The sequence below is a fragment of the Salvelinus sp. IW2-2015 genome, linkage group LG4p (assembly GCF_002910315.2).
Source record: "Salvelinus sp. IW2-2015 linkage group LG4p, ASM291031v2, whole genome shotgun sequence".
In the NCBI taxonomy this organism is placed as follows: Eukaryota; Metazoa; Chordata; class Actinopteri; order Salmoniformes; family Salmonidae; genus Salvelinus; species Salvelinus sp. IW2-2015.
Genome location: NC_036841.1, coordinates 9,044,417 through 9,115,665, shown reverse-complemented (window position 1 = coordinate 9,115,665; position 71,249 = coordinate 9,044,417). Strand labels below are relative to the sequence as shown.

The window sequence follows — 71,249 nt, the reverse complement described above, 5'->3', positions numbered from 1 at the left end:
GTTTCTTGGCCCAAGCCAGTCTCTTCTTATTGGTGACCTTTAGTAGTGGTTCCTTTGCAGCAATTCGACCATGACGGCCTGTTTCACGCAGTCACTTCTGAACAGTTGATGTTGAGTTGTGTCTGTTACTTGAACTCTGTGAAGCATTTAATTGGGCTGCAATTTCTGAGGCTAGTAACTCTAATGAACTTGTCCTCTGCAGCAGAGGTAACTCTGGGTCTTCCTTTCCTGTGGCGGTCCTCATGAGAGGCAGTTTCATCATAGAGCTTGATGGTTTTTGCGACTGCACTTGAAGAAACTTTGAAACTTCTTGACATTTTCCGGATTGACTGACCTTCATGTTTTAAAGTAATGACGGACTGTCATTTCTCTTAGCTTACTTGAGCTGTTCTGGACATAATATGGTCATGGTCTTTTACCAAATAGGGCCATCTTCTGTATACCACCCCTACCTTACAACCCCTACAACACAACTGATTGGCTCAAGCGCATTAAGAAGGTAATAAATTCCACAAATTAACTTTTAACAAGGCACACCTGTTAATTGAAATGCATTCCAGGTGACTACATCATGAAGCTGGTTGAGAGAATGCCAAGAGTATGCAAAGCTGTCATCAAAGCAAAGGGTGTCTACTTTGAAGAATCTCAATTATGAGATTTTATCACTTTTTTGTTTACTACATGATTCCATATGTGTTATTTCATAGTTTTGATGTCTTCACTATTATTCTATAATGTAGAAAATAGTAAAAAATAAAGAAAAGCCCTTGAATGACTAGGTGTGTCCAAACTTTTGACTGATACTGTATATGTACACGGACACTCACTGGAAATGAGCCCACCTTATACAGTAGTAACCCTCTTTCGATCTCTGTTTCCCTCTATCTACCTCTGTGTCTGTCTCTCTATTCTGCAGGAGGTTACTACTTGACGTCCCTGTACGCCTCTCTCTTCTACATCAGCAGCTTCCGCCCTCGTCTCGCCACGCGCCAGCTTACCACCGAGGCCCAGCCTCGTCTCACCACGCGCCAGCTTACCACCGAGGCCCAACAATCCCTGAGCCAATGGCATCGCAGGCGCACGGTGCACTGCAACCAATCACGACGCAGCACGAAGCGGAGGACCCTCCGGGGACCTGGGCATGGCGAGAAGGGCAAGGAAAACTCCAGTGACACAGAGCCGGAAACTGGCACAGTTTAACTGATGACCCACCGGCGCCCTCTAGTGTTGTGGCAAAGGCACTGCACATAATCTCAGAGGTTGTGGTAGCGGTGAGGGAGGAGGAGGGCAGCAGAGTGGAGGGTCAAGGACCCCCAGCTGCACAACTCCAGGCCTCACCTCGGAAGGGGAGACAGGACTCAGGTTAGTCTCCGCAGCGTCCATGAGGACCACAGATGCTAACCTCCACAGCGTGGCCTTCGCTCCAGATCAAAACTCCAAACCTACAACCTAATTTTGGCCAAAATTAACCAGATAGATTACTGCTGCCAAGGTTTCCTGTTTCCAAGCTATACAGAGGGTGCTCTAGCAAACAAACAGCAGAGACCTGAGGACACCATCCAACCTGGAACTGAGTGAGTAGTGTTTGGTCTGATGCTATTTTGAAAGCCAAGAATAAAAATACAGTACATTACAATTATATATTTTAATTTATGGAGACTGAATGCTGAGTTAAGGCTGCCAGCCTTCCTAGACAGACCAGATATAACTTCAATTAGCACTAAGGTGTGAAGTGAAAGGTGTTGAAGCCTTTGGGACCAACACGTGGCAGGAGTATTTGAAGCCCCATCCTGCTGTTCAGAGATCATCCACTGGGATTTTCTACAAGAAATCTGCCTCCAGAAATAAAAGTTTCTCCCAAGTGGTTGTGACATCTACTCCTGTTGCCTGCTGCACTGCTGCTTGGATTCCACCTGGCGATCTGTTCACCGTCTGCCCTGGTCTGTCTCCCCCTGACTGGTAGAGGTACCCCCACCACACTCACCCCTCTCTCCTGAGCTTTTGCTCGCCTCCAGCACTCACGCATTATTGGGGTGAGTGACTCTGAATTTACAATGGCTAGCCCCAAGTCGATATATATTTTATTATTTTCTTGTGCATTTTGCTATTTTGCTTTTTGACTCATGACTCCTGCATACTTTGTTGACTACAAACTTTCTTTACCCAACCGTGGGACAGACTATGTTTGTTCCCACACTCGGGACTCTGACTCTCTATTGGTTACACAGACTTTTGGCCTCCCATCCTATTCTAGCCACCTCTCGCCAGCTTTGTAATCATGTTACCTGATGAAATTGCTGTACAATATGATCTTGTTGCCATCTGATGCACATTCAGATGTCATTAATCACCACTGCAGAGCTCTCCCTGTACTAAGCCGTGCCTTGATTGTATTACTGCTGATGATATCTGGAAATGTGCATGTACACCCTGGCCCATCTACTGTTGCTAGCCCCAATTCTGACTTGTGCTCTGATATCTGCTTCACTGATTTCTGCTCTCGTAAAAGCCTGGGTTTTCTGCACGTTAACACTAGAAGCTTATTACCTAAAATGGATCAATTGAAAGTGTGGGTTCACAGCTCCAATCCAGATGTGTTGGTCATTACTGAGACGGGGTTAAGGAAGCGTGTTTTGAATACTGATGTTAACCTTTCTGGTTATAAGCTTTTTCGGCAAGACAGATCTTCCAAAGGTGGGGGAGTGGCAATATTTACCGAGAATCACATTCAGTGCTCGGTTGTCTCCACCAAGTCTGTCCCCAAACAATTTGATTTGCTGGTTTTAAGCATTAAACTTTCAAATAGCTCTTAGTTGACTGTTGCTGGATGCTATCGTCCTCCATCAGCACCGGCCTGTACCCTACCTGCCCTAAGCTCTCTCCTAGCCCTTTACACTAAGTCTGAATTTGTCCTGCTTTGTGACCTAAACGGGGACATGCTTAAACCACCTGACCAAGGACTCCCTAAATCCTTCTCAGATAATTACCAATCCCACAAGGTATGATTTCAAACACCCAGAAAAGGCTACTCTCCTCGATGTTATCTTCACAAATAATCCTGATAGGTATCAGTCTGGTGTTTTCTGTAAAGACCTTAGTGATCACTTTTACAGCCTGTGTTCGCATTGGCTGCTCAGTGAAACGACCTGTTCTGATTTGTCATAGACGTTTGCTAAAAAACTTTAATGAGCAAGCCTTCCTTCATGAACTGGCCTCTGTAAAATGGTATAGAATCAGCTCTGTCGAAGATGCTTGGACCTTCTTTTTTGATATTTCAGTGGTATTGTTAACAAACACGCCTCCGTAAAGAAAATGAGAATTAAAAACAGGTTCAGCCCCTGGTTCGGCTGTGATCTGGCAGAGTTACTCCACCTCAAGAATTGGCATTTGGCACACGCGTACTCAGGCTGACTGGCTGTCTTTCAGGAAAATGACAAATAAGTGCACTCAGGCTATCCGGAAGGCCAAAGTTAGTTACTTTAAGGAGCAGGTCTCTCTCTGTGGGTCTAACCCCAAGAAGTTCTGGAAAACTGTTAAAGACCTGGAGAATAAACCCTCCTCCTCACAGCTGCCCATGTCCCTTAATGTTGATGATGTGGTTGTTACTGACAAGAAGCACATGGCTGAGCTCTTTAATCACCACTTTATTAAGTCAGGATTCCTATTTGACTCAGTCATGCCGCCTTGCCCGTCCAACATTTCCTCATCTCCCACCCCTTCTAATGCGACTATCCCAGATGCTTCCCCCTCTTTTTCCCCTGCCACGCTACAAAGTTTCTCCCTGCAGGCAGTCGCTGAGTCCGAGGTGCTAAAAGGCGCTCCTTAAACTTGACCCCCAAAAAACATCTGGGACAGATGGTTTAGACCCTTTCTTCTTTAAGGTTGCTGACCCTATCATCGCCAAGCCTATCTCTGACCTTTTTAACCTGTCTCTCCTCTCTGGGGAGGTTCCCATTGCTTGGAAGGCAGCCACGGTTCGTCCTTTATTTAAAGGGGAGATCAAGCTGATCCTAACTGATCCAAAAGTGTCGGAAAAACTTGTCAATAGTCAACTGACTGGCTTTCTTGATGTCCATAGTATTCTCTCAGGTGTGCAATCTGGTTTCCGCTCAGGTTATGGATGTGTCACTGCAACCTTAAAGGTCCTCAATGATGTCACCATTGCCCTTGATTCTAAGCAATATTGTGCTGCTATTTTTATTGACTTGGCCAAAGCTTTTGAGAAGGTAGACCATTCCATTCTTGTGGGCCGGCTAAGGAGTATTGGTGTCTCTGAGGGGTCTTTGGCCTGGTTTGCTAACTACCTCTCTCAAAGAGTGCAGTGTATAAAGTCAGAAAATCTGTTGTCTCAGCCACTGCCTGTCACCAAGGGAGTACCCCAAGGCTCGATCCTAGGTCACACACTCTGCGCACACATCCCTGGGTCGCTCGTCTTTTCAGTTCGCTGCCGCTAGCGACTGGCACGAGCTGCAACAAACACTCAAACTGGACAGTTTTATCTCAATCTCGTCATTCAAAGATTCAATCATGGAAACTCTTACTGACAGTTGTGGCTGCTTTGTGTGATGTATTGTTGTCTCTACCTTCTTGCTCTTTGTGCTGTTGTCTGTGCCCAATAATGTTTGTACCATGTTTTGTGCTGCTACCATGTTCTTGTTATGTTGCTACCATGCTGTGTTGTCATGTGTTGCTGCCATGCTATGTTGTCTTAGGTCTCTCTTTATGTAGTGTTGTGTTGTCTCGCTTGTCGTGATGTGTATTTTGTCCTATATTTATATTGTATTTATTTGTTTTATTTTTAATCCCAGGCCCCCGTCCCCGCAGGAGGCCTTTTGGTAGGCCGTCATTGTAAATAAGAATTTGTTCTTAACTGACTTGCCTAGTTAAATAAAGGTTAAGAATTGGGGCAAAGCATGGAGGCTTTCAGCAGGCTGGAAATGTATTTTCAACACTATTGATGTATTTTCCATGTTGACCACTAAGTTGCAGTACCACACCACTTTTGTCCGTTTCCTCTGGGTTGCAATAGTCAAGCATAACAGTAGAGCTTATTAGTGCATAAGGAGTTTGAGAAAGGGAGAGAAATGTGTTGAGATGCCTGAATTAACAGCTATCAGGAAATAACTGTTGATCAGATTGTATTATGTTATGTGTAATATGTACTGTTTTAAACTTAATTTTGTCATTATTTTAATCAACATTATTTTTCATGCTTTAGGATGGTGAAATGTGAAATTATGTTGGCATACTATAAAAACACCATTCTAGACATCTGCACATTAGAATACTTTGATGCTAAAGAGTGAACAGTGGAGCAGACAGGTCCTTATTACCATACACAGACACATACTGTAATATATACAAGCCCATGTATTACCATACACAGACACATGGTACCTCTACCACACAGGCACATACTGTAATATATGACAAAGCCCATGTATTACCATACACAGACACATGGTTACCTCTTACCACACCAGCAGAACATCGGTACCTCTACCACACAGGCACATACTGTAATATATACAAGCCCATGTATTACCATACACAGACACATGGTACCTCTACCCACACAGGCACATACTGTAATATATAACAAGCCCATGTATTACCATACACGACACATGGTACCTCTACCACACAGGCACATACTGTAATATATACAAGCCCATGTATTACCATACACCGACACATGGTACCTCTACCACACAGGCACATACTGTAAATATACAAGCCCATGTATTACCATACACAGACACATGGTACCTTCTACCATACACAGACACATGGTACCTCTACTAGCCATGTACCACAGACCACATGGTACCTCTACCATACACAGACACATGGTACCTCTCTACCATACACAGACACATGGTAACTCTACCTCTACCATACACAGACACATGGTACCTCTACCATACACAGACACATGGTACCATGGTACCTTGTGGTCCCGTGTGGCTCAGTTGGTAGAGCATGGCGCTTGCAACGCCAGGGTGTGGGTTCATTCCCCACGGGGGGACCAGGATGAATATGTATGAACTTCCAATTTGGTAAGTCGCTCTGGATAAGGCGTCTGCTAAATGACTTAAATGTAAAATGTAAATGTACCTCTACCATACACAGACACATGGTACCTCTACCATACACAGACACATGGTACCTCTACCATACACAGACACATGGTACCTCTACCTCTACCATACACAGACACATGGTACATCTACCATACACAGACACATGGTACCTCTATCATACACAGACACATGGTACCTCTACCACACAGACACATGGTACCTCTACCACACAGACACATGGTACCTCTACCACATAGACACAGACGACACAAACAAGCCCCCGCGCCCACACACACACACACACGGGCATACTGTAATATATACATGCACATGCAATTACTTATACAGAATGCCTCGTATGCAAATGAACGCACACACACACGTGCCCTCCCATACATTCATACATATGAAACCGCCACATTCAGAATTTTAAATGAGCAACCTAATCAAATTTGCCTAATGAGACATCTGGCATTCTGCCTGCTTTTCGATCTTTTAACCAGGTCTAAGAAACATCTGGGCTCTTCATCAGCCCAGTCAAACCTGATGAGAGACTGATGGAGGAACAGTGGCTGAGACTTTACCTACTACACACACATACATACATGATCACGTGATATATTATGCATACATGGGACTATATTACACATTCAGTCCAGCCGTGAATTTGATATATGGCGGGGACGAGCACACAGATGGCAGACGCCTCAGGCTTTTAAAATTAGGACTTCGCTAGCTAGCTGCAGCTAAACATAGAGGCCGTCCTGATGCAGAGTGCGAGAAAGAGAGAGGGGAGAGGGAGAGAGAAAAAGATGGTCACACAAAGATACCCACTCGCACACATACTCACACACACAAAGTACGTACACATCCAAGCACAAGGCAACGCCAGAACAATAGACAGTCACACACACATTCTGGAAAAACATGAATATTCACACTAAACAGTATATCACAAACACTTGTTCCTCACACTAAATGTATACCAGTGTGCCTGGTGTGTGTTCTCCCCTCCCCCTTGATTGACAGGCATCTAACAAGCAGCTGTTCTAATGGGCCTGGCAGCCTCTCCTAATAGTGATAAATAGATGAGAGACATTTGTGAATCAGGACCAAACACTTTCAATCAATTATTCACGACATTACTCCAGTTTATGCATCATCAGGCTGCTACACATCCTGGCTGTTCCCAGGCTAGAAACTGTATTTGAACTCTGTGGTAAACGACAGTAGGAGCTACCAACTCTTGTTTTCCCCTCTCTGGCTGACAGATAAAATGGTTACTTTCTACATCGTCCTGCATGATTTTTAATGAAGGCTTGTGAAAGCGAGCAGAGCATCGACGTTGGATCCTGACCTGTCTGCTCTGACTATGGTCGTTCCATTTGGGACAGCACGTCACCGAGCTGTTCTGTCTGTCACTGTCTCTCTGGCCTCCACTCTTATTTTGTTTGTCCCTTTTGTCCTATTCTGCTCTTTCACTCGTTGTCACAAACCGCTTCCCCCTGTTGAGGCTTTGTAGTCGGACACTTTTCCTCTAGCTTTCTCTCACTCTTTCTTTCTCTCCCTCTCCTCCCCCCTGTGTGCAGCTCTCTCCCCCTTGTCTGAACTCTGACAGGTGTGTAATTGAATGATTAATGACCACCAGAGGCCCTCCTCCGCACACACACACACAAACACACTTGCGCGCGCACACACATTCAGCATTCCGCATTCCGCTTAAAAACAAACCACACACACAGACATCTAAACAAAATGGAGATTTTTCCTCTTTTCGTGCACCTTTTCATTCATTCAGACCTATTAGCTATAGCATTGATACATATACAGTATGCATATTTTTATTTAAACACACTCAAATACAGAGTTGCTCATATAGGAAGCAATATTGTTTAGCCATTGTATTTCTGTAACACAAATAATCTGTAACACATGTCTGCCAAAATCCTGCTGGGATTCATTATATTTGTACAATGTTCTCACAAATATTGAATACATCTGGTTTACATTAAGGTTAAGTTACTGTTATATTTACAATATAAATATATATTTTTTAAAGCTGTATTCCCCCAAAATGTGTGTTTATAATATTTTCTCCTGCTCTAGCCTTCCAGTTCCTCCAGTTTTGGGTTATTTCATTATTAAGATAGACTTAGTTGCCATAATGACTTCACACTATATGCTTCCCTCACTGAGCTCTGTGGCTGTGCACACTGTTCTCTCTCCCTTCTCTTTCCCAGTATTGGCACATTTATGCAATGCAATTTCCACTAGCTAATGGATTTTGTGTTTGTGTGAGGCTACGGACTCTAGCTATCAAAAGCAATCATAAAGTGAAAACAGTATGAATAGCATCTCACTCCTGCTGTCTGTCTGTTTGTTGTTGGCTCAGATCTCCTTCAGACTATCATACAGTCACTTATGTTCTCTATGGGACTATGGTGTTTAAATAATAATTGTAAGTGCTTTTCCAGCTCCAAAGTCACTTGACCTAGTCAAGATAATAAGCAAGAGGAACACGTTCGTAAATGAACTCATACATATGTTCAGGAAGCTCGATGTAAACAATGGACCTGCAGTGCAACACATTTTGAACCAACTGTGTGTGTCCACGGATTGGGGACAAAATTTATAGCTGGGACACGACTAGCATGGCATGGGTTACACACAAAAAAAGAGAGAGTGACAAGATGGACAAGGCATATGAGTGTGTGGACAGGAAAATATGTGGTGGGACTTGGAGTCAGCCCTGAGGGTCATAAAGCCAGGCCATTTCCTGTTGACCCTTGTATGAACTCTGACCCCTGCTGCAGGCTGCATCTATCACAGGACAGGGGTGAGGTGGGGATTGAATGGATGGCCGGGTGGAGGAGGAGGGTTTAGGCCAGGCCAAATGCTGTTTGAATTGTGTTTGACATTTAATGAGTAATCACTTTGGCTTGGATTTGAACCTTGTTGCACATGGCCCTGCAGATGGGAGGAGGTATAAAGTGAATGAGGAAGGAATGTGGAAAGACAGAGTGAAAATGAGGAGTAAAAAATTAACAAAGAGCTAAACTAAGGGAGAGAGGTCAGGGAAGATGCTAGGCTAGAAAAATAAGAAAAGAAGGGGGTACAAAACTGCAGCATACATCAATTGAAAATGAGTCAATTAGCATATAGTAACGACATGTGATTGCACCAGGAAGAAAATATTAATATTTTCAAGATTACCTAATACTGATTTGTGTATTTCATTACCGTGTTGACACTTTTTACATCTGACAGCGAATAATTGGAGGGCAAACTCAAAGAAAAAGTCATTCACACACTTTTACAAAAGAAAGGTTTTAATACTATAAGCAAAATCATAACTGTAACATCGTTATCATCAATTATTGTCATCAACATTTGGAAATAAATTATTTTATCAGAGACCCATAAGGGCCTGAGGAAGATGCAGCATGTGTAAAGTCCTTTGGCTGTCCTCCTCAAACACAACGGCAGACAACATGGACCGTGAAATGGTATGACAGGATCGTGTGTGTGTTCACTGTTTGGCTTATGATGTGGATCCCACAGTAAACCCTACTATTCATGTCTGACAGGATCTTAAGGAGGTAAGTGATCAACTCATTCCAACGTATTTAAACAACCAAGGTACGTCCTTGAACAAATTGAGAGAGACAAATTGAGCTCATTCATAGTGTACAAGAATCATGCAGAGTGATGCCCTGGAAGATCACTGTTCACAGGACTTTTGTCAGGTCCCACCTTCTGACACATATAAATACAAAAATAGATCTAAAAAAAGACAAATGAAATACGGTGGGTGTGTGTGACAGTTGTCGGTGTGGGAGACTGGGTGTGGCCTGGGGCGTGGAGGAGAGAGGTTAGAGTGTATCGCTGGCGTTCTGTCCAATCACAACGCTTCAAGCCTGGGCTGTGTGAGGTCATAAGAGTTACGGAGGTTAAGGTGACCCAGGCAGATCGGGAGCTGTGTGTCTGACCTGTGTCTTTCCGTCTTTCCGTTTGGTTGGCCAGTAGGCCAGGTGGGAGAGAGAGGCGAGTTGGCTGGTCAGTGGTCCGTGTGGGGTGTTCCTCTATGCTCCTAGAGGGGGCGCTATCTTGGGAGTCAGACAGCTCACTGTCACCACAGAGTATGTAGAGAGGGAAGGGGCTGAGGCGCTCGCCTCTTCCACTCTGAAGTGGGTTTGGCTCACACTCAAGGGCTCAGCGTGGTGTGTGTCTTTGTCTACGTCTGAGATGGAATATAAGTATGTTATTGATGGTATAAGAGGGGCAGCGGTGGTATGTTAAGGAAGTGTATGCATGTTGACAGCAATGGCCTTGAGTGGGTTGAGTGACTGTGGAAGTTAGTGTCTTACGGCGGGAATGTAAACATTTGGCTGCGCCATGCTGTCGTAGTTAGCGTGTGGCGGGTGGTGAGCCCCCATCTCCCCCAGGATGGCCCCTCTCTCCCTCTCCTTCACACCCTTCCTTCTCAGTTAGTGGGCGTGTATGTCCAGGCCCTGGCCTATGAGGGGATCGCGGGGTGGGGGTGGGGCGGTGCAGCAGCATGGCGGGGTGGGGGCCGGGTAGGGGTGCAGGACGGGCCGGCGTGGGGTAGCCAGACTGGGACAGCAGGCCCCGGGGTACTCTCTGGGAAGAGACGGCATCCCCTGAAGACCTGTGGAGGGGAGAGAGTGAGAGAGAGAGACAGAGCGAGAGAGAGAGGAATTTATATTAGGAGGTACTGTACAACAACATACCACCGAACGTGCCACCAAATGATTGGTAAAAACACTAGGGTCATGTTCAGTCTGGCACACCATAGCAAAACCTTTTCAAATGGAAAAGAGCATTTCTTATTGGAGTTCTGGTAGTGCCTCCCTGCTTCAGTCCGTTTTCTTCTCTTTGTTGCCTAATGAACATGACCCAGTCGTCCTTATCTCTGTCTTCTACCTGCTGCCCTGAGACCCAGGTGGGCTTGGCCGTCCAGTCCGTAGCCCCCGTGCTGCTCCCTCTGGGCTGTAAGGACCACCTTGACCTGGTCAACCAACACACAACCCACATTATTCACCTAACCTGAATGTCCATATCGATCAGCTACACACATATGCATTCAAAATACACACCTATAGCATCAGTACAACCTAGGATTTATAATACGTCAGTAACAATACATTAGTGGTAATTATTACCTGAGCGATTTGACTGGTCAATCATGGGCTGTACTATTCTCCGTCTTGCATTGATAAACCTGGAGAGGAAGGAGGGGATATGAAAAAGAGGGAGAATAGGAGCAGAGAACACAAAGAGGAGGAGAACTGAATGGAAGGAGAGTCAGTTAATGGAGAAAAGGGCTAACTCTGGGAATATTAACCTTTCACTTTTACAACCACTTAACCCCTTCATGGTTCACCGTCAATCCACATTAGGACAGAGGGAGTATGGATCTCTGGGTGATAATGGATTGTCAGTATTGATGGGTCAGCGGAGGTCATGCTAAGGTCCGGGCGACAAGGGGCACAGTACAGTAGTAAAACACAGAGCTGATCATTGGTTATTGATCAAGGGGTACTGACCAGTTGTTGACCTGCAGAATGGTCAGGCCTGTGTCCTGTGCCAGCTGCTTCTTCTGCTCCTCTGAGGGGTATGGGTGCTGGGAAGGGACATTCAGAAAAAGGGCGTTATGTATTTGCCAAACTGGTTGAGATTCAGCAGAGCATGTCTAGCCTTTGCTTTTGGCATAGATTATCATTGCATAAAATCATAAAATGTTTAATTTGGCTCACACATACACCACACATACACCACACATACACCACACATACCACCACACATACACCACACACACACCACACATACACCACACACAAATGGCTCCACAAGATATCTATGTAGAATTAAAAACCCAAAGCATGTCAATAAGGGAGTTCTTCAACCATTAGATGAATACTAATGACTGACATTACATCTGAATTAATCTCTCTCTCTCTCTCTCACTCTCACTCACTCACACTCACACAGAGTCATAATTAAATGAGAATGACTTCAGAGTTTTTCCAATATAACTGCTAATTATCAGAATGACTTCAATTCACCATAAATTGTTCTCTCTCTGTTCAGAACTATTCAATATTGAACCTCTATTCACACATTATCTCTGTCATTTCATTCCATTTTCAACTTATTTTTTTGCATTATGTGAACGATATCCCCTTCCTCCTCTCCCTCGTTCCTCTCCTCTCGGCTCCCCTCTGCTTTTCTCTGCTTCTATCTGTCATTCTTCTCTCACTATTATTTCTACTGTCTCTCTTTTCTCACCGATAAATGCTGGAAGAGCCATGCCCTCATGATGTTGGTTGCCAGTTTGGGGAAAATGCCCCTCTTCTTGTTGTTCCTTCTGTCTCGGTCCGTATCGTCCTCCTCTCCCGTACTGGGGGAGGCCACGCCCCCATCCAAACCATCCCCTGCCAGAGGACAATAGAGATATGGCATTAGCACAGTACGGTGTGGTGTGTGTGTGTGTGTGTTGTGGTGTGTGTGTGTGTGTGTGTGTGTGTTGTGTGTGTGTGCTGTGCGTGCGTGCGTGCGTGCGTGCGTGCGTGCGTGCGTTGCGTGCGTGCGTGCGTGCGTGCGTGCGTGCGTGCGTGCGCGTGCGTGCGTGCGTGCGTGCGTGCGTGCGTTGCGTGCGTGCGTGCGGCGTGCGTGCGTGCGTGCGTGCGTGCGTCGTGCGTGCGTGCGTGCGTGCGTGTGCGTTAACATGTCCAATTGATGTCAGGTTTATTTGTGTATGTCGATTATGTTGTTAGCATGAGTGTTTGAAAAGACAAGTGTGTGTTTGTGCAGGCGTGTGTATGAGTTAGTGTGTTAGAGGTACCCGTATCGCTGCAGTTGTCTGTGCTGTGTGAAGGCAGGCCACACGACATGCCAGGGGTCCCTAGCGGAGTGGACGCACAGTCATCTGGATCCCGCAACCACGACTGATTCTACAGAGAGCGCGGGAAGGACAGAGAGAGAAACATATTGAGATGAACAGGAAAATGAAGACGGTCCGCACTCAGTATTTGTAGTCAAAGAAAGCAACATTTATTCCCTCTTTACGGACAGGTGTTTTGCCTGACAGGGCTTCATCAGTGTCTTTTTCAGAGACATATTGAGAGAGAGATATAGTGTGAAATCTGCTAGCCAATCGTCATTCAAGTGTCACCTACCTGCTCTGACAGACTAGTGCAGGAGCCAGTGAAATCCTCCACGTCAGACTTGGACCCGCCCTCCCTGTCATCCAGAATCAGGTCTGTGGGCATCTTGCCTTTCAGGCAGGTGATGTAGCGATTGCAGAAGTTATCACACAGGTCATGAACCTGGAGAATAGAAGACGAGGAAGAGGGAGAAGAGGTGGTGTCAGGAAATAGTATAGTACTGTGTGGTTTAGGTGTGTGACGGCTGATCATATCTGGTTTGCCTGCAGTCAGCAGTCACTAGTCTGAATCATAAAGGGTAAGAGGGGAGAGAAACAGAAAGAGAGACAGAGACAGAGAGCGAGAGAGACATATTTTAGATGAGTGAAGAAGCACACCTTTTCCAGCTCCAACAGGTGGAACCGTAGTACCTGGATGGCCTGGATCATCTGAGGAGAAGAACAGATTGGTAGCTATGAACACAAGCTATTCCATATTGTAGCCTATAATATTACTATGACTGAAAAACATGCGTATGAGTTATCCTTAATCGATTTCTAAATTACTGTGTGCCGCTACATGTACGCTATAAGCATTTGGTTATTGTTCTGTTAAAGTATACACGTGTTATTTTCATACCAGGTTGTCCAGTTCAGGATTTGTAGAAAAAATGGGCTTCTCTGAGCGAATCTGAATTACAAAAGGAAAGAAAGATGGATAATGGTTGGAGCTCGGCGCTTACGATTTTCCCTGTACCCTGTAATTACACCTGCAACACTGTACATGTGACTATTAAACTTCTAATCTAAAAACTAATCTAATCATGAATCCTTGTCACTATGATACATCCCACATACAGTACACAGCTGTTCTCTGATTGGCTCGTAGAGATGTAACTCACCTGTTTGGCGAAGGCTGCAATGTCATCGTTGAAGGAGTCTGAGGAGCATACATCACTGTGATTGGTCAGGCCTTGGAGGTGGGGAGGGACTGAGTGGGATGTGACGTCCCGCGGTGAGCAGGTGGCCAGCTCACACTTCTCAAACACCAGGGCCAGCAATGGAAACAGAGGATGACTGTGCACACAGAACACACACAGAGTTAACATGGGCACACACACACACACACTCTCTCTCGCTGTCCTCACACACATGCATGTACACAATACACACACACATCCCAGCAAATGTATATAGGCACAGAGCACACTGACAGTAAATATACATGCATACTGTTGGAATGAAAAAGAAATCTAACAAACACACACACACAAACTGCAGTGAAATAGTTATTTTCTGCTCACCCATAGATCTGGTCCCTGTGGTGTTTGAGGGAATCTGGGACAGTGTGGCCATAGTGAGGGGGGTGCAGTGACCTCATGGCCTCTCCATACCCCCCCACGGGCATGCCCTCTGACCCTGAGTAGTGCACCAGGTCTTCATACTGAGGAACAAGGGGGAGAGACATAACATATTGAACATGTGCGTTGGGGTGTATTTTAATCATCTGCATTTTGTTGTGGAGAGAAGTGGAGAAAGTGTGTGTGTGTGTGTGTGTGTATGTGTGTGTGTGCTGTGTTGTGTGTGTGTGTGTGTGTGTGTGTGTGTGTGTGTGTGTGTGTGTGTGTGTGTGTGTGTGTGTGTGAGAGAGAGAGCAAGAATGAAAGAAAGAGAGAGAGAAATTAGGAGATGAGGCCCCCTGTGAATATGGAAGCAGATCACTTCGAAGCTGTAGCTAATTTTCTGACTAGAGGCTTCTTGCTGAGCAGTTTTTCAGAGGGAAAAGAGACATCCACACTGGGACAATTGACATGAGATAAACAAACACACACAGATTCATACATAAACATGAGCCTATGCTCTCTATCTCTCACACACTCTGTCAGTCTCATATCTCTCTCTCAACCTCACAGAGCTGATGTGTGTTAAACTGCAGCTGACTTCAGTCTCCAAGGCTTTTCTCCTGTCATCAAAAGCCAGCGGTTTTCTCCTGGATTAAAGTATGGCCAATCATAGTCCCATATGGCTGCGTGATCACAGCGTGCACCTGCTCTGCGGTTTTGTCGGGCCACCTTTTGTTTCATGGATACTCGCTATTAACACAATCACCAATATCAGATTCCGCGCCTTTCTTTACACGAGCTCTCCGATTACAGTGCGACTGTAGCCGCTGTGCGTCAACGGATCAAAGCATTGAAATCAACATGACGAATTCTTCAAATTGTCCCAAAAGGCATGAGGCTGAGCTTCAAATGTGAGAAACACTTACAATGTTCATACGATTATAATTAACTGCAATCCTCATATTTATCATGATAGCTCAAAGAGAGAGCTTAGTTTTCTATACCTATATATAGGCATAAGCGATATCATTTAATTTTCTCGGCAACTAAATTGAACATGTTTGTTTTTTTACCACATAGGTTATTACATATATTAGAAATATTAACGCTGACAATTAACCACAGACCAGTGTATGGATACATAGAATGCGCATCCTTCATATTTTGTTCTTGCAGTTGTTTTACTTAATAAATCAGATAGAAGAAACTATTCAAAGTCCTGTTTGAATTTGCAATGTGCAACATATTCAATACATACAAATCACTTTCCACCAGATTGCCTGTTGGCAAAAACAAAGTTTGCAAACATTCGCCTTTAGCCTGTATTTCCAAAGCCATTCAACAGTTTCATTATTCTCAAGTTGAAAATATGTTTTTGTCCAACATTTTCTCAGACAAATGCAATATATTTTATTCGAGTAGCCTATGTTCAAAATAAAAAGCAACAATGGGTAGGCCTACGTAAATGTACATTTGTATCCTACGTTGTCCCAACATCCTGCTTATTCCAATGAAAAGTGATAGAGTTTGTGACAATAGTTTTCTATTTAGTATACATGTAGGCCTAATACACGTAGGTAGTCTATGCAAAAACAGAAAGCTCTACAGGTTTCCAAACGGATCTATTTTCTTTCGGTTGAAGGTAGCCTAAAAGCAATATGCTCGAATGACAGGCAAGTGCCACCAATTGTAAACAGTGGGATAAACTGTATATTTTACAGGACATGGGACAACATATATAATTTATCAAATTCACTTCCCTTTGGTGCATATAACCAGAATTAGGCTAATTATGGATAATTGACTGATACACTTTCTTGACCTGGTTTCAGTGAACTAAAGTTGCCTATGTCTGAATTGTAATCAAATTTGACAAATAAAGTACCTGTTTTGTTGACTTTAATTAGGGTAAATTACGAAATTCTTAACAGGATTAGAATAATATAACGAAAATCAAATGTAAAATGTCAATGAAAAGCGACTGCGTAATTGTCATCTGTAGGCCTAATTACAGTAAACGGAAAAATCCTATCCTGAAAATCTACTTTGATAAGCACGACCCGAAGCTGTTGACACCAAGGCTATATGACATATCAAAATGTCTTTCCTCACTCAACTGCAAGCCGAACGTGTTATTACAACACAGATAAGAAATGGCCTAAATTTCATCTGACCTATTACCCTTTTTCCGTTTTAATTAAACATCAAGACAGATACAGAAAAGAGCAACAGTTCATTGCATGGGAGTTTGACAAGTTACTCTAAAATGTGGTAGATATTCAGCAGGTTATTGGTGTGTGTGTGTGATAAAATGTCATGAGTAGCCTACTATGGCAATTATCTTTAGGAATAGGAAAGAGTAGCACAGTGCACATAGCAACGGGATCCGCGAGCCGCCGACACACTATAGCAAAAGACTTGACCTACTTAGCGACTTGGTCTGCCTCACCTGTCTCTCTTTTTCCTCGACCTACTCACCACACCTCATACTGTATATGGACATATCATGTCTTTCCATTTTCACAACCACTTTTATTAGTCCAATAATCGACTATTAATTCCAGCAGGAAACACACAATCTCAGTTTTAAATAGACTGTATTTCAAATATTACACTATACATATTGAACCCCAGATAAACGTTTATGGTTATCAAGAGAGAGTTTTTACACCCTATATAAGAGCTATATAGTCCATAAGACTCCTGAACATCTAATCAAATGGCTACCCAGACTATTTGCATTGCTCCCCTCCTCCTCTTTTACACCGCTGCTACTCTGTTGTTATCATCTATACATAGTCACATTAATAACTCTACCTACATGTACATATTACCTTAACTAACCCGTGCCCCGCACATTGGCACTGTACCGGTACCCCCCTGTGTATAGTCTCGTTATTGTTATTTAACTGCTGCTCTTTAATTGTAACTTTTATTTCTTATTCTTACCCGTATTTTTTTTAACAGCATTGTTGGTTAGGGGCTCGTAAGTATGCATTTCACTGTAAGGGGAAATGTACCTGTTGTATTCGGCGCATGTGCCTCATACAATTTGATTTGATTTGATGATTTGTTTATAGTGCTAAAGCCCTTGTAAAACAATGAAAATAGTATCATTCTGACAGTTGTTCACTTATACGTGACCCTATATTGAAATATAAAGAAAAGTTAACAGCTAATTTATAAGCAATATAATATATGAAATGTATAGGACACTATGTAGACTATATGAAATGTATAGGACACTATGTAGACTATATGAAATGTATAGGACACTATGTAGACTATATGAAATGTATAGGAACACTATGTAGACTATATGAAATGTATAGGAACATCTATGTAGGACATAGATATAGAAATGTATAGGACACTATGTAGACTATATGAAAGTGTATAGGACACTATGTAGACTATATGAAATGTATAGACACTATGTAACTATATGAAATGTATAGGACACTATGTAGACTATAATGAATGTATAGGACACTATGTAGACTATATGAAGATGTATAGGACACTATGTAAACTATATGAAATGTATAGGACACTATGTAGACTATATGAAATGTATAGGACACTATGTAGACTATATGAAATGTATAGGCTATTTCCACATTTCAAACTAGGCTACTTGACATTATATCAACACGACCCTAATTATTTAGGTCAGGTCAGTCTATTTAGGAATATTTAGAGCATGCACAATTATGTCAATAAGGTTATTCCTTAATACCTTGATGTGAACTCCTTGACATATTGCTGCTGCCTTCATTGGCCCTGTATAGCTGGGAGCTGTGGCCTACGCGACGGAGGACAGGGAGAGAGGCTAGACAGGCAGCGAGGGGCGCTACGTCAACGCGTAAGGACCGAGCAAAGAGGCACAATTCTACATAATAACCAAACTAGCAAGATTATTAACTGGAGAGAATGATACAGACTACCGTGATAGTACAAATGATGAGTGAGTGTAAAGGATGCAGTAGAATAGAGTAAACAGCCATCCTACCCTCTTATCCATGCGACACGGAAGCCAATCCTACTCCGGGAAGGATGAGACCAGACCCGCTGTCCAGCGCAGGCGTCCTGCCTCCTGTATCCAGATGATCTGATGAAATAATGCGCTCTTTAATAAACGAATAGAGGTGGAATTATAACAGTTGAAGCATCAAACACTTAAATCTCATCATTATTTACAAGGGGGTTGGTTAGAAAAAATGAACAGCTGATCCGGAGTGTAGACCATAATTAGGCTACACCAATAGCCTAGGCTACTATGGGCTACAATAGGCTACATATATTCCCGAAGTAAATCGAATCGTTACTTTTATTGCAAGCAAGCAGCTTTATGATCCAAAGTTAGAGGTCCACGACCATAAAAGCGATGTGTATTTAATATATATCACTAATAAGAATACATCAACCATTAGGCTGTTACATGCAGGCATCATACAATACACTATTTTAGAAAAATATGATTCCATAAAATATCCCACCGAAACCTAGATTTGACGTATAGGCTATAGTCACTCTCAGGCTGTGCTCGAGATATCCTGCATGGGCTTCGGTTTCGAGAGCGTTGTGGTAGGTCCGCACGTTATGTTTTTGGGTCCGGCTCGCAGATGCTTGGCGAGGAGAAATAGCGTCCTTTTTGGCCGTTCTCGCTGTCCATGGACTGTCGCGGCAGGCTGGAAAATGTCACAGCGACTTGAGGGATGTTGCTTTAAACATTGAGAGAGGCAGAGACTATGTGGGGAGAGATGGTGGTCGGGAGTTGTTTGGGGGGTCAAAACACGACGGGGTCTCTCACCCCCACCTTCTTTTCACACACACTCGCGCATTACAAACGCAGGATCCCCTCGTTTATTCCAATGGCACGCACTACACTCACGTAGCATGCATTAGCACAGTTTATTCGCTCCCGTTCACGGTTGCTGAGCCATGACAAGATAATGTCTGATAACTCGAAGATTTGAAGTCGAACACAGCTTTCTCTTCATATTCCATAATCTGCAGGATAGTGCGCGCATTTATTAATGAGCACCATACAACCGTTATTGGTATTGGAAATAATGTTAATATTGTTTCCAACACTTGCCTCAAACATCTGGGTATCCCAACTCTCAGTAACTGCATTTGTTGTTTTTAGTAGCATGTCAAATTAAGTAAAATTCACATAAAATGCTGATGATTCTTTCTGATAGGCTATTGACATGTTGGTTATTGGCCGCACAATTCAGAATTCAGATACATTTCTGTATAGCCACGTTCATTCAACAACCCTGGAACAACCCACCACAGTGCATTTTGGTAACATATACAGTAAGTAATTATAGAAGAGGCTATTAAATGTCTCATACATTGGTTCTACGCAAGATATCATATAGTTTTACGCATGATAACATTATTTTAGGATGGCAAATCAGGTCCTAAATCATTTTCAATAGGGAAGGCCTATGACAATACATTTATTGGCTACATTTATTGGCTGATAATGACTATAATAGTGTTTTTTTGTTGACTTTATGTAATAAAACCTTTCTTATATGTGTTATTGTTTTTACCATCGAGGACCACTTTTTGAAACATGCGTTTTAATTAATACTTTCAAGTGATATCCTCTGGGTCCACATTGTACATGTTGTTGTATATGTCTGTTACCCAAAATAAAATCAATTAAATTCGCCATTAAACTGCCCAAATGTCCCCACTTTGCTTGTAACAGCTGGCCATTTTATTGATCTGAAGACGTGTAAAAACCAGGCTCCCTTTCGTCTCATTCTAACTGGAGGGGAAAGTTTCACAGCTCCGTGGACCTCGTCTTGTGTTGTAAATTACTCTTAAGTAACATAATAATTATTCAAAACGGTTCTCTTTCCCCTCTCACGCGGCGAGGAACCAACAGGAGGCCGAACTTCAATCGGCAGCGCGGTTGCGGCCACATGGACCGGGGCAAGTCTTCACCGCGGGCGGCGTCGGGCGTGATTTGGTGTGCAACCAGCGAGCGCCGTAACATCAACGAACCTGTGGCCTTTAACACGGCGGGAGGTTAATTCCTATGACGATGATCATAGCCTTTAGACCCCTCTAACATCGAATCCATAGCAGCAAGGAAAAATGTGAACGGACAGGAAAATAGACGGTCTAATAGGATATTTCTAATTGATTAACAGGGATACATCCAGTTGCAGTCCTATTCTGATTGTTTAATGTTTGGCTTTTTTCTTTATTTTTTCTTTATGACCTTATCTTTGTCGGTCCAACGTCCAAGCCATTATTGTGCAAGATCCAAACATCTTGATGAGGTTGCTGGTGTTGTAGGGATGCACCACTATCCTTCCGGAAGCACACCCTTGTGCGTCAATGAAGTCCATGTCATCCCAGTTCTGACACCAATGCAGTGACTTTAGAGGTAAAGCCTCGGGACTTAAATGGGGAATCTGCAGTTGAAACAAAAACAAAGCACCACCCTGCCACTGATTTGGTCTACAGCTGAGAAATGGGGCTAAAGAAATGTAGCCACTCTTAATTTCATAGACATAGCTATGGATGCTAAGGACTGCCCATCCATGAGAACTAAATGATAGTTTTAGCCATGTTTTGAGGCGATACAGTGTTTGTTTACAATTATATTGTTTACAAACAATGGAGTAAAAAATATATAGATATTTGGGGTTCTGTTGTGGTGCAACTGTTGAACTCAGGCCTTGAGGCATGTATAAGATATTCTTCAATAGTCAATGGTAGCCTATATATATAATTCATTTAAAAGTCAAAAAATGGATGTAGCAATTGCAGATTGCCCATTTATACCCTCAACCTAGCATCTCTTAAACCTTGTTCACACTGGCAGTTTGAAGTGACTCAAATCCTATTTTTTTGCATATCTGATTAAATCTGTTATTTTTCCTGCAGTCTGAACAGCCGAAAAGAACATGTATTCTGATATTTCAATACACATAACAAACCACCTTCGTAGGTAGTTTGTAATCAGATACAAATCTGATTCCTGGCCATGTGACTTGTGTCTGAACAGTCAAATCTGATATATTTGCCCTCAAGAGGTTTTTAGACTGTTATCTTGCATATTTTGTTGCTTGCTAGCTACTCTGTTGACCGTTTTGACAAGAACACGTGGTAGCGAACTACCTTGTTAATTGTTTACAAACAAATGAGTTAATGCACTAGAAAGTTAAACAGCTACCTAGCTAGCTAGGTGACTGCTGTGGCTAGCCAAAAACGACTCATTTTGAAAGTTGTATCGTCTTATCCTTTGAGGCTTTAAAAGGTGTTCTTACACTATGATTTTGAACATGCAAAGCAACTGGGAAACGTCCATGGACAGGCATTGTTGTCACCTTAACTTGCTACATAACTTCTGAGTGATAGGAAGCACGAGCACCACCACCAATCAGCCTACACCACTTCGCATACAACCGTCGTTACTATGACAACCAGCGTAGCCATGTCAGCAAATGACTGCTATCTGAACACACACACATCCGATTTGATCACTTGTAACTTGCTGTTTGGACAGTCAGTAGTTCAAAACGGATTTGAAAAACAAAACTGATTTGAGTGTCAAGGCCTGCAGTGTGAACAAAGCTTAAGTCCAACCAACTTATACAATTCAGGCAAGAGGTCAGAATCTTTTGACAAGGATGCTGGTGTACTAAGGACGTCACACTATATACACAATATTTTCAGTGTATGGAGAGGATGTTAGAAGGAATAGTTCTGAGAAGCCTATATGGCAAGGCTGCTGCAGTTGTTTGTCAGGCCCTGTCAGGGTTGGACGGCTGCTGCTGTGCATGTGTGTGTGTGGGGGGGTCAATGTCAAGGTGCTCGTGATTCAAAGCTAGGCCTTACTGCAGACATTGCCCAAGGCTAAAGAGCAGAGAGAGGCTGAGCAGGAAACAACAACAGGAGATAATGAAAAAGGTGGACGTGTTTAACTATACGTGTGGGGAGCTAGGGTTAGGTTTAGGGTTAATAGGATTTTGAATGGGACTGAATTGTGTGTCCCCACAAGGTCCGTTATACAAGACTGCGTGTGTGTGTGTGTGTGTGTGTGTGTGTGTGTGTGTGTGTGTTGTGTGTGTGTGTGTGTGTGTGTGTGTGTGTGTGTGTGTGTGTGTGTGTGTGTGTGTGTGTGTGTGTGATGTGTACCGGTTTGCATGTCAATGTGCATCCGTTTGTCTATTTTTGTGATTTGAGAATTGTTTCTTAATCAAATATCGACATGCTCAACATGATCGAATGTCTTTTTAGGGACATTGTGCAAACTCTCCGCCCCCTACTGGACCTGTACATCAGCCAGCCCATAGAGAGATATCCTCGTCCACAATCTACTGTGGTGTATTCACTAGGAACCAAACGGAAGCAAACAGGGAGGGACTAACCTGAACTTGTCCAATAAGAAACTCTTGTTTTCGTTGCAAAACCTTTTCTGTTACAAAACATTTCGCTAAAGTCTACTGCAATGTGCACTAATGAATACACTCCTACTGTATCCAAAGGCAGAAACACTCAGCATCTCCTCATTATCAACACTAGGCCTATCTCTAGCTGGACTCTCTCCCTCTACATTCATGGCAATACAAAACTTCTGTGGTCCATATAGTCATGATTTATACTGCGTAGCCTTCACTTTGAGTGTTTATATAGATATTATCATTGCTTCTAGATCACGTAGATAGCACAGGTGCACATATATACATTAGGAAATATCAGATGTATAGTGATCTAGTCGTTAGTGAACATGACAACATAGACCAGGGATGTGCAACTGGCGGTGGCCCCCCTTTTGTAGGCCCGCAGATTTAGAAGAAATGACTGTTGAGTTAGAATAGTAGAATACACAAGGTGCAATATCGAAATTTGGTTGTGCATCAGCAGTTTTTAAGTAAGTTAGTCTAGCCAGCTATCTTAACTTGTAGTAATCATGGTTGAATTACCGACCGGGGACGCCACCATTGATTTTGTTAGTCACTCTCACTCAGATATCATACTAAAAACGCCAAACCTTTCTCTCCACCCTATGGCAAAATGTGTAGAATTGCAGGAAATTAGTTATAAAAAAGCTAAATCTTCTCTCCGCCCCCTTTTAAAGCAGCAAACTTGCTTTAAAACTGCAAAATGTTCTCTACTTCCAAGTGCAAAATGTGTAGAATTGCTGCAAACTTGCTTTAAAACTGCTACATTTTATCAACTTCCCATGGCAAAATGTGCAGGAATGAACTCTAAAACTTCAAAATGTCTTGTCTGCTGTCAAGAGGGGTGCCGCTAAAATGTTTGCTTAGGGCCCCTAAAACGCTAGGGCCGACTCTGACTGCATGTGTGGGTCTGGATGTGGATATTTCTTTTTCACCTTTATTTTTATTTCACCTTTATTTAACCAGGTAGGCCAGTTGACAACATGTCCTCATTTACAACTACGACCTGGCCAAGATAAAGCAAAGCAGTGCGACACAAACATCACAGAGTTACACATGGGATAAACAAATGTACAGTCAATAGCACAATAGAAAAATCTATATAAAGTGTGTGCAAATGTAGTAAGATTAGGGAGGTAAGGTAATAAATAGGCCATAGTGGCGAAATAATGACAATTTAGCAATTAAACACTGGAGTGATAGATGTGCAGAAGATGAATGTGCAAGTAGAGATACTGGGGTGCAAAGGAGCAACAAAATAAAAAACAATATGGGGATGAGGTAGTTGGGTAGGCTATTTACAGATGGGCTGTGTACAGGGGCAATGATAAGCTGCTCTGACAGCTGATGCTTGAAGTTAGTGAGGGAAATATAAGACTCCAGCTTCAGCGATGTTTGCAATTCGTTCCAGTCATTGGCAGCAGAGAACTGGAAGGAAAGGCGGCCAAAGGAGGAATTTGCTTTGGGGGTGACCAGTGAAACATACCTGCTGGAGCGCGTGCTACTGGTGGGTGCTGCTATGGTGACCAGTGAGCTGAGATAAGGTGGGGCTTTACCTAGCAAAGACTTATAGATGACCTGGAGCCAGTGGGTTTGGCAACGAATATGAAGCGAGGGCCATCCAACGAGAATATACAGGTCACAGTGGTGGGTAGTATATGGGGCTTTGGTGACAAAACGGATGGCACTGTGATAGACTACATCCAATTTGCTGAGTAGAGTGTTGGAGGCTATTTTGTAAATGACATCGCCGAAGTCAAGGATCGGTAGGAGAGTCAGTTTTACGAGGGCATGTTTGGCAGCATGAGTGAAGGAGGCTTTGTTGCGAAATAGGAAGCAGGTTCTTGATTTAATTTTGGATTAAGATGCTTAATGTGAGTCTGGAAGGAGAGTTTACAGTCTAACCAGACACCTAGGTATTTGTAGTTGTCCACATATGCAAAGTCAGAGCCGTCCAGAGTAGTGATGCTAGACGGGTGGGCAGGTGTGGGCAGCGATCGGTTGAAGAGCATGCATTTAGTTTAACTTGCATTTAAGAGCAGTTTGCAGACCCAGTATGCAGACCCACAAGCCACTGTGGCTCTTCATGATGAGATCAGCTTTTTGGGGGGGCCCCCAGCCCCATCAAAGTTGCCTGTGGAAGAGAAAGCCAATGGGATAAACACTACCGGTTGCCCTTGGTTTGGTAACCTTGGCCACCCAGGCTAGTTGACACGGATGACTCCGCCATAAAGGGAATATGGTTGCCTTGACCCTGGGTTACCCACGGTCCAGAGGGAACATCTGAATGGGGTGACCCGCCAGTCAAGGAGCGGCACTCTCCAAAGGGGAGAAGGGGGTAAGAGAGGGGTAAAAGCACGGAGGGGAGGGGCAGAGTGCTTTTTTACGAGCTTGTGCCTCTCCGGTTCCTGGTTGTCCTGGCCGCAAGGACATAAATTGCTCGTCTCTCTCTTCTCGTTCTCTTCTCTCTTCTCTCTCTCTCTTCTTCTCTCTCTCTTCTCTCTCTCTCTCTCTCTCTCGGTCTGCGGGATCCATCTTCTCTCTAGTCTCTCTCTCTCTCTCTCTCCTCGCTTCTTCTTCTCTCTCTTCTCTCTCATCTCTCTCTCTTCGCGTTCCTTCTTTTCTTGCTCTTCGGCTCGGTCTCTTCGGGGTTGGCTCTCTCTATCGGTCTGTGTGTCTCCTCTTTCTCTTATCCTTTGACTCTCTTTCGGTTCGGTTCTCTCATCTCGTCGTAGGTCTCTCTCTGCGGTCTCTAGGCCCATTTTCAATCACCTTATCGTTCTTACAGTACAGTATTGTCTGTGAACTTATTCTCTCTCAGCCTGTCTGCATTTCTGTCTCCACCTGGTTTGACACTGTACTTCATTCACCACACTTAACCCCTCTCTCTCCCACTCAAGCCCTACTCCCCTCCTCTACATCCCTCCATCATTTCATGTTTCTCTTCGTTTTGGAGAAGTCATCACTGCCTTTCGCCATTATCTCATTTTCTCCCCCTGTTTCTCTCCCTAGTTCCCTCTCGCTCTCTCCCTCCCTCCTCCACTCTCCTTATAGATGGAGATTAAGTCTGGGCTGGAGCCCCATCCGTTTCCATGACTGTTTGTTATTAAGGAGATGGATGGAGGCTTGCAGTGCCAGCTCGACGCAGCCGCAATTACAGCAGGTCCAGTGATAGATGGAGGGAGAGCGAGCGAGAGGGAGCGAGGAGATGGAGAGAGGGAGATAGAGAGAAGGACATCTATCACGCCCTTTAATCTACCTGTCACTGCTCAGGGAAGGCTGGGGAAGGAGGCTGGGCCTTGGGTGAGGTGGGTGGAGGGGGAGTGAGGATGGAAGAGATGAGGACTGGCCAATACAGCGCCTTGACTATTGGTTAAAGGTTTCATACCCTTCTTTTGCTCTGTCCTTCCCCCAAACAATTACATGAAAAGACACCCTCCAGTACTGCAGTAATTAAATGTCCTCATTAACTAATTGATTGTCTTGAGGTTATTGAATTTCGTATTGAATTCCGAGTGTTTGTGTGTGTCTGGCTGCTTAAACAGTGTTGCATCAGATACTGTATGTTGTTATGTGGATGTGTGCTGTTGTCAAAAAATAATTTGTTGAAATGTCCAGGTCAGGAGACGAAGCGTTGAGAACGTCATTTGTTTGGTATGAAGGGAAACATTTTTGCATCGAGATAATTTAATGCACCTTGGAAGTACTGTGCATCTACATGTTTCAAATACCCAGTACACACATGTGCAAAACACACACATGCATACACAAACACACTCACATCACGCCATCACACATTGTGCTATGGCCCGTACACACCAACACACACACCTGTTGGTATTATCAAAGAAGCGACCACCTTAAGAGAAGTGAACGATAACCCTGCATATATTATGTGTAATTTGACTCGTTTTCCCCCTCAATGTTAGAGAAATATTATGAAAGCTAATCCAAGCCTCTCTTCTCTCTCCCCTCCTCCACATTCTCATCTGTCCAGGATAGTGAGGTATGGGATGGAGGGATTAATTCTCTTACATTGGCCATGGGAATGATAGATGGACAGATGTGGGGAGAAGAAAGAGAGGGGCAAAGGAAAGAAGGGAAGTCAAGAGGTCCATAAATCTGACGGGAACCTGGTCTGCGTCACACATTAAGATCTCCCAGAGCCATGGTAACCCAGGCTAGAAATGTAAGTAATGTCAAGAGATGCAATCTGATCTTAACAATAATATCTGAATGGATCTTTGGCGATAGGTCATGATGCAAAGGAAACATTTATTTATTTTGATCAAGGCTCAGGTTTGAGGACGGAGGCCATAGCAGAACCAGCAGGTAGATCATACTGTTTACAGTTGTGCTTAGCCCCGTTACAAGAGTGACTGTTGGTTCCATTGATAGTGGGACACCTCTCTCCTTCCTCCCAAAGTGTGCACTTGTTCACATTCCTTCACTGATTTGAAAGAAAATGACTGGTATATAGAAATATGGTGAAAACTCCCTCTAACCCATGCCTCGACCAATCCGACGCCTTCTAGATTTGTGAGAAGTAGTGAACGTGTGTACACTTCAGGAGATATTATCAGGAAACAGCCATTGTCTAGTTCTACGGGGCAGCGGAGAGGAGACTGGAGGTTCAGTAACAACACAGTCAAGAGAACAGGAACAAAACTGTACACAAAGCAGTCAATTACAGAGTGCTCTCCCCATTGGCCCTCCTGTGCATTAGGGAGCCCATAGGAAAAGAAGGGAGTGTGTGTGTGTATACATTTGTATATATGTGTGTGTGTGGAGGGGGGGGGGCTGTCTATCTGTGTTTGTTTGAGAATGTTTTCACAACTGTCAGCATGGAAACAGACCATGGTTTGTTTACTCCTAACAACAGACAAGCTGAACATGGAATCATTGATCAGTTCTTCCTCAAGTGACAGATTCATTTTTCAAGTACCGCACTAGAGAATGCAGTGGAATGCAAACTAGTAAACGTCCCTTTACGGCTACATACACGGATGTTCCTTTATGCAGCACCAAATGTATGTGAGTTAATGTGTGTGCTGTGTCCCTTTGTTTGTGTCAAAATGCGTGCATGCATGCGTGTGGTTGTGCGCGCTCTTATAGGTGGTTGAGCATGCACTTGTCTATGCACTTGTGTGTATATTATTGTGTGCTTTTTCAATCATCATCTTGAATCAACTGTAAGCGCAGATGTGCTGTGACCTGACTAAGATCAGATAAAGTGCCCCCCCTCCTACCCTCCTCCCCCCAGCTCCATTTGTCACGGGCCAGCTGTCGGGCTGCTGTGATTGGTTGTTGTGGGAGACAGATAGCCGATAGGCTCTGATTAATAGTAGTGGCTCTGGAACTTACTCATTGATCAAGAGAACAGGCGAGGGGGAGGGAGAGGACAGGAGAGGAGGGAGGGAATGAGAGAGGGAGAGAGAAAAAGCATTCCCTGTCGCTCTGTCAGTGCTTGCTGATTGCGTTTGTGTGTGTATGTCGGTGTGCATAATAAATACATAACAGATATGGGGTTTGTTGGTCAGAAGGCCTAAAAGCACAGTGTTATCAAATTTGGTGTAGGCCTATACTAGTATAGATGTATAGAATGTGATATAGTAATGTTATTATGTACGAGTATCTCAGAAGGTTATTCTCTCTCTCTCTCTCTCTCTCTTTACATTGCCAAAGCAAATGGAATAGACAATAAACCAAAGAGAAATAAACAAGGGAAACATTAGTAAAAATTACTCACTAAAGTTTTAAAATAATATATTTCAAATGTTATATTATTGGCTATGTACAGTCTCGTAACAATGTGCAAGTAGTTGAAGTATGAACAGATAAATAAACAGATTGTAAATACAATGTGCTCCTGATTGTCCTTTTCTTGTCCTTTACTGCACAGGGCAGTATTTCACTCCCAACAGATATGGGAGTTTATCAATGTTTGATTTGTTTTCAAATTCTTTGTGGGTCTCTGATCTGTGGGAAATACGTGATCATCTCTCTCTCTGGTCCAGTGTTGGAGAACATGTGTGCCTTTCATTCAAATAAGAATATATGCATGCCAAATAGTCCTTGTGTGTACTCACTGTGTGTACTCACTCCAGTTCCAACCCGTGAAGTAGTTAAGACCTTATCATTCCACACAACTATAATTCAAACATCCACCAGAGAGACAAGCACAACGGAAATGGTGTGCATGTGTGTGTGAGTGAATCAAAGCCACACTGTATGTGTTCACATTGAGAGGGTCCATGTGGGTGGGTACTGTGTGCATGGAAGTATAGTACATTTGAGAGTGTGTGTGTGTGTTATGTGTGTGTGTCCCCGTAAACTAGAAAATAAACTGTAGTGTATAAACAAATATAGGAGTTGTGTGTATGGGTGCGTGTGTGTTTGAGCTCTCGCTGTAGGGTGGTCAGTGGTGGGAGGTCGTGACCTGGTCGAATCCGGGGGAGTGGAGATCATCAATCAGCGAGGGGCAGGCCTGAGCAGCAGGAACATCACCACCCCTCCACCCCACATGGAAACAGATGGCCTTGGGACAACTGGCTCTTGCTCACCTCTCTCGTAACACACACACACACACACACACACCTCAATGATGCAGACAAAAAAATGACACATACATACATACACACACACACACTCTTTTGGATGCACACATGACAGGATCCACACACTTACAGATCAGATACCCACACACTCACAGTGCAAAATAATTAATCACACACAAAGACACACATGGTGCTAAATATCTCAACATATACAGACACATATATTGTTTATGTCAATGTATTCATGAAGACCACACAAACATGCATGTAAACAAACTCAAACACAATAGTGTTTTTATTTGCTGGATATTTGCCATTGACTGGGTATATGTGTATAGCATTAGCGCCCCCTGCTGAGAGTAAAGATTAAAACAATTAAAAAAGGGATATTTTACTCAAAAACTATCTTTGAGTATTTAGCCATTTGAATATAATTTATAATCACCACAGTTTTTGCTCTGTACTGAAAGTGCTCCATCTCGACAACTCGACTGCTGACATGCACATTTTTCTGGGATTGTAGTAACTGGACTAACTAACAAAATGCTAACAACTGTTTTTGGGTTGAAATGAATTTCTAATTTTTTATTATTTGACCATGCTGGTCATTTATGAACATTTGAACATCTTGGCCATGTTCTGTTATAATCTCCACCCGGCACAGCCAGAAGAGGACTGGCCACCCCTCATAGCCTGGTTCCTCTCTAGGTTTCTTCCTAGGTTTTGTCCTTTCTAGGGAGTTTTTCCTAGCCAACGTGCTTCTACACCTGCATTGCTTGCTGTTTGGGGTTTTAGGCTGGGTTTCTGTACAGCACTTCGAGATATTAGCTGATGTATGAAGGGCTATATAAAATAAACTTGATTTGAAATGAATATTAGTCAAAGACAAAATCCCACAATCCACAGAAAACAGACACCAGATTATCAGCAAACATTTACTGATGATCATTTTCAAGCTCACAGTATTAAACAAAATTAACTCCTAGGTGGTAAGGGTAGGCAAGAACACATCTACCATGCTGATACTCAACACGTTCACTCACGACTGCGTGGCCAAGTACGACTCCAACACCATCATTAAGTTTGCTGACGACACAACAGTGGTAGGCCTGATCACCGACAACGATGAGACAGCCTATAGGGAGGAGGTCAGAGACCTGGCAGTGCGGTGCCAGGACAACAACCTCTCCCTAAATGTGAGCAAGACAAAGGAGTTGATCGTGGACTATAGGAAAAGGAGGGCCGAACAGGCCCCCATTAACATCGACGAGCTGTAGTGGAGCGGGTCAAGAGTTTCAAGTTCCTTGGCGTCCACATCATCAACGAACTATCATGGTCCAAACACACCCAGACAGTTGTGAAGAGGGCACGACGACACCTTTTCCCCCCCAAGATCCTCAAAAAGTTATACAGCTGAACTATCGAGAGCATCCTGACCGATTGCATCAACGCCTGGTATGGCAACTGCTCAGCATCTGACCATAAGGCGCTACAGACGGTAGTGCATACGGCCCAGTGCATCACTGGGGTCAAGCTTCCAGCCATCCAGGACCTATCTACTAGGCGGTGTCAGAAGAAGGCCCAAAAAATTGTCAAAGACCCCAGTCACCCAAGTCGTAGACTGTTCTCTCTGCTACCGCACAGCAAGTGGTACAGGAGCGCCAAGTCTAGGACCAAAAGGCTCCCTAACAGTTTCTACCCCCAATCCATAAGACCCCCCCCCCTCCCTTGTTTTTACACTGCTGCTAGTCGCTGTTTATTATCACATTACAAATTTCCTCGACTAACCCATACACCCGCACATTGACTCAGTACCGGTACCCCCTGTATATAGCCTCATTATAGTTATGTTATTTTATTGTGTTAATTTTCTTTTTTTAAATATATATATTTTTTTATGTATATATATATATTTTAATTTTACCCCCTTTTCTCCCCAATTTTCGTGGTATCCAATTGCTAGTAATTACTATCTTGTCTCATCGCTACAACTCCCGTACGGGCTCGGGAGAGACGAAGGTCGAAAGCCATGCGTCCTCCGAAACACAACTCAACCAAGCCGCACTGTTTCTTAACACAGCGCGCCTCCAACCCGGAAGCCAGCTACACCAATGTGTCGGAGGAAACACCGTGCACCTGGCTCCCTTGGTTAGCGCGCACTGCACCCGGCCCTTCACAGGAGTCGCTGGTGCGCGATGAGATCCAGGTTTGGCAGGGATAGGCCGTCATTTGTTCTTAACTGACTTGCCTAGTTAAATAAAGGTTCAATTTAAACCATTTACATTTAAAAATATAACTATTTGATCTGCAATGTACAGCGACAGAATTCAGAACATGTGTTCTCCTTGTACACAGTGTTCTCCTTGTACACCAAGTCAGAACTATAGGATAAATAAAGGGGGCATATAAGCAGACATGGAAGCACTTACAATATTCTATGCTTACATTTCTCAAAAACAGGCTATAGGCTACATGTGCACCACCAAGTCAGAACAGTATGTCAAATTAAGAGGTGAAAATAGACCAAATGATTAGGGTGAGGCACATGGGCTACTAACAGCTTACTACACAACATACACTTAGTATTACTTTCTTAGCTACAGTATACATATCTCCCTGGTATACTACATCATTTATGCAGCAGCATACAAGACATGTTTGAACTCATCTTGTTGTGCTGTGCTCACTTGAACAGAAAGGTGGCGCTGCGATCCTTCGCGGGCAAATTTTGTCATCAAACTTTGTCATCAGTCTGGCATTCTCTGGATTTATGGTGCTTTCAACACACCTGGGAACTCAGGAAAAAAAGGTTAAATCATGATGATGTCAGGTCTACCCTTAGACTTGGCAGTGACGCAGTGTCCTCAGGAGTGACAGAACACTGAGTCAATCACAGCGCAACGCTCCGTATTTTCTTCTGGCTTGCCACACCACCACAGAAAGCACTGAGCTAGGCTGAAACACCTGCATTTTGGAGCTGCCTTACTCAAGAAAACAAAAAAGTGACCATGTTTGTGTGCTGCTTTATTAACTCAATAATTTATATATATTTTTTTATATTGTTAGCAAACTGATATATAACACGTATTAATGCCAAAATAACATGCAAAACAGGCAAGTCCAAAAAAATACAAATACAAATTATTATTATAATTCTTTTGCTAAAAATGTGGGGGTCAAAACACGTGGGGCTCAAAACACGTGGGGCTCTGCCCCACCTGCCCTGAAACTTATATACTGGAGTAAATTCAAGCACACTATAAAAACTGAAGAAAAACACTAAAAACGTTAGAAAAACCACCAGAAGAACGCCACCTTAGAGGACCTGACCCAATGGTCATGTGATCATCATGGGAATAAACATGAGGAGATGGGCTCAGGAAACAGCACCATGTGATTCACTGCCCAAAGTTTGACACACACACACAAACAAGCACATGCACACACATAAAGTGATTTGCTGTAGGGGCCATAGTTGTGGTTATAGTAATGGTACGGAAATGTGCAATATGAGCACGGAGCTACAGGAAGAGGAGGAGGGGTCACCGCAGTACAACCAGGTCAGATCAGTTTGATTGGCTGAGTGATGGTCATGACAGTCAGATGATCAGATGACCTGTCGTTGGGTGCATCAGTCCATAAGCTTCCTGGCAGCTTCCTTCAGCCACTTGGCAACCTTCCTCTCAATGGCCTGACAACCAGAGAGAAAAGACAAATCAGGATGAGGGGAAGAGAAGTTTTAAAATAATATAGACTATGGGGCAGTTTCCTCCACACAGATTAAGATTAGTCCTCGACTCCAAAGCTATTGACCATTGACCATGCTTTTTGGTTTTTGGGAAACCGGCCCAAAGTGTTCAATTGAGACATACTGTACAGTTCTGAAGCATACATTTTCTTCATGTGCCGCCAAAGCTCACAGTCAGTGTCTCTCTCAGTTATATCAATTTAGTGTTGTCTAGCCTGCCGTGTGCGGTACCTTGCGGGCCTGCTTCAGGGCGGGGCGGTCTGCGACGCCATCGGGGTTCATATCGGCACAGTGGGCGGTGCCCTCGATGAGGATGGTCATGTCTTCGTCCTCCTTGTCCAAGTCCTCTTCCAGGACGCTGAGCTCGTGCCAGGGGTCAATGTCACCTGACAGAGGTCACAGACCAGAGGGACAGGTCATATACTGACTGTCACACAGAGGAGGCTGGTGGGAGGAGCTATAGGAGGGTGGGCTCATTGTGGTTTCCATACGCTTGATGTTTTTGATACCGTTCCATTGATGCCATTCCAGCCATTACATTGAGCCCGTCCTCCTATAGCTCCTCCCACTAACCCCGTCTGCTGTCACACAATCACTCACATAGACACAGCGCATTGATTCACTGCCAGTGGGTTTAAATTACACTATGATGTAATGAGAGGTAATGGTTTAAACCTCTATCTATCTAGTGGTTGGGCAAGTAACCGAAAGGTCGCTGGTTCAAATCCCAGATCCGGCAAGGTGGAAAAATCTTCTGTTCTGCCCTTGAACAACAACTGCTCCACGGGCACCGATGATGTCGATGAAGGCAGCCCCCTGCACCTCTCTGATTCAGAGGGGTTGGGTTTAAAAGCTGAAGACACATTTCAGCTGAATTCATTCAGTTGTGCAGCTGACTAGGTATCCCTTATCTACTGTATCTATCTGTAAAGTCTCTGCTCACCGTTGACATAGAGCACCCTGTCAGTGTCGGGGTGGTCTCCTCCATAGTACTTGTTGGTGAAGGCGATGTGTCCGGGCAGACTGTGCTGGGGGATGTTGAACACCTCAGGACACAGGTCAATCTGAGCCTGTAGGGTCAGCATGCGGGAGAAGGGACAGCTGGCGTCCTCACACGTCTGGACTGTTACAACAAAACAATGATGATGTAAGCCATAGAAATACAATGAATTCCTATTGAATTATGATGTGTAGTTCTATTTCTGTAATGTAAGATACAGCTGAGTGGCTATGGGCATATAGTAATACTGATCATATAATGAGTGATATTGTACCAAAGAGTGGGCGCTTTGTACAGCTAGTGTTAATGCATTGGGCTTATGAATGTGCTGCTTAGGGGGAAATGAACTCTGGACCTGTTTTTTTTCACCCTCCAGTGCTGTGAGCACTCAACTCCCTGACTGAAGCAACTACCTTGGTTATACTAGGGGACTTGAGCTTGGTAAATGTAGCGGGGTTCAAAATTATTGACATCCTTGATAAAGATGAGCAATGAATTATTCAAATACTGAGCTATATTGTATGCTCCAAAAAAATTGGGAAATTATTTTATTTTATTTTACACTAAAAGTATTTGGTCCCATATCAAATCATATTTGATTGGTCACATACACATGGTTAGCAGATGTTAATGCAAGTGTAGCGAAATGCTTCTACAGTAATGTGGATGCTCCCAATAACAGGGGAGGTTAGCATGTCTTGGGGGTATGATCTTTGACCCTCTGTATCTTTCTCAATCATCATTATTCATTATTCACCATTATTCATGGTAGCATCCACATTACTGTAGATGTGTTTAGAAACATTCGTATTATCTATGCTTATTTATAATAACGTGACTCCAAAATGACACAATATATTATTTACCAGTCATTTCTATAGGGTCGAAATAATCTGAAACACAACCAGAACGAACTGAAAATACATCCAACAAGTTTGTAGAGTCACAAGCTTGCTGTAGGCACTGCGTGCTAGGGATATGAGACCAAATACTAAACTTTTGACTACTTTATTTATAAGAATTTTTAGGGGTGTGAATAATTTGGACCCCTACCTTTTAGAGAAAAAAATGCATTACTTGCTAAACAAAATCTCTTTTTCTGAGCAATTGTTTTAGTATAAAATAATATAATTTCCCATTTTTTTTTGCATACAATATACTGTAGCTCAGTATTTGAATTATTTATTTTATACGGTCATTACTGTTCATCTTTATCAAAAGGCATGAATAATTTCGGACCTCACTATTTCTCCTCTAGGACTGACAGTGTTGTGTGGTGGAGCGTTACTCACAGAAGCCGAACTCGGTGCAGGTCTGGTAGTACCACTGTCTCTCTCCATTGTAGGCAGAGTCCAGATTGGTGTCACTCAAGTCCTTGATGGTCTGCTTGTGGGACGCATCCAGACAGGGCTCCTCGCCAGTGGCACGGTCTATCTAATAAACGCGCACACACACACCACACACACACACCACACACACACACACACACACACACACACACACACACACACACACACACACACACACACACACACACACACACACACACACACACACACACACACACACACATACATACATACATACATACATACATACATACATACATACATAAATAAATATGCATGCACACAAACACAGTAAGTGTTCTAACTGTTCTGCATCAGTCAAGGTAAGGGGATGCACAACTGTAGCTCAATACAGCCCTCTGCTGGTTAATCAAAGAATTGTCACTGTGGGGCTGTGTGTGTCTGTGGGGCTGTGTGTGTGGGGCTGTGTGTGTGTGCGTGTGTGTATGTGGGGCCATGTGTGTGTGGGGGGGAAAGGTGGATACCTAGTCAGGTACAACTGAATGTGTGTGTGTGTGTGTGTGTGTGAGGCCGTGTGTGTGTGTATGTGTGTGTGTGTGTGCATACATTTGTGTGTGTGTTTGAATATGTACAATACACCTAATACCTGCACCAGTTTGATCAGCCGGTCGTAGGCCTCAGTCTCCGAATCGAAGGTCTCTGTCTCATTGGTCATGATGTCACAGAGCTCCTCAATAGTCAGGATTCCCCCCTCCTCATTGTACGCCACGGTTCCCATGACGATGTCAGCCAGGCTCTGCATCAGCTCGATCTGGTCCTCCAGATCCTCAGGGGTCTCACAGCACCCAAAGTCCTTCCCAACCTCAGTGGCGTTCCCCGCAAACAGGGCGGCCTCCACGGCAGCAAAGGCCTCTGAGATGTCCCCCACACACTGAAGGAGAGAGCGAGAAAGGGGGGGGACAGCGGAGAGAGACAGTAACAAGGAGACAGAGAGAGTCAAATCACACAGTAGGAGACTCATACAGTCAGACACTCCAACACATGATTTCAAGCGCCCACATCTACTGTAAATGTTCTCAAACCTTATCTGAACCTCCAACGTCCTCATCCGTAAGACTAAGACCCACCACCTAGAAGAGAGCAACACCACGGGTTGTTTCCACCGTTGTCTGTACAGCTGAACATCACATCTACCGTGCTATTAACACTATAAACAGTGCAACAGTTACTAGTATGTCTACTACTACTATTACTACTTGTACTAATACTACAAGTAGTACTAATGATGAGATCTTTACTTTGTTGAAGGCGGAGAAGTCCAGTTTGGCTTTGACAGGAGCGGAGGAGGCCACAGCACCGTAGACCAGGTGGGGGAACTGAAAGAGCAGGAACAGAGAACATTATTTAGTATTATTACCATGGAATACAGTAGACTAGCATACAGTAACACAGCTGTCCATTCCTAAGTATAAATAAAGACCTTTCCCCTGAGCCAGGCAGACAAGGCCCCAGCATAGGAACCTCCGAAGCTGATCCAGGTATTTTTGTCAGAGAGGTCAAAGCGATCGCTGATGTATTGATGGAATTCTGCGATGTCAGCGAGACTGGAAACCAAGAGATGGCAGAGAAAATGAAATTTAATCTCTGCCCAATTCAAGCACACACAAATGCGCTCAGCATTTACATTTGGTTGAGTTGTCAAGTTAGTTACTAATGTGAATTCAACATGAAATCCCAAAAAATGTCATTGAGTTTAGGTTCAAAGGTGGGTGAAAAAAAGGATAAATTCCCTCACATTGATGACTTTTTGCAAATCCAATCAGTTTTCCACATTGATTCAACGTCAACACATTGACTCCCTCCTCCCACCAGTACTCACGCCTGCTGGCTGGACAGGTCTCCCAGATTCTCAGTCTCCAGGCCGTCTTTGTTGATGCTCTCGCCGTAGAAACGATGCTCCAGGGCCACAAGCAGGGCCCCGTGCTCCTCAGCCATGTCCACATGGTGGCCTACAGATACACACAAAGCAGGAGCAAAGAGGAGAAATAGGGGGAGGTTAAGAGTTGGTAGAGGTATCAACAAGACAAAAACCAAAGAACAGGCACTGACTTGTAACTAAATACAAGTATCATATTCATAACACCTATGTAAGCCTAACATATCGTGTCAATGCATTTCCATTTTCTTTTCATATTACTTAAGAACGTGACGGGGAAGCTTTGTGTTTACCTGCCAGCACATCGAACTCAGAGATGGGGCCCTCCCCTCCGATGAACAGGAACACTGGGCCATGAGGACGCTCCCAATAGGCTTCATTCACTAAAAACCTCTGAGAGAGAGAGGGTGAGAGAAAGGGAGAGGAAGCGAGAGAATAAGAGAACAAAACAAACTGCAAATGCTTTCAACAAGTTTGTAATCACAAGCTGTAGTCATTGCATGCTAGGAATGAAACCAAATACTAAACTTTTGAATACTCTAATACACACAAGTGAATTTGTCTTAATACTTTTGATTCCCTAAAATGGGGGGGTGGGGGCTGTGTACAAAAAGTGCTGTCACCCTATGGATGAAAATACCCTCAAATTAAAGCTGACAGTCTGCACGTTGACCTCATAGTCTTTGTATCATTTAAAATCCAAAGTGCTGGAGAACAGAGCCAAAACAACAAAAAATGTGTCACTGTCCAAATACTTCTGGACCTCACTGTAGGTGCATGTTTCGGTGGTGGGTCACCTGAGGAAATGTTTCATCGTTTTGACTGTCGAAGTGGTCCAGGGGTTGGTGAATTTTCCCGTCTCTCACTTCGCATATGGGTTTATGCCCGTTGACTGCGCTCATCAGCACATTCTTCTTCGCTTTTTCATACTGAATTTTACGCACGCGCTCCTTAATCTTCCTCAGAACTCGTCCTATGAAATATAAAATGTGATATGACATAGCAAAAGACCAGTGGTGGAAAAAGTACCCAATTGTCATACTTGAGTCAAGTTTAGATACCTTAATAGAAAGTTACTCAAGTAAAAGTCACCCAGTAAAATACTACTTGAGTAAAAGTTAAGTATTTGGTTTTAAATATACTTAAGTATCAAAAGTACATTTAATTGGTAAAATATACTTAAATATCAAAAGTAAAAGTATAAATAATTTCAAATTTCTTATATTAAGCAAATCGGACGGCACCATGTTCTTGTTTTTAAAATGTACGGACTGCCAGGGGCAGACTCCAACATTGAGACATTATTTACAAAAGATGCATTTGTGTTTAGTGAGTCCGTCAGAGCATAGGCAGTACTGATTACCACGTGTTCTCTTGATAAGCGCGTGAATTTCACACTTTTCTTGTTCTGCTAAGCATTCAAAATATAAGGAGTACTTTGGGTTGACAGGGAAAATGTACGGAGTAAAAAGTACAATATTTTTTTTAGGAATGTAGTGAAGTAAAAGGCAAAGTTGTCAAAAATATAAATAGTAAAGTACAGATACCCCCCAAAACTACTTAAGTAGTACTTTAAAGTATTTTAACTTAAGTACGTTACACCACTGCAAAAGACGAGAGGGACAGAGAAGGACGGGCAAAGATAGAGATCATACGATTAGATCAATCTTTGTAGTTGCGCGTAAAGACGCATATGGAGCTAAATTACGCGCGTAGTTGTTGGTCAAACCACGATTGCCTCCTGAGACTTGAAAATCAGAATGTGCACATATTCCACTCCATAACAATTACTACAATTATCTTTCACATTTCGTTCTACAAAAATTGCTATCCAAACGTGTCACAGACCTTTTTAGGATTGGATACAATTTTGTATGAATTCCGATGGCTTCAGCACATCGCGTTTGCTCATAATGTATAACCCTCTGTCACCCTCTTATCGGTCTAATTCATATTCGACAGCCAATCACGTGTTTATTTTATTTTCATGGGTTTTATTATAATTCAAACATACTTAAAGTAATAATAAACCATGTAGTCAGGAACAGAATCAACTTTTCCAGATATAGAAGCGGCTCAATTTCTAAGTAGCCAATTTCACATTTTGCATAATTATCTAATTATAGCCTATACATTAGCCAATTTCGTTTCTCTGAACACGACAATTTTAGGGATTCACCTCAATATTTAAAACTATAGGCCTATGCATTAAAATTATATTTGACCAAAGTGCATATTATATTAGCCCATAGAGATACAAGGATGCACTATCATGCTAGGTTTAGGACCTCATACTGAAGCGTAAAGAGACCACAACTGATGTATAAAACAATCTTAAAATTATCAACTTTTGTTTCAATACAAGCATCATGAAACCTCTAACACAATTTCATTTAACTTGGTGAAAAACAGTTGTTTTTTTTTAAACCCAACTTGCTTACCACTTGTTCCATGTGGTTTGTTCATGAAATGACCTCTTCCTAAATATTTGTTCAAATTATTAATTTTGTGTATGGTTTCCTAGAAACAAGGGTTCCTCAACCTACCCCTCTGCCATCTCATGAATTTGATCATTTAAGTCTTAAAAAAAAAAAAAATGCTCAGGTCAGTATGGATCGTTAACGTACCAGAATAGACGGAGTTGACAAGGAGAAGGAGGATGATACAACGGCTGGGAGACAGAAGCATCTTCAGGCCTCCAACTACGACCTCTGACCGACTGATATAGGTCTACACTATGGTCAGATCACCTTGCCGTCTCAATGCAATGGAGAATCTCTGCTTTTAAGGCTCGACCAAAGTTTTTAGTCCACCCCAGGGCTCCCCTGATGCCCACTGTGCGTATTTATAGTCAACAAGTTGGCAATTGAGCGTAATGTAGACGCGGGAAGTGAGTCTGGGCAATAGGCATATCTCCTCCAACGGTGGCAGTGGTCCAAACTGGAACGCGACGCTATGAGCATTGGCTTGGTGAAAGATTCTTAAGTTTCATATTTAGGTATTGAATTGTATGCCCAAAGCCTAAAACTCAGCACAAACACTGAACATGTAGAAACAGGGTACTTTAGCTCAGTTCATTTTTATGATGCAATCATTTATGTACATTTACAACAGTGTGAGGGTGGTTGGTAGAGTACCAAACCTGAATCCTGCATGCAGAGCCAGCAATAACACATCTTTGCAGACAGCTCTGGGTGATTTATACAAACAAAAAGGCACCAACACACAAACATATGCAGGCAGGAGGTCATTTTTATATTTGTTTAAATTGATCGTTGAGAATTTTGGCAATGGCCCTTTATCTAACTACCCAGAGTCGGATGAACTTCGTGGATACCATTTGCATGTCTCTCCGCTCCGTATGAAGGAAGTTACGAGGTATCTACGCGAGCCAACGCTAACTAGCTTAGCGCAAAGACGGGAAATCTAGCGCTAACGCCCCAAACTACATCTAACTTACATTATACTGGACGCAGAGATAACAATTGTATACACTAGTTCATTTGACTCTAGGTAAGTAGATAAAGGAATCCGTTTAATTCAACTTTCTACACCACCCCTCCATCCATTACCCTTCTCCCCGACTTTCCATCGGCTAAGAAAAGTTTAACTCAGGCCTCAACCTGCCGCTTCAGAGCTTGGAGAAAGTTATTGTTTTAGGACTCTTCTTCTCCTTGGAGGCCGCAGCTGACTTCATTACATCCTCCGTCTGCAGCATGCTCATGTTCCACGTTGCCTGAAGACCGAAGGAGAGAGAGACTGAACTCTCAGTCTCAGTGAGTAATTCATTCAAACTTTTTTTTTTTTTTTACATGTCAGATTTTGGACTTCCAATGATATCTACTTTATAAAATGTGCCCCCTAGTAGGATACAGTTACCCACCCACCTTATCAGAAAACTACACTTGTTTAAGAGACCCATGGGTATCTTTCTTGGGTTTGTGTTTTTGATAGCCTATGTTGTTGCCACACTGATGTGTGTGGTGTTGTGAGCATCCTTGTAGTATTGAGCCTCACCATGTAGTTCAGGCCCTCTGCCACACTGTGGTCTCTGGAGTAGATCAGGTTGACCTTGGTTCCCTGGACAGCCACAGGGCTGCGGCCTGCTATCTCCCCTGCCATCTCCAGAGCTCCAGCCATCAACGCCTCCTTGTCCGGAAATACACGGCTACACAGGGAAAGAGTGTATGAATACACAAAATCAACACGCATACGCAACAAATACACATGCACGCTGTATCCATACCTGACTAATCCACTTTCCTTGGCCTCATCGGCGTACATCTTCCTCGCTGTCAGAGCCAATTCATTCACCAGGCTGGAGAAGCAGGAATATTATACAATACTTGGCAGCACTCATTGTTCCTGGGTGTATGTATGCAAGCTAAGGGACTACCACACAACATTGTGTTGTAATGAAAGCATATCAAATGCTTGCTCTTACCTGCGGCTCCCAATGACTTTAGGTAGGCGCTGCAGTGCCAACGTCAGCTGTTAGGCCTATATCCACTTCCTGTAAGAGAGGCAGACCTTTCACATCACTCAGAGATACAATGCAGAATGCACAAGTACATTTTTCTCATCATTCTGCCTATCCTTTACTATGAGAGTCCCCCTGGTGGTTGCTACAGAAAACACATATGAAAACAGCTACCAGTTTGGGCCATTGTAGACGGTACGATTTTAGCCCTTTTATGCAACGATTTTGCAGTCCCAGACAAACTGTCCAGGTCGTGGGCAAATTCTTAGGTCGTAAACGATTGTTGAACATCTTGGCTCGTTCGGTGTGACAGGGTCTAGGTCTGCCGATTTAAGTACCACTACGTGCGGTCCAGTGGAGGCTGCTGAGGGGAGGACTGCTCAACATAATGGCTGAAATGGAGTGAATGGAATGGTATCAAACACACAAAAACATGTTTGATAGTATTCCGTTCACCTCATTCCGGCCATTATGAGCCATCCTCCCCTCAGTAGCCTCCACTGGTGAAGTCCGACAAAGTTCTGGCAGTGTCAGATTTGTTTTGCCTTTATCATGTAGTGTGGCTGATGTCGATCGTGGTGACTGACCAATAGGAACACTGTCTGAGTGTGCACCCAATAATACGATAGTGAATAGTCAGATGAATATAATAGTTTGATCTAAACGTTTACGTGCTGTGCAAGAAGAGCGATTTCCCTAATAATCTGGTTTACGTGACATTTGAAATCAGGCTACCTGATGAGATTTTGATAAATGCATTCTACCAGTGACAGTGTTATTTTGGGGAAGCGTATTTGATTCAGAGTTCGGACATATAAAGTCTGCATGTGAAAACTATTTCTAAGACACCTACTTTTAGTTTTCCGCACATAAGCATAGTTAGGCTTGCGCTGTAGGCACATGTGCAGATTAAATACACAGCTGCAGTTTATGTCGGCTGACATAGCCTCGCAAGCCAATCGCAGAATGAAGACAGAACTGAAGCAAATTGTTCAATCTGGCCAGGTTGATTAAAAGACTTTAATTTGGTTACATCGCAGTCTGACGTGATAATCGTAAAAGGCTGAATCCGACATACAGTCTGCAAAGGCCTTTAGATGTCCCCTGGACCTTGGTCCTCATGGAGTTGATCATTGGGGATATTTAAGCCCACTTACCTTCACCTGAAACCAGGCATCCTGAGTGCAGAGACGGATATCACAGGATGTGATCAGATCCACTCCTAACGGAACACACGTTATCACATGACAAGCCTTTACAGTTTTATTGCAGAACACCTTCACGGGAGAAGWGAATCACATTTGGAAAGAATTAATAATATATGAAGGCTTTTGCAAGACTTCACTGTCACAAGCAAATCAATAATACACCACCAAAGCTCACCTCCTCCAACACAAGCGCCCTGCACTGCCACAACCACAGGCTTTGGACACTACAAGAAGAAATGGGATGGTGGAAAAGAGAGAGAATGCATTTGCCTACTTGTCCGCTATCAATCCCTAACATAACGTGCAGGAGTAAGTATTTCACAAGTTCATATAGACCGTTTCAATGACGGTGAAGGTTTCCTGGTACTTGGCGATGATGCGTCGCATGTTCCAGGAAGTCCTGGCCATGTCGTCCCCCTCAGGCTGTAAGACTTCACTGGCCATGTCCATGAAGTCAACGCCTACACACAGTCATTATCCGAAATATCTTCTTCTTTTTTTTTACTGGTATACTGTTATGTTTGGTATATTGCTGGTACATCCTATTGATAAGCATCACCCAGTTCAACATGAGACAATTGTAAGCCTTTGGGAAACATCTTACCAGCTGTGACAACCTTTCCAGCACCTGAGATGACAACCACCCGGCAATCCGGGTCCCCAGCTATCTGTGTAAAGCACTTTCTGAGAGAAAATGGGGGTGTACGGTGGAAGAGAAAACACATTTAAGACATATATGATTCAAATAAATTCATGAACACCGTGCTGTAGTGCTGGACTACACAAAAGTACAACTAGAAAAACAGGAACGCTTCAGCTGTGTTCAAGTAGTGGTGTTTGGGCCAGGTGTTACCTTCAGAAGGCTTTATTCATGGCATTGCGTTTCTCTGGTCGGTGCAGCTCTACGTGAGTGACAGCTGTGGTAGGTTGACTGACAGACAGGGTGGTAAAAGGAGGAGTGGGGCCTCCAGGAGAAGAAAAGTCCCTTACAGCACTGAGACCAGGTAGCCACAGACTCCTGTCTGATGATCAGCACCCAAATGAGAGGTAGGGAACAGGGTTGATAGAAAATTAAATACAAAGAAAAATTCATTGAATTAGAGCAACATAGTTCCAGTAATAGTTATTTGCACTGTTATGATCTAAGACCTGCTTAACCACCTTGCTATCCAGAATAGTGTTGCATAGTATTCAACTTCCACCTACTTAGCCAAGACGCTAACCAAACAGTTTACATTAGCTGGAGTTTAGTATTAGCTAGCAATTTAGCCAACAGTGTTGACATCTAAGTAATAATCTATAGCCAAATTAGCTAACTACAGTAGCTAGCTAGCGAATCAGGTCCCGGTTTCCAATAATTATGTTGCCAATGACTTTTCCTAATGTCAGGTGCCTAGCCTTGCTAATTGAATGGATGCGACCTGTGCACAAAACATACATTTAGCTGAAGTTAGCAACGTTTTAGAGCCGACAAAAACCCATGCATCTTAATTAAACACTCAATCCTGTACACTTACTTTTCATGAGCGCTGATCAGATAATTAATGGTATTGCCATTTGACTAAATCAACTCGAGTAAGGAAACAAATGAAAGGCGTGATTTCTAACGTGATTTGCCAGTTGTAGCACGGCAGCTAACTGGCTGTCAAGTTTTTAAAAAGTATTGTTTTTCAAAGCTAGCCTAATGCAAAAATATACAGAAAAGCAGACAATAGTGTGCATTATTACTGTGAACAAAGAACTCATGCTGTAAATGCAACAATCTTAATATCGGTTCCATTAATCTAGCTGGCGTAACATTTGAGTTACGGGATGGAGGAAGGCTAAAAAGCGTTCAATGGGGCAGGCTATATTCGCGTTTCTATTCAATTATGAGCGAAATAATTTAACAGAACAAATACAGGATAACGTTAAAATTCTTACAATAGTTGTTAATAGTATAGTCGAATAACCAAATTGTTAACTGGCAACCTGGAATAAAGTTCCTTTATTGAGGGCTCTCAAAAGATACATTACTTGAAATTGATTTTTATTTCTTCCAACAAAATAAAACTATCCTTCCTCAAATGCAGACTTGTAGAGGCATGGTACTGAGCAGAAAGAGATTTTTTTTAAACACATGGAGTAATAAAAGAAGCAAAACAATACTTATACAAAAGCTTTTCCTTATTTCATCCATCCGGAATAAAAACAATTCTCTACTTTACCAGTTCACACAACTCACTTATGAGCTCAATATCAAATAAGGACAAACCGATATGACTGCGGACAAACTCATTAACTGCCTAAAACAGACATGGTCAAAATAGGGTTGAAGACTGTAGGGACGATGGTTTGATGTGGAACATTGTCCATGATTGTGGTGGCTGTTTAGGTTGCATGCTGAGCGGTAGAAAAGCACAGCTTGAGGGTGTATGGGTACGGGCCAGCTGAAGAGACGAAGACAGAAGGTATTAGAAAACAGCAATCACCACCCCACACCATTTGAATAAACAGTGAAATTACTTTTCATACATAGGCCTAGTGCTTAAACACTTACTTGCGTTCTTCATCTGGTAGTGGTTTATCATGGACATGGCCTCCATGGCGTCGTTGATCGACTCCCACTCCAACAGCCCTGAAGAGCTGCGCTCACCTGGACCTGCACCTAAATAAGACAGCCCAACTCAGTTTAGCACCACTGTCATGCATACCAAATAGTATGTGGTTTCAAAATGACATCTAAAATGTACACTTACTCTTTCCCGAGAAAAGTTTGATGTTTGCAGGGGCTTTGACGCCAACATCTTCACAGATCTGAAAAGAACAAGACAGCGGTCAATTGATGATTTGTTTAGTAGGCACATTGGGTCTTTATTTCACTGCTCCCTACATAAAATGGTTCACCAGCATGCTTTGGGACTCACCTGAGTGAAAATCTCTACGGACGAGTCTGGCTGGGCGTTGAAGAAGTGCAGGACGCTGCTGGGGTGCTGAATGCGGTTCTTGGCAGCCTGTTCTGGGGAGGTGAAGCGGTTGTTGCGGGAGCCGTGGAAGTCCTTAAAGCTGGTGCTGCCGTCCTCCAGCTCGTAAGACTGACCGGGCATGATGGCCTGCTGCTTAGACACACTGTAAAGGAAAAAGAGCATTAGACTGAACTTGTATAAGCCTCACAGAACAGTCACTTATTATGGCAAGAGGCAGCGAATAAGATTAAGCACTAACTTTACATGACAAGGCACTGAATGAACAGGCATTTCGGATATACATCTTACCAGACGTTGAGCTTCTGTCCAAACAGAAAGTTGTTGTTGAGGTGAGTGATGGCTCGGTCCACAGCGTAACAGTCTCCCATCTCCACCATGGCTGCTCCTGGCTTACTCTTCATAAACTTCACCTGAGGTAGGGGACCAGATATATGGAGTCACTCAATACCAGCATGCTCTTGTTGAAATAACTGCAATGGCTTGCCTCCTTTCCTTCCACACTTACCCGCTCCACGTTGCCATAGAGACAGAAAACGTTGAACACCTTGTCTGCATTCATCTTGGCAGGCTCCAGACCGTAGACCATGACTACAGGGGAGTCTGCATGTGCACTGTACTCGCCGGGGGGTGGAGGGGGAGGGCCGTAGCCAGGTCCCCCGCCGTAGCTGTGTGCCCCCCCTCGTCCCCTCATGGGAGGACCCATGCGACGGCCCTCGCTGTAGTGTGGGGGCGGTGGGGGGCCATAGCCGCTTTCGTCGTATCCATGGTAACCGCCAGCTGGGAACATAAGGGACCACAGACTCAAACCGGAAACACGGCTTGATAGGGACAAAGGGTAGACATTCCAAAGAAGTGGTCAACTTCACCATGACGAAAACATTTGGTTTTGAAGCAAGGTTGGCACATTCCATTATCAGGTGAGCTAAGAAAATGTACCACACCACTTCGCTGCCACTGTGGGGTACCCATTTTTAGTCATACATTTTTACCCGCCACCTGCAGGTGAATTTAGTGTGAGGAGAGCACTACAAAGGGCCAGCACGTGTGCGTCCTCCCTGGGCCTAAAGCCTTACCGTACTCTGGAGGGTGGTCTCCCAGCAGAGCCGGCGCTCTCACACGCTTGTTGGGGTTGGCACTCCCATCTTCTGAGGTGATGAAGGCAGGAGGCAGAGGAAGGAAAAAGAGGGGAAGAAGAGCAATAGATCATTTGGAAAGAAACAGGACAACGCAGCGCAGTAGTGGATGTTCAATTAGAATTAAGGAGAGCACACAAGACCTCCACATCTAGAGAAAGCACACTAACTGTAACTACTGAACAAAAACACATCTCCATAGTATATCTACTGCTTCAGTCATGGCATTTTGATGCCAAAGGTTGGATAAGTTTCTATGACAAAATGAATGTTAAATTAACAAACTGTTATTACTACAGCTAAGAATGAATTAACAAATGCTAACAAGTAAACAATCCTGAATGCTAGATAAATCCTCCATTTTAAATGTTTTAGCATATGGTATAAGGGAGAACGAGGTGGGTGAGAATGAATCCAACAGAAGTCTGCAAACACACCTCCAGCATTGCTCCCATTGTGATCAGCTTCTGCATCTGTACAGGTACACATCTCATACACATTAAATTCAGGCCAGGTTGAACACATTCACCCACACATGGATAGTTGATAAAAATTCAGAAAAGCATCACTGGTGCACTTGAAGAATTGGACCATTTCAACATTCTACAATTTAAACTATTTTAATACATTCAGTCCATTATCTCCATACCATAACTAGGATATACAAATAAGAAAACGTCACATTTTAATTCTATCTACAAGTCTCGAAAAATTAAAATACTACATATAGCCCCTTAGTGAACCACCCAAACACCAGCTTTATTCAGACAAGTCATTCAACAGAGGACAAAATGCCCACAGGGAAAGCACTACAAGTCCCCTCCAAGGGGAAATATGGTGTCACTGAGAACGGGGGAGTGGAACACCATATAAAGACAGAAAAATAACAAAAATACCTTCAAGGACGACAATATCACAATATATTTTTGAAGACACCCCGAGTGTAAGAAATGGAACATGTGTTGTGTAACAAACTGGGGATCAGTTTACTTACAGCATGGATATATTGGGGGACAAAGACTGAGGCTGGAGACACTGGCTGTTATTTGGCAGTGGGTCCATTACTTCTCTCCGTGTTCATTTCATCCTTTCACTCCACTCCCCTTTGGATGAACATTTCCACCATAGTCGCATTTCTGCCCGTTTTTTGTGGCAATTTCCATTGTGGTTGGTGGTCCACTCTCCAAGTGTCTTATCGAACACACGCCAATGGCAAGCCGCAAAGCAGCCATTTGGCACATTTCAGACCTGGGTCCTCATTAGGCGCAAATTGCCAGACCTGCGTCACATGGAAGGTGTTACACAGGTACTAAAAAAGGACAAATTTCCACAAAAGAGCTGCATTCAGAAAAAGATGGAGAAACTAGACAGGGATGCATGTTGCAAGAACAGTAGAGGGAGGAAAGGAGGGGGGGAAAGAGAAGAGGCAAAACGGAACACCTGACTCCATGAGGTATGCATATATGGGGAGAAAAATATGGTCTGTCTGAATGTGCGTATGCTTGTAGTGTCTTCATCAGTTGTCTGTTGTATTCCTTCCCATGTGACTGGCTACAGCCTGACAGTGACGGTGCGAATCATCTATGGAGTCAGTGCTGCAACAGGAGTGGAGGGTTTTGAGTAGTGTTTGATATGTTAAACACCAGGAGCAGGGCACAAGAGAGCAAAACCACCTGCACCACCAAAGACAGGCAGGTACAGAGAACAGGACAGGGCTGTGTAGTCTTGAGCAACTGGTTTGTATCAGTATGGTTCATCTGTTTTGTGTTTGTGAGCATGCTCGTCACTACGGGTCTCTGGATGTTGTCTTTATAGGGTGGGTCTCCTGTGGATGTGTATCAGGTGATGACTTGCAGGTGAGATCTGGGTGATGGCATGTTCAATGTGTCAGGCATGTCTTGCTGGGGTCTCAAAACTGGGAGGGTGTGGAAAGCACAGCTTAGTGCCAATGTACTAGCAACCAAACCCCCCATGGAAAATGTGTCATGCCATAGAAAAGGTATAGGGGATGTCTTCGTGGCTTTGGAGCTATGCGGTTGCAAGTGGATGTGTCCTTATTGACGTAGGAGCGGTGAGGTCGAGGTGGTGCTGAGAGTAGTGTTGATGGCAACAATGTGTCTCCGATGCATATATGGAAATGTGTTGCTCCAAAGTGTTCCGACGAGAAGCTAGAATGGCTTTTGTTTTGCAGTATGGTCTATGCTTAAAGTAGCCTGAATAGACATACAGATCTATACATTGGCAAGTGCACTGGGAATGAAAGGAGCAATTGACTGTCACAGTAGACCCAGCTTCACAAGAGACTCAAGTGGGTATCTATGCTCAGACTGTCTAGTCTTACAACTTGATGTATCCATGGGCAGTGCATCAGATTGGTTGCCAAGGCAAAAATAATACAGAGCACTCAGTATGTATAAGTATATTTTTTACACAGGCATAACGTCACGATCAGACACTGCTGAGAAGCCATCAAGCAGATATATTCAGACAAGAATGGCTCAGTGGTGAGATTTACAAGCAACATTCTAGAATGCTTCCTTCCCTCACAATGAATGAGCAAAAAAACGGCCACCGCCACGCTTCGGTTGCAAGTCAGTCATCGCCAAACTAGAAAAGATGCATGCCAGAACTCACAGGACCTTGATTTGGTACCCTTAGTGCCCACATACCATTAGATCTGATAGCACTGGGTTAAGGAGGCCACTTTTTAAAATGTATTTTTCATAAATAGATGTACAAGTAAAAGCCTTGAGCAATAACTGTAGTCTCTAGTGAAGAATATCTGACCATTCAGCTGCTCCTTTCATCCCTAGCATGTCTGGCTGTGTGACGGACGGTGTATCAGCACTTCAGTTATAATGCCACTGAAATGGAGCCCAATAGAAGAGTTAACTGTAATTTGCTAAACCAATATTACAGCTGGTGAGAAAGATACCAATCCAGCCCTGCGACCATTTGAAAGAGTTGGAAATTGAGCTGGTTAAAGGAGCACTTCCTGTGCTCAGTGGCATTACCCCTGAAGGTCTACCATCCAACCCCCCTTCCCTCCCCCACAGTGGCAGTAAGGGTGCTGGTAGTGTCAGCAAGGACCACAGATGGCTGTGTGCGTTACCTTGACCACTCAGGTTGGGGTTGGTGTAGTCCCAAGTGTCCTGGTCATTCTTGAACACATTGAGACGAATTGGCTGTGGGAGAATATACAAATTAATTCTATCAAAGCATTTTTCAAAGTCCATTTCATGCAACACTAGAAGCTCTATGAATGTGCTTGTTACTCTACCTTGGCATATTCGATCTTCAGGGTGCAGCAGCCAGAGTAGATGTCTGCCCCGTTGAGGGAGGCCTTTGCCCTCTGTGCACTCTGCACCGAATCAAACGTGTTGGGAGTCAAGGAAAGGACATGCAGACTACAGTTCTGAGAACAGCACCTCGCGCAGACACCATAACACGTTCCGGTAATTCCGGAGCTTATTGTTTAAGCCCTTGTTTACAAGTCCTTGTGCCAATACATTTTTTTTATTTTTTTAATATAGAAATCGGGTAAATAGTCTATCAATCATTACATACAGTATGTGCTACAAACAAATGACATGTTCCAGAATGCAGGTTGCCTGACATGGTATGTAGAGACAGTATGCCAATTTAAAATTCCAGACATGTTAGTTTCACCAAGGATTACCCGAGAACATGCAACTGTTTGACAAAATACTTCATTTTCAACAACAAAAAATTTGTGGCAAAGGATATTCCACCATGGCCTGAACACCATTCTTCCGGAAGATGACAATCCTCTGGACAGGGCCGCAGTTATTGCAGACCGTGTAGAGCACATCCTGTAGACAAGAAATTCACAGAATCAGAAATAATATTGAAGTACACAGCACAACAGAATCAACAGGTTAGGTAGAGGTGGCCAGCACTTTACCGTGGTAACGGGGTAGATTGGGTTCATGATGGTGAGAAGTAGCACATTGTTGACACTTCTAGAATCGTCCGGGTCACCCGGCCGGGAAATCTTCTGGCTGGTGGAGTAGTTGACAAAGGCTGGGTGCCCGGAAATGTAGATCTGGTTGTCATTGGCATACGTCACAGCAGTACACGACCCATTCAGATCCTCGTACTCAACCAGGGCTTGACGCTTCTTGGGCATAACCACCACATAGCTGTAAACAAAACAGTTATATTAATAAAGGACACATAACCAAGTCAAGAGGACACGGTATCTTTACTTGCTTTGCTTACAGACCAGAGGTGACCTAGCCTCCCCTGGAGTGCTTCTGGGTGAGCTGGCTTTTGTTTCAGCACTGCTCCCACCCACCGGATTCTAGCTGCTCATCGGAAACTTCAGCTGAATCAATTGTGTTAGAACACAAGCCTGCACACCCAGAAGCTCCGCTGAGGTAAAGATAGCGATCACTGATTTAACAGTCACCAACTATAAATGGTTGCATTGTGTGGAGCAAAATTTAGACCGTGAAATGTGTGCATTGTAAGTGAAGTAGCCCGGGTACCAGTCTGCTTCTGCTTGAGCCATTTCCCCATTGTCGTGAAGAAACATGAAGATATTTTTTACGCAATGTGCATATTCATCACCTAATAGCTCCAAACTCCTGCAGAGCCTCCACAAGGTCAGCCTCTGTAATGCCGTCCACCAAGCCCCTCACATGCACAACTGGAGAGGGAAGGGTCTTATGTGGGTCATCATAGCCCTCCTGCAAAAAAGAACGGGCCCATTATCTCCATCTCTTCATTCAAAGACTCAAATCATGGACACTTACTGACAGTTGTGGCCGCGTCTCGTTATGCATTGTTGTCTCTGCCTTCTTGCCCTTTGTGCTGTTGACTGTGCCCAATAGTGTTTGTACCGTGTATTATGCTGCTGCCATGGTGTGTTGCTACCATGCTGTGTTGTCCTCTTAGGTCTCTCTTTATGTAGTGTTGTAGTGTTTGGTCAGGTATTATTGTGTAATTACAATCCATTCTATTTCCAATCTAAACCCGATTTTATTCACCTTGGCGGGAAAGATTAACACTACCAGACGAAATGTCATGTAGTAGGGGTAACTATTCATCTTAAACTGTTGGGAATATTAGTAAGGAAATGCATTTTGTTATCCCTAATATTACGAGAACATGGCCCCCGATAAGGTGCATTTTTGAGAATGTTAAAATATTGACTAGGTAAAGTAGCAAACTAATTAGCTCGCTAGCTAGTTTCAGGCTACATCAAAGAGCGAGTCAATAATGCATCTAACTAGGTTTATTTCAATTTAACACACCAACTCCTGTTCGTTGCCTGGCAAAACGACACCGCTAGGCTAGAACAAAGCAATAACGCTACCACTAGCTAACTACCGTATGATTTGTGGCGTGGCCTGAATTGTACCCTCCCATTCAAACGAAAAAAAGGCCAGTTATTAACGTTAGACAATTGTTGAAAATACAGAACTAGCTAGCCAGTTAGCTACATTGAGAAAAGTTTACTCCACTGACAATTTAAGTTAAACATAAAAACAGACCGAAAGGTATTCCACAAAAAAAAAAGTTTAACATCGTGGAACAAGGGAAAGCGAGCTAGCTAACGTTGCTGGGTGCAATATATTTTTGAAACGCCGCGTCATGAGTATGTGAGACTGTTATTTAAAGAGTACATTTCAATGCATGTGCTTAAATGCATTTTGTTATATCACAGAAATCAGCATTCATTATTTACCGTTGTCATTCCGTCGTTGGTTTTTAGTCTTTTCGTTGCCCTACCGCCTTCGTAATAACGGCCTGCCATAGCCATGTTGTCCCAGTTAATAAGGTTGGTAGCAGTGACAGTATGAAATGGACCGGAAAGGATTGAAAAAGACGAACATGGACCCGCCTTGAGGAGTCCGCTGCGGTTTCCAATTGGCCCAAAAGGCACGTCAATAACGTCATCACCAATTTAGGACCAGTTAAAATGCACAAAAGACAAGCGCTTCTGAATATCTTATAGTCAGAGCTCAAACCACTAATACTGTATTGATCAGTTATCTGTAAAAATAAAGTTAAGATAATCTTTATTTCTACAATAAATACAATTTCAAATCAGGCGAGTGATCTAGGTGGTTACAGCTTTTTGAGAATGGACTTTAATCGGCAAGGTTGAAAAGAGCCAAGATTACACATATACCACAGCTAAGGGCTGTTTTTAATGTACGACGCATTAGGTGGGGTATAATTTTGAAAATGAAAACTTATTGACTGCAAACCATTTTTCATGGCAAACATACCATTTCATTTCCTTTTTCACTATAAAACATCTCCATGTAAGAAACATTCTGTAGATGTTCCCAATTTTCAAAAGAATAACACTGAATTAATGTGTCGATTTATTCCAAAATCTGCCCGTGTCATAAACCAAGGAAAGCAACATTTAAAGTATTTTACAGCTCTAACGCAATGCCACACTGAATATAGTAGATAAGAAATAATAACAAATACAAAGTTCTGGTTCACAAATCCCACTTCTGAAATTAGCTATTTGAACTGTTTTGACACACACAAAAGCCATTTTAGGAATGTGACATGTAAGGCATGCATGGTTAGATATGAAGCTAATCCTGTAGAGTAATTATACAGCATCAGAAAGGTAGGGGTAGATTCTAATCAATGCAGGGAACAAAGACAAAACAAATAGCTGCAAGGCTAAAGCCAGTTGGTTGGAGGGGGACAAGTTTAGTCTTCAAATCAATCTTCGCCTGGGGTGGGGCTCTTTTTCTGGCTTGGAGATCTGGAACGACTGAAACAGACAGCGAAGGGTGTAAGTACAGGGCAGACACAGCATGTCCAATCAACAGGCAACCCGGCACCCATCTTGTCCCAGCATGTCCACTCAATAACTAGCCCAGCAGCCATCTCAGAACCAATCACAGCTCCAACCCTGCTGGCCCATAATCAGTGGTGTAAAGTACTTAAGTAGTATTTTTACTTAAGTGGTATCTGTACTTCACTATTTTTTTTATTTTTGACAACTTTCACTTTACTACATTCCTAAATAAAAGTATGTACTTTTTACTGCATTTTACCTGACACCAGAAAGTACTCATTACATTTTGAGTGCTTAGGAGGACAGAAAAATGGTCTAATTCACACACACGTATCAAGAGAACATCCCTGGTCATCCCTACTGCCTCTGATCTGGCAGACTCACTAAACACATGCTTCGTTTGTAAATTATGTCAGTGTTGGAGCGTGCCCCTGGCTATCCCGAGTCATTTTCTATTGTCTCTTTACTTTTACTCAAGTACGACAATTGGGTACTTTTTCCACCACTGCCCATAATGCACTCTGTCCCACTACAAACAGTTTTCCTTGGTCAGGACACTTTATAAATACAATACATTACAGCTACATTGGATAGCGCCAACTTCCACTAATTATAACATGTGGGGAGGGGTAGCCTAATTTTGCATAATTAAATCAACAAGTGAAAGTTCCAGAGGTCAAGGAAATGGAAGAGCTGGGTGTTGAGACTGGGATGTTTTAAAGGGGGTTTGAGGTGATAAAACCATCCCTTGCATTTTCACACAATGAAACAAAAGACCAGGGTAGGATCTGAACTACGAATTGCACCCAAAACCCTAAACAAACACTGACCAAATAAAATAAGCTTGCCTTTTGCAAGCACACGTCTTTAGAATCCTACCTCGATATGGTAAACTATCACCTATGTGCAGACACTTATTTAAAACCCAAGGGAACAGTGCAAACATTCAAATAGGTTGACCTAATATACAGTATCAGGACAAGCACCATCATGTTATCTACATTCCCCCTAAAAAAAAATCCTACACTTATCACTACACCCAGGATAATATGTAATGTATCCAAAGATAATATTTAACACCCATATACCCACCCACAGACAGACACACACACACCTGTGGATTTGGACAGTGCATGCTCTGTATAGTTGAATGTTAGTGTACAGCATGTTAGGGAGTATCAGACTATACGTCTGCGTTCTGATCATGAATGACATTGACTCTTGGGTTTTCGTTACCTTTGGAGACAGTGGCAGAAACAACATGTACAGAGTAGCGACGGATTCTAGAACTTGAAGACACACTCGGCGGGTCTTGAAGTCTGATCTCTTGTCAGCTCTCCTTTCTCACCCTCTCAGAAGCTAAGCAAGAGGCCGGACTCTGTAGGAAGGGGGCCTTAACTTGTCGACTGAACTCGGCTCAGCGTTCAAGACTGTAGTGCGTGGGTTCTGGGAGGGAGAGGGGTGGGTGGAACAACTGTGTGTACGCGCGTAGGATGGATGTGTCTCGTCAGAACGACCTCTTTAACCAGCGTGGTGCAAGCTGATTTCTGGTCAGCTCTTTTCACCCTCAGGGAGGACGGTAACACAGCAAGGATGACCCTGGTCAGTGCTTGTGCAGTCAGTCGACTCCCCACACTCTTTAAAAAAAGGCCTGATGCGATTGGTCACTGGAGTCTGATCACGACAGATTTCTCTTTTGAGTTTGAGGTTCTCTCGCCCTCTGAAGCTAATCAAATTGAGGCTGGATCTGAAGGAGAAGAGAAAAGAGAAGAGCCCCGCTCCCCCAGCCCGTCACCCAAACCAGCCTCTCTTTCTCGGAGTACAGGCTCATCAGCTCTGTGTGCGACTCTCTGAAGCTAATCAAGGTCTGGCCTGGTCATTCTAGGAGAGGGACCTCCAAGAGAAAAGAACATTAAAATCAGGTATTTGTAAAAGATAAAGAGGGGGGGGGTTGGGGGTGGGGCAGTGTTCCTCACTTTAGCTTGGCGTGCGTTAGAGTCCCTGACTATTTCTTTCCCCTCCCCCTCCCTGGCCCCCATCTCCAGCAGCAGCCATCTCTCTGATGAGTTGTCGCTCTGTGCGTTCTGGAAGGTCCACTCCGCAGACTTCGGGTGAAGGCTGGTCTGAGGGGGCAGCTACCCACAACTTACCTGTTCACACCTAGCCCTGTCTAACAGATAGTAATATACCTAAACTTAAGCTGAGTGAATGTGGAGTGTCATCTCTGAAAAATGTGATTTTATGATTAAAAGAGGGGGGGGGGACTTCCAGCACATTTGCAAAACAATATTCCAAATCATCCAAATGCAGTATAATTAGCAGTATTGTACAATATGGGCTACAAGACAAAGCCAATCATTTTAAGTCATGGCATTTACACAGTACAGGAGCAGCTGTGAAGGTATAGGTTGACGAGGCAGAGAGCTTACCTATTCCTCTTATGGCTGGGAGAGCGGCATCTGGAGAGAGCGGGACGCCGAGCGCCCTCTGGCCCGGGACCCTGACCGAGAACGACTGCAACACAAAAAAACATGGGAGCAAAAACGCAGGCACCCCAACTTCAGATGGGATCCATAGACAGGACAGCTTTCAAGAGGAAATTATTGTGCAACTGTAATAGACAAGTGGCTTACCTCCTAACAGATGTCCTGGACTTGGACCACACAGGGGAGCCGGACCTAATATGGAAGTGAGAAGTGTTTTAAGTGTTTCAAGAAAATTACCTGTTTTGAAGCTAATAGATAAATTAAATGAAAACAATCATATCAATACATTTGCAGGAACAACAGGTTTGCTCAGAATAGAAATGTAGACTATACTTCCTATGAAAATAAGAAAAATGCAAATGCAAAATTAACCGTAGACAATTACCTCTTCCTATGTTTGGGATAAGATGGGGAGCGGTGCCTGCTGCTGTGTTGTGGGAGAGAGATCAGTATCAGCACAGGGAGAGGTTTGAATGACAGTAGCAAAAACCATGTTTACATACCGGTCATTGCTGCGGGAACGGGATCGATAACGGCTGCCACGTGACCTGCCACGTGACCTGGAACGAGACTGTGATCTGGAATACAAGAAACAGGCTGTGATGTCTCTAATACAGGGGTTTTCTGTGAAAGGTGGGTCGCCAGTTATGAGAAGACATCTATAATCACACACTATTTCTACTTAAATTGGATCGGAGGACAGTCAATTTCTCATTTGGGTCTCGAGCTGAAAAAGTTTAAGAACCCCTGCTCTGATATATAACCACAGTAGTGAAATATAAAGAGGACGGCATTGCCCCTCAGCAGTTGACGAATCCAACCAGGTCAGCATATTGTCTGTGCTTAATTGTTTCTCAATAACAGTGACATTTTTCTCAAGCCTAGTTATACTGCGATGTGATAAGAACAATGTTGCATAAAGGGAAAACTTTGCAGAATTATGACTGCTACTGGCAGTATATCAGAGGCAGATATTGGGCAAGAAGAATACCTTCTCCGACGACCTCCACCCCTCTTGCTGAAACCGTAGCAGTCGTAGGCATAGTGGCCCCTGTCCCCAGACTGGTAGCAGCGGTCTTGAGGGTCAAAGTGTTGACGGCTGGGGAGGTCATGTTTTGTCTTCCGTGACATGCCAGTGGACAACTCCACATGGATCCGAGAGGCGCACAGCACCCTGAGGTAGGGAGAGAGGGCAGAATATAGTGATAATAGGGCACGAAAGAAAACATGTAATACTGGGCAACATCTGCAAGATTATGGCCTGAATTACAACAATTAATATCCCAAAACTGAACACACACCACTTCAACCAAAATATGTATAAACTGATGTGAAAACATTATGGGCTGTTAAATGTGTAGGTCAATATAAAGTTACTCACTTTCCATCCATGCCTTTAACTGCCTCCTCTGCGTCACGGGCATTCTCATACTCCACAAAGGCGAAACATGCGGGCCTGGCCACCCAAACGCTGCGTAAAGGGCCATAGTAACTGAACGCAGGCTCTAGATCACTCTTACCAACACCGTTGACGAAGCCCCCAACATAGACCTTGCGATCAGTGTTAGGTGAAGAGCTGTGAGAAGACGAGTGATTTGACATCTTCCCACCTGAGGAGAGAGGGAGAAACTGTCAACACCCAAAATGAACCAGTTAATTAGCTAAAGTTAGTTAAAATTGAGCTGTGCTTGAGAGTATGAAACTAACTAGCTACTAATATAAATAGCATAGCTAGCTAACATTAGCTATAAATACAAGCTACCGTGGGCGTAACGTTAGCACAAGGGTAGCAGGCAGGAAAACAACTAGCTAGCCAGGGGTGTATTCATTACGGATACCGTTTACCGTTTAAGAACCAAACGGAAGCTAACAGAGCAAAACAAGAGTTTCTATTGGACAAATTCAGGTAGGTCCATCGCCGTTTCGTTCAGTTTGCTTTCATTTAAAGCAAACTGATTTATCGTTTTGCAACGGAAACGGCGTAATGGATACACCCAAGCTCGCCATTTTAGTGAATAACGGGGTATTAACTATCTCTGACAATGTTTCTTCCTAATTATAGTGTTGCTAGACATTTTATCGCTAGTGACATACTCAGTAAATTAACCAGAGACGATACAGCTAGTAAGATAACGTTGTATCCATTATAAAACTAGCTAGCTACACTAGATTCGATATCAAGTAGTTAAACAATGGCGTCCGCACGTTTACCTTTATCCCCACAGTTCCGCGATTGAGTTATCAGTCTCTGCTCAATTTACAGAAATAAAACATGGGCGAAATGTCTTAAATTATTTCTTATTTTGATTACTTATTTTACAGGATTTCAAATTCTTCACTAGCCAACAAACATATTCACTGTTCTGTCAGACTACCCGTGCAATAATGCACTTGCGCAGTAATATGGCCCACAACAGTGAGGTCATGTGTTGTTTTTCTGACATACAGGTTTGAGAGACGTCTTGAGTTTATACCTAAAATGTTCCAGATATGTATAAGTTTTTAGATATACTGAAAAAATATAAACACAACATGTAAAGTGTTTCATGAGGTGTAATAAAAGATCCCAGAAATATTCCAATCAGTAAACACTTTACAATATGCACAATATTCCATGCACAAAAAATCTTATTTCTCTCAAATTTTGTGCTCACATTTGTTACATCCCTGTTAGTGAGCATTTCTCCCTTGCCAAGATAATTAATCCACCTGACAGGTGTGGCATATCAAGAAGCTGATTAAACAGCATGATCATTACACAGGTACACCTTGTGCTGGGGACAGTAAAAGGCCACTAAAATGTGCAGTTTTGTCACACAACACAATGCCACAGATGTCTCAAGTTTTGAGGGAGTGTGCAATTGGCATGCTGACTGCAGGAATGTCCACCAGAGCTGTTGCCAGAGATTTTCATGTTCATTTCTCTACCATAAGCCGCCTCCAACGTCATTTTAGAGAATTTGGCAGTATGTCCAACTGGTCTCACAACTGCAGACCATGTGTAACCACTCTAGCCCAGGACCTACACATCCGACTTCTTCACATTTTAGAGTGGCCTTTTACTGTCCCCAGCACAAGATGCACCTGTGTAATGATCATGCTGTTTAATCAGCGTCTTAATCCATCCACCTGATAGGTGTGGCATATCATCTTGGCACAGGATAAATGCTCACTAACAGGGATGTAAAAAATGTGTGCACAAAATTAGAGAGAAAAAAGAGAGATTATCAGGTCTGAGACTAGCCACCCGGACAGCTGATGAAACTGTGGGTTTGAACAACAGAAGAATTTCTGTCAGACACCGTCTCAGGGAAGCTCATCAGCGTGCTCTTCATTCTCACCAGGGTTTTAACCTGACTGCAGTTTGGCGTCGTAACCGACTTCAGTGTGTAAACGCTCACCTTCGATGGCCACTGACACGCTGGAGAAGTGTTCATGTGATGAACCCCGATTTCAACTGTACCGGGCAGATGGCAGACAGCATGTATGGCGTTGTGTGGTGAAGCGGTTTGCTGATGTCATCGTTGTCAACAGATTATGGTATGGACAGGCATAAACTACAGACAACAAACACAATTGCATTTTATCGATGGCAATTTGAATGCACAGAGATACTGTGACGAGATCCTGAGGCCCATTGTCGTTCCATTTATTCGCCGCCATAGCCTCAGGTTTCAGCATGATAATTCACGGCCAAATGTCGCAAGGATCTGTACACAATTCCTGGAAGCATACTCATCAGACATGTCACCCATTGAGCATGTTTGGGATGCTCTGGATCAACGTGTATGACGGCGTGTTCCAATTCCTGCCAATACCCAGCACAGACATTGAAGAGTAGTGGGACAACATTCCACAAGCCACAATCAACAGCCTGATGAACTCTATGCAAAGGAGATGTGTCACGCAGCATGAGGCAAATGGTGGTCAAACCAGATACTGACTGGTTTTCTGATCCACGCCCCTACTTTTTTTTTTTAAGGTATCTGTGACCAGATGCATATCTGTATTCCCAGTCATGTGAAATCTATAGATTAGGGCTTAATGAATGGATTTCAATTGACTGATTTCCTTATATGAACTGTAATCAGTAAAATCTTTGAAATTGTTGCATGTTGCATTTATATTTTTGTTCCGTATATAATGAGAGAAAGTCTTGAACGGCAGCGTACTCAATGATTTGTAATGTAAGTTGTTATCAATGTCGTCTGTGACTTGTTTTCAACTTGTCATGCATAAAATGATTACACAGACACAGTAAGCGTTGAAAATAAATAAACTATATTCAATAAGGTTAACTTGAGTTGATTACATGGTTGTTTTTTCAGAACACATTACACCTCATGCCATAGGTTCTCCAAAACAAGTTTCATTTTTCTTTTCCTTTGTTTATCCTTTCATAAAAAATGTAATATAATTTATTACAGTATTGAATAAATGTAAATATCACATATCTTCTTTAAGTCAGTCACTATTCCATACAAATGTCAGGCAGAGAGAAAGGTTCACAGATAAAACTGCACAAAGGACACATTGAAGAGCAAGACCTGGGGTGGTTTACCCCAATACAGAAAGTTGAGGGGCACGAACACAGACACAGAAATATCAAACTCCAACAAACTGACAACCAAATGATCATGAGACATTCAGACATAGACAGGAAAAGTCAGGCTTTCTTTTCACAGCTTTTATAGGTGGTGAATAAGTAAGTAGACTGTTAACACGTAATCAAAAAATGACAATTCACCTGCTGCTCGACCAAGTCGACATTGCTCAGTTTGTTGCTAGCGTGAGCAGACCACGCAAGCAGCCACACAGCCCCAAAACTATTTTGGGATAACTCAATCCAAATGTAAACCTAGACGTCCATAACAGACCATGCTAACACACAATGTTCATGCACATAGGATGGCATTTACAGCACATAAAACATCGGGAGTGATATCTCATCTACAGCAATGGCAAAGGCCAGATAGTTAAATAGAAGTCATCAAAACACTTAACATTGTCTGAACATTGTAGACAGTTCTATTCAGGAAAAAGTATGTCATAACCAAGCCAATGACCACTGTAAAGGCCCTGTAAATGTCATCCTATGTATAACAACCCTGAACAAACTGACAAGGTTCATTGGAATGTCCATTACAAATTTGTATGTAAACATGCTAATCTCAAGTGAATTAAATAAATCTGTTGGTTGGCCGAGGGCAACAAACACTGGAGCAAATAAGTGTTTCACTCCCACTGAGTGAGCCGAGTTGACTGCTCATCAAGATGAAAGCAAAGAAGATTCGGCTTTATATTGCACATTGCTACCACTCTCTTTGAAGCATTGTAACGGTTCAAATGGTTTGCTTCAAGGAGCCGATGAACAATAAAATATTATTAATAAATATAAATAACTTAAATAATATGGGCAACAGAAATGTACATGTAGGCTACAAAAACATAGACACTGATTTAGTAGGAGAGAAATTAGACATCAGCTTGTGCTACATCAAATGACTAGTTCAAGGGGAAATTTGTCGTCAAATTGGACAATTAGAGAAATATCAAAATCAATATTACCTGCAAAAACCATTGGGTCTATGGTGCTTCCAGCATTATCAATATAATCTGAAGAGATAAAAAGTTTATTTTCAAAAGTTGACAAAGACTGGCAGTGGGGAAACACTGAGGGCCAAGGTAACTGAAATCTTTGTTTGATATTATATATGTTATACAAGCAACAATAAACATATTTATACATGACTATTCTCAAAAGAGCCTTTACTATTTTAATCAATAAATCTATAGTTGAGGGGGTCAATTTGTTTACTCACTTAACTTCCAAAATGTCATTACTCTTTAATCCACTGTTTGCATTTGTAATATTTAAATGTTAATCATTCTCACTGGTTGTACTGATTGACAACTCTACAGTTCAACTAGAGTTCCAAGTATCCTGAACTCTAAAATAAGTGGGGAAAACTCCCATACGATATAACATCTGTCTCATAGTATTGTGTAGCATATTAACTCAGAGCCTCACTGCTGTGTCCTATTTTCTCCTTTTCCACTTCAGAACACCTGGCAATACTGAGATAAACCCACCTCCATTTTGTGTCAGCGTTGTTGTCTTCTGTTATTCTACATGTTTTCTTAGTGACTCAGTAAGTCAGGTGATTGAACCACATGTAAGGACCGTGGACAGTCTTGTAACAGTTCACTACCCCTCCCCATCTCCCACTATCTTATTAATTGCACTTTCATCTCATTGAGATTGGGGCAGGGGTAACAATATATTATATAGTAGATCTTTCAAGAAGATGTAATTTCAGTTTGTATGTAATCATATTACCTCTGCTACTCTTCTTAACTAAGTAGTAGAGATTGCTCACTGGTTCCACATATTGCACACTAATCAATTTGGTTTCTGATGCCCACTCAAAGCATACACAAGACAAATAAAATTTGACTAAATATTAAGTACTAGACTTTAAGGCATTAAATGGGTATGATGCAGAATTACAGTAGCGACGATCAGTAGTTACTGAATAACAGTCTGTAGCTGATGAAAATTCACAGTTTGAAATGTAATCTATCCCAGATTCACTGTTACGCAAACGGGGAGGTTTGGATTTCAAAAGGTAAAAAAACAGAAGAATAGGAGCATTTGAACCAACACTGTTGGACAAATTGATGTACTGTAAGCCTCACTCCAAAATAAGATAATTTATATGCCATGTCTTAAGTACTGATGGTGGGCCAGTGTTGCTGTATTTGGGGGCAATTAGCTGGGGTTGGGTTGAGCTGATCTCAGAGCAGCCTTTACTGTAAACAGGTGAGGAGCAGAGGCAGTCTGCATGCTCTTCACAGGTCTGGCTGCAGTCTGGACCTTCTGCTTTATGTGCACTATTCTCACATAAAAGACACAAACACTATTCTCTTGTCACCACCCATGCATTATAATTGTTTTGTCCATGCCGGTGCTGGGCTGTCACTATTATTCTGTCATGTCATGCATCTCTACCCAGTATTCCACAGCAGAGGGTTACAGCCCTCCATACCTAGAAGGTGCTCCGCTATAGTATCACAAGTATCACAAACGAACCACGTGTTTTTTTTCTTCACAAATATTGACAGATTTCGATTTCGACAACAATATAAACATCTCGGTACAGAACTCTTTTGGTCCTGAAGTCCTACACAGGTGGCCAATATCCTCACATAGGATATATTTTGGACCAAACAAACACTACCCTCAACCTCACCACCCTCTGCTTTTACCTTTACATCCACCAAAGTACAAGGAATAGTTACTGTCCACTGAGCAAGCGTGGAGCCAAAGGGATACAGTATATAGATGTAAAGGTTTGACTTTATACCTGTATTCAGGTAAAGGATTGTTTTTGAAAAGTATACGTTAGATAGCGATACACTCTCTCTTGTAGTAGCATTCTACATTCTAGGAGATTAATGTGTTGCTTTGTGCTGTGCTTCAGTGGATAGTAACTCACCCTTGGGCAGTAACATCATATAATATTTACACCATCAATGTGCCTGCATTGCTAAATCATCATTTCACTCTCATTGTGGTTGCGAAAGGTCATAAAAATGTACAATGTCTCAAACATGATGGTGATGGAGGACTCTACTGTCTGCTGGAGTGGAATGCAGATCTATGATCTCCACTGTAATATCTGAAGTCCAGTGAGACACAACAGTAAGAGCCTCAAGAGCTGGATGTGAGACTTTCGTTATTCAGAGTCGTGCCTCCAGAAACTCTGTCTTCCCTTCATTCAGAAGTCCACAGATGAGGCAAATTTATATTTAATCCCTCTGGATCGTTAAAGTTCGATGGATGAGAAAGGATATCTCATCTCGGAGCCATAATTTACACAAGCTACCTGCAAAAGTCATTTTCCTGTGAAGTAAAAGAGGTTGTGACTAGTTTCTGAACCCCATGCATTATATCTATTTTTGGCCACCCTAACCCATCCCACCATATCTGTAGAGAAGCCCCTCTAACAAATACATATACACTCCTCTTGTATTTACACCAACACAGAATTGAGAACTTGTTTCAATGTCATGCGTAATTCCCACCTCCCCTGTATGGAAAACCATACAGTAACTGCAACTTGGGGCTTTCAGTTTTGTTGTTGTTTTATCTCCCATTGCTAAATGTAAACATCCTACTCATTAATCAACCATTTTCATGGTGCTCTGTCATAGCGACTGAAGATGGACCCATTCCACTACTACGCAGTGGTGTAAAGTAACTTTGTAAAAAATACTTTGAAGTACTACTAGTTTTTGGGGTATCTGTACATTACTATTCATATTTTTTGACAACTTTTACTTGTACTCCATAACATTCCTAAAAACAAATTGACTTTTTACTCCCATACATTTTCTCTGACACCCAAAAGCAGGACAGCAATATGGTCCAATTCATGCACCTATCAATATAACGCATTATCATCTCTACTGGCTCTGATCTGGCGGACTCACTAAACACAAATACTACGTTTTTTAAATGATGTCGGAGTTTTGGAGTGTGCCCCTGGCTGTCCGAAAATAAAAATAAATAAAAAGAAAATTGTGCGGTCTGGTTTGCTTTATACGGAATTTGATGTATAGCATTTACTTTCGCTTTTTATTTTTACTCAAGTCTGACAATTGAGTACATTTTGCACCACTGTACTTAAGTACATTTAAAACCAGATACTTTTAGAACAAGTAGTATTTTACTGGGTGACTTTTACTCAAGTAATTTTCTATTAAAGGTATCTTTACTTTTACTCACGTATGACAGTTGAGTACTTTTTCCACCACAGCTTCTACGTGTGTGGATTCTGTCTTTGAAAAGGAAACCCCCAGTGAAAGGGTGAAGGGGTACTGCTTTAAGGCCACACAGACATGGATTGAGTCGAGTGGATTGAGTCTGGTTCGCCTTCCCTGAAACACCCTGCAAAACACACGGCACTCTACCCTGCTTCAATTAAAGCAGTCTAGCTGGACCCAAAACCATGTCACGCAGCCAGCTGGAATGAATAGAAAGCCACTGCAACACTTAGTTTCTACACACCTGTCTGTCTCTTTCTCTCCTTCACTCTCCCTCTTTTACCACATGCTGGTTTACATTCTGAACATGCTTCCTTTGAAATCTCTCCTGTCTTACTTCCTTCGTCACTTCCTTGACCAATACTTTATTTTCTCTCCTTCTCTTCCTCGTTTGTCCAGTGAGTGTGTATAACATTTGAGTGTGCAATAGGAGGTTAATGTTAACTGGGCGTCATCCAGGCTCCAGGCCACACGCAACCTGTGTGGTGCCCTTGTTACAGTGTTGTATGTGTGTGTTGGTCTTGGTGAGAGACCACGTGTGCATTTGTTTGTGCATGCATGTAGTTATATGTACAGTTCATGTTTCAGTATGTGTCTGTATGTGTTTTGTATGTAAGTGTGTGTGTGTATGTGTATATCGGGTATGTCTACAGATCCCTTAGGTATTAGCGATCCAGTGATATTGACCAGGTCCCAACCTTTGGCCTGGGCCTTGTCCTGTAGTAGGTGTGTGTATTATAATAACTATAATGTATATCAGTGTTTTGACTAGTAGCCCTGTCTCTGCTCTCATGTGTCCTCTAAAAGCCCTCTATGTGGCAGTAGGCCTCCAGGCTGGAGAAGAGGACGTAGAGGAACCAGAGGCCCAGGAAGAGGAGGCTGGTGATGATGCGTGCTGTCCGCGGCCCGCCCAGCTCCCCCCCGATAGAGGGCCGCCGGCGGAACAGCAGCACACCCATGCAGATGAAGGCGAAGCTGGTGAAGAGGGTGACGGAGAAGGCCAGGGAGCCAGGGTCCACGCGGAACTCCTTGCCCTGAACGTTCCAGTAGACGGCCGCCACTGACCACGCCACCCCGATGCCCAGGAACACGTTGACCGCGTTGCTGCCAGTCACGTTGCCCACCGACGCATCAGCGTGCTGGTCCTGCGTGGCCGCCACCTTGCTGGCAAACGTGTCTGAGGAGGGAGAGAAGGGAGGGAGGGAGAGAAGGAGAGAGAGAGAGAGAGAAAGAGATAGGTGAAGTACCTGTCATCACAGCTGGTGAAGAGGCTGAGGGAGTAGGCCAGGGAGCCCGGGTCATGCTGTTGTCATTCCTTGTAGTCACACCACACACACACAAGGATTTCACTAACTGGACAAGCTGCAAAGCAGGAATTTCTGCTATTTCACTCTGAGTAATCGTATACATTTTTTTACCTTAACCCTATTACTGGCAACCTTGTACCGAACCCCTCATTAAATGAGGAATGGTTGTGGTATTTAAATGACATTAGGACATACAGTTGAAGTCTGAAGTTTACATACACCTGAGCCAAATACATTTAAACTCAGTTGTTCACAATTCCTGACATTTAATCCAAGTAACAATTCCCTGTCTTAGGTCAGTTAGGATCACCACTTTATTTTAAGAATGTGAAATGTCAGAATAATAGAAGAGAGAATTATTTATTTCTGTCATCACATTCCCAGTGGGTCAGAAGTTTACATACAGTCAATTAGTATTTGGTAGCACTGCCTTAAAATTGTTTAACTTTGGTCCCACAATAAGTTGGGTGAAATTTTCTTTCATTCCTCCTGACAGAGCTGGTGAAACTGAGTCAGGTTTGTAGGCCTCCTTGCTAGCACACACTTTTTCAGTTCTGCCCACAAACCTTCTATAGGATTGAGGTCAGGGCTTTGTGATGGCCACTCCAATACCTTGACTTTGTTGTCCTTAAGCAACTTTGGAAGTATGCTTGGGGTCATTGTCCATTTGGAAGACCCATTTGTGACCAAGCTTTAACTTCCTGACTGACGTCTTGAGATGTTGCCTCAATATGTCCACATATTTTTCCTCCCCCATGATGCCGTCTATTTGTGAAGTGCACCAGTCCGTCCTGCAGCAAAGCACCCCCACAACATGATGCTGCCACCCCCGTGCTTCACGGTTGGGATGGTGTTCTTCGGCTTGCAAGCCTCTCCCTTTTTCCTCCAAACATAACGATGGTCATAATGGACAAACACTTCTATTTTTGTTTCATCAGACCAGAGGACATTTCTCCAAAAAGTACAATCTTTGTCCCCATGTGCAGTTGCAAACCGTAGTCTGGCTTTCTTAATGGCGGTTTTGGAGCAGTAGCTTCTTCCTTGCTGAGCGGCCTTTCAGGTTATGTTGATATAGGACTCATTTTACTGTGGATATAGATGCTTTTGTACCCGTTTCCTCCAGCATCTTCACAAGGTCCTTTGCTGTTGTTCTGGGATTGATTTGCACTTTTCGCACCAAAGTACGTTCATCTCTAGGAGACTCACGTCTCCTTCCTGAGCGGTATGACGGCTGCGTGGTCCCATGGTGTTTATACTTGCATACTTTTGTTTGAACAGATGAATGTGGTACCTTCAGGCATTTGGAAATTGCTCCCAAGGATGAACCAGACTTGTGGAGGTCTACAATTCTTTTATGAGATCTTGGCTGATTTCTTTTGATTTTCCCATGATGTCAAGCAAAGAGGCACTGAGTTTGAAGGTAGGTCTTGAAATACATCAACAGGTACACCTCCAATTGACTCAAATGATGTCAATTAGCCTATCAGAAGCTTCTAAAGCCATGACATCATTTTCTGGAATTTTCAAAGCTGTTTAAAGGCACAGTCAACTTAGTGTATGTCAACTTCTGACCCACTGGAATTGTGATACAGTGAATTATAAGTTAAATAATCTGTCTGTAAACAATTGTTGGGAAAATGACTTGTGTCATGCACACAGTAGATGTCCTAACCGACTTGCCAAAACTATACTTTGTTAACAAGAAATTTGTGGAGTGGTTGAAAAACGAGTTTTAATGACTCCAACCTAAGTGTATGTAAACTTCCGACTTCAACTGTACATCTCTGTTACTATCTGTGGCCTGGTCAAACCCAGTGCATAAGTCACCCAGATAGGACACCTTAGAGCTAGGAGGTCTATACACACATCCTACCAATATGGCTGCCTGGTGAGGCAGAGGTACTTGAGCCCATAGTGCCTCTATTTCACATACATACATACTTCAACTGTATATACATAATCTCTCACCAGGAATGGAGGTGCCAAGAGCCACAAACACCACGGCAGTGACAGTGTCCCTGAGGCCCACAGTGCAGCCAAAGTGGGAGGCCAGGTCCCCGATGATGGCAGTCAAGATGCCGATGACCGAGATGGACACGAAGAAGCAGGCCCAGCCATTCCAGTACTCGGTGGGCGGAACGAAGGCGAAAAGAACCTTCCAGAACACCGTCAGAAAGTGCATGACGTAGTCGTAGCAGGATGGCAGACGCTCCTCACGCCCCTCCTCGTCATCATCATCACCATCCCCTGGGAGGTGGATACAGTAAAACATAAGAGACTTATGCACGCGCTCACACCAGTGGTGGTTGGTGCCATTTAAGATGAGGGAGGACAATACTCTTTTTTATAAGCATGGCCTTATTTCTATTACAGCATATTGGATGACTGTCATTCATATTCCATTCACCCAGATCAATGTAAAATCGATACGTTTAGACTACTATATGCCTATACCCATCATGAGGTTGCTACAACCTAGCCTTTGAATGAAAGTTTACAACGTAGGTGCACAGGTCGAGAGAAAATGATGATTAATCAAAGTGACAGACAGTGACACATTCAATAACGTCTTGCACACTCTTGCCTGCTTCTAGCTGATCTAGGGTGTAATCATTAGTCCAACAGTTGCAAACGACAGCTGTTTGTGACCAGGCGAAAAAACATTTCCAAGCCAAACCTTCATATCATAACCCCTAACCGCTACACACAGCCGTTGTCATCAAATTAGCTAACGTCATAGTCAACTTAGCTACTAGAACTAACGAGTTAGTAAACCCGCTACAATCATGCAGTACAGTGTACAGTCAGCAATCAGTTTAGCAGTTACACCGGCGGGCCCCGGTGGCAATGAATTAATAAAACCAAAAGCTTACCTTGATTTGGAAGAGTTCCAGTGCTGGATACCCATAGCCAGCTACCTAACATAGCATCCCTCTTTGTTTGAGTAGGCTAAACTAGCTTTCTGCATTCGCTATCTAAGTAAAACTGGGAAAAAATGACAATCTCTCGCTCGCCCTTCATTTTGGAAGAAATTAATTTGTTCAAAACTGTTCTACGATTGTCTTTCTCTCTGAGTCAACTACACACCACATTTTATGCAGTGCTAGCTAGCTGTAGCTCATGCATTCAGTACTATATTCATTATCTGATCCTTTGATTGGGTGGACAACATGTCAGTTCATGCTGATAGGTTGGAGGACGTCCTCTGGAAGTTGTCATAATTACTGCATATGTCTTTGGAAGGGGGTGAGAACCATGAACCTCCTAGGTTTTGTATCGAAGTCAATAGGAGGACGGGAACTAGATGTCCTCCGGCTACACCATGGTGCTACTCCAGAGTGCTGTTGAGGTTACTGTAGACCTTCACTGCAAAACAGTGTGTTTCAATAAATTATTTAGTATAGATTTATCTTAAAAGAATAACTTCACTGAGGATGGTCCTCCCCTACCCCCTCTGAGGAGCCTTCACTGGCGCGCACACGCACACACACACACACACCCCTGTGTTTTACTTGGTGAATTGTTATATGCATGTTTATCTGTAATGACTATAACAGTCCACCAGGGGGAGCTTTTACACCAGACACAGACAGTCAGACATCTCTCCCATTTACCTCAACACTGTGGAAGACAGCTTTGCTTCCTAAAGTTAATATTACACTTTATAATAGATATTACCAACATAAATATCACAGAAACCTTTTTATATGAAGTCTGCGGGTTTGGAATTATCACCTTTCAAACAAGTTGTTTCCTGTTATAATGAGGATCTGAAAATAAGGGACTGTGTCCTCACTTGTTTCCCCTTGACATTTCAAACTTAACGAGCAAGCAGCTAACACTCACTCCCTGAATGAAATGCTTGGGCAGCTCTTTGGAAGAACAATAAAGGACTCCAAATATTTTATGTAATTATGGCTCTGGACAAAAAGCACTCAGATCACTATTCAAAGCATGAGCAAGAAATTACATTCATAAAGCAGCTGTAAAGTCCTTCATTATGGCTCCAATCCAGGCTTGGGCAATGGCCGGCACGGGGCCGTATGCAACCCGTGACCTGATTCAATACGGCCCGTGGAATCATGCTCAGATCACATAAAGAATTTGCGATAGTAAAGTTTTGAAAAATGTATTTGTTATTCAAATTAAAAGCCCAATGAATATTCACTTTTGTGTAATAATTGTGGGATTAAAAAAAAGTAACCTTTATTTAACTAGGCAAGTCTGTAAATAAGAATTTGTTCTTTCTTAACTATGACGGCCTACCCGGGGCAAACCCAGACGACGCTGGGCCAATTGTGTGCCGCCCTATGGGACTCCCAATCACGGCCGGATGTGATGCAACCTGGGTTCTAACCAGGTACCGCAGTGACGCATCTTGCACTGAGATGCGCTTAGACCGCTGCGCCACTCGGGAAGGCACATATAAATAACTGCTCGAGGAAAGACAGTGAGTGACAGCTG

The 71,249-nt window shown here is 43.1% G+C and overlaps 4 protein-coding genes, 1 long non-coding RNA gene and 3 pseudogenes across 8 annotated transcripts in view; 1 reads left to right on the top strand and 7 right to left on the bottom strand.

Annotated features, from left to right (window-relative positions):
• The window catches only part of LOC111957611 (ras and Rab interactor 3-like), a 17,125-nt pseudogene extending 11,856 nt beyond the window's left edge, over positions 1-5,269 (top strand).
• A 67-nt stretch (positions 5,270-5,336) lies between these two features.
• LOC139023787 (uncharacterized) lies at positions 5,337-5,709 on the bottom strand. Its single transcript, XR_011474949.1, has 3 exons — positions 5,635-5,709; positions 5,498-5,565; positions 5,337-5,397 (listed from the first exon to the last, which is right to left on the bottom strand). It is a non-coding gene; the product is annotated as an uncharacterized lncRNA (long non-coding RNA).
• Positions 5,710-9,394: 3,685 nt separating this feature from the next.
• Positions 9,395-19,506, bottom strand: LOC111960190 (homeobox protein meis3-like; annotated as a pseudogene).
• A 12,566-nt stretch (positions 19,507-32,072) lies between these two features.
• Positions 32,073-40,535, bottom strand: LOC111960143 (thymus-specific serine protease-like). 2 transcript variants are annotated; one of them, XM_070437630.1, is made up of 12 exons: positions 40,208-40,535; positions 38,378-38,553; positions 37,874-37,973; positions 37,524-37,653; positions 37,125-37,248; positions 36,943-37,020; positions 36,727-36,774; positions 36,291-36,575; positions 35,627-35,768; positions 34,278-34,457; positions 33,566-33,720; positions 32,073-33,277 (listed from the first exon to the last, which is right to left on the bottom strand). In XM_070437630.1, the coding sequence occupies exons 1-12, from the start codon at positions 40,266-40,268 to the stop codon at positions 33,218-33,220; spliced, it is 1,539 nt and encodes a 512-aa protein (XP_070293731.1). In that variant the 5' UTR covers positions 40,269-40,535; the 3' UTR covers positions 32,073-33,217. The 2 variants fall into 2 exon arrangements, with proteins under 2 accessions (XP_070293731.1, XP_023837817.1); XM_023982049.2 differs by lacking the exon at positions 40,208-40,535 and having other exon boundaries at positions 32,074-33,277; positions 38,378-40,155.
• A 105-nt stretch (positions 40,536-40,640) lies between these two features.
• LOC111960179 (delta(3,5)-Delta(2,4)-dienoyl-CoA isomerase, mitochondrial-like) lies at positions 40,641-44,877 on the bottom strand (annotated as a pseudogene).
• A 363-nt stretch (positions 44,878-45,240) lies between these two features.
• On the bottom strand, positions 45,241-53,451 carry LOC111960125 (heterogeneous nuclear ribonucleoprotein L). 2 transcript variants are annotated; one of them, XM_023982033.2, is made up of 14 exons: positions 53,081-53,451; positions 51,961-52,079; positions 51,293-51,530; positions 51,115-51,200; positions 50,648-50,744; positions 50,480-50,552; positions 47,805-47,840; positions 47,308-47,379; positions 46,740-47,011; positions 46,523-46,644; positions 46,175-46,376; positions 46,007-46,064; positions 45,808-45,915; positions 45,241-45,697 (listed from the first exon to the last, which is right to left on the bottom strand). In XM_023982033.2, exons 1-14 carry the CDS (start codon positions 53,153-53,155, stop codon positions 45,639-45,641), a joined length of 1,617 nt encoding a protein of 538 aa, XP_023837801.1. In that variant the 5' UTR covers positions 53,156-53,451; the 3' UTR covers positions 45,241-45,638. The 2 variants fall into 2 exon arrangements, with proteins under 2 accessions (XP_023837801.1, XP_023837808.1); XM_023982040.2 differs by having other exon boundaries at positions 47,308-47,376.
• Positions 53,452-53,713: 262 nt separating this feature from the next.
• Positions 53,714-59,072, bottom strand: LOC111960153 (serine/arginine-rich splicing factor 7). Of its 2 annotated transcripts, none has more exons than XM_023982057.2 (8): positions 58,861-59,072; positions 58,031-58,259; positions 57,641-57,823; positions 57,153-57,227; positions 57,035-57,076; positions 56,797-56,841; positions 56,593-56,677; positions 53,714-54,136 (listed from the first exon to the last, which is right to left on the bottom strand). In XM_023982057.2, exons 2-7 carry the CDS (start codon positions 58,249-58,251, stop codon positions 56,602-56,604), a joined length of 642 nt encoding a protein of 213 aa, XP_023837825.1. In that variant the 5' UTR covers positions 58,252-58,259; positions 58,861-59,072; the 3' UTR covers positions 53,714-54,136; positions 56,593-56,601. The 2 variants fall into 2 exon arrangements, with proteins under 2 accessions (XP_023837825.1, XP_023837837.1); XM_023982069.2 differs by having other exon boundaries at positions 57,035-57,073.
• A 1,837-nt stretch (positions 59,073-60,909) lies between these two features.
• Positions 60,910-71,249, bottom strand: part of LOC111957046 (sodium/calcium exchanger 1-like) — an 18,213-nt gene continuing 7,873 nt past the window's right edge. Inside the window, exons 5-6 of the mRNA XM_023977769.2 lie at positions 68,754-69,032; positions 60,910-66,655 (exon numbers count right to left, since the gene is read on the bottom strand). Coding sequence (XP_023833537.2) covers positions 66,279-66,655; positions 68,754-69,032 — 656 coding nt within the window. The 3' untranslated portion in view covers positions 60,910-66,278. The remainder of the gene's footprint in view (positions 66,656-68,753; positions 69,033-71,249) is intronic.

Bases quoted from the DNA above. Each gene is read 5' to 3' on its own strand.
- LOC111960143 (XM_023982049.2), bottom strand. From the start codon at position 38,620: ATGACAATTGGGTACTTTTTCCACCACTGGTCTTTTGCTATGTCATAT. The intron at 35,769-36,290 runs GTATTAGGTGTA...CGCGTTTATTAG, and splicing joins GGCTGATCAAACTGGTGCAG to ATAGACCGTGCCACTGGCGA. The intron at 33,721-34,277 runs GTGAGCAGAGAC...GACCTCTGTCAG, and splicing joins CAGGGTGCTCTATGTCAACG to GTGACATTGACCCCTGGCAC.
- LOC111960125 (XM_023982033.2), bottom strand. From the start codon at position 53,155: ATGGCTATGGCAGGCCGTTATTACGAAGGCGGTAGGGCAACGAAAAGA. The intron at 51,201-51,292 runs GTAAAGTGCTGG...TCTTGTCTACAG, and splicing joins CAATCTACCCCGTTACCACG to GATGTGCTCTACACGGTCTG. The intron at 46,645-46,739 runs GTAAGTGTGGAA...CCCCTACCTCAG, and splicing joins TCTATGGCAACGTGGAGCGG to GTGAAGTTTATGAAGAGTAA.
- LOC111960153 (XM_023982057.2), bottom strand. From the start codon at position 58,251: ATGTCAAATCACTCGTCTTCTCACAGCTCTTCACCTAACACTGATCGC. The intron at 57,824-58,030 runs GTGAGTAACTTT...TCCCTACCTCAG, and splicing joins GTTAAAGGCATGGATGGAAA to GGTGCTGTGCGCCTCTCGGA. The intron at 57,077-57,152 runs GTATGTAAACAT...CCCACAACACAG, and splicing joins CGTTCCCGCAGCAATGACCG to CAGCAGGCACCGCTCCCCAT.